The sequence below is a fragment of the Peromyscus leucopus genome, chromosome 1 (assembly GCF_004664715.2).
Source record: "Peromyscus leucopus breed LL Stock chromosome 1, UCI_PerLeu_2.1, whole genome shotgun sequence".
Lineage (NCBI taxonomy): Eukaryota > Metazoa > Chordata > Mammalia > Rodentia > Cricetidae > Peromyscus > Peromyscus leucopus.
This window is the reverse complement of record NC_051063.1, coordinates 23,138,494-23,190,097: the sequence shown is the minus strand read 5'-3', so window position 1 is coordinate 23,190,097 and position 51,604 is coordinate 23,138,494. Positions and strand designations below refer to the sequence as shown.

Sequence of the window (51,604 nt, the reverse complement as noted above, 5' to 3'; positions counted from 1 at the left end):
TAATGCTATCACCCTCCGTGTTCACATTCTGAGTGTGCTCTTTGAGCAAAGTCCCTTCACGTCCCTGACTATGGGGGTTCCACTTTCTCCTCCCAACCCACCCCCAGGTCTCCAATTCTGATGGAAGACTTTTGACTGTTTTCTTCATATTTCCCTAAACCTATAAAGCAAAAGAGACTGAAATTGCTTAATAGACTTTTGTCTTGTTTTATTTTTTTCAAGACAGAGTTTCTCTGTGTAGCCCTGGCTGTCCTAGAATTTGCTTTCTAGACCAGGCTGGCCTCCAACTCACAGAGACCCACTTGCCTCTGCCTCCCAAGCTTAATAGATTTTTAAGATTTGTTTTCATTTTATGGGTTTGAATGCTTTGCCTGTATGTTTGTATATTCAGTACCCAGAGTCCAGAAGAGGACACTCACTGGACTGATTCTCTGGAAAGTGGCTGTGAGTGACCGACCATGTGAGGGCTATGAACTGAACACCAGTGTCCTCTATAAGAACCGCAAGTGCTCTTAATCACTGAACTCTCTCCAGCGCCTCATACATTATTTTAAATGAATTATTTTGTTAGTTTTCATCATTCATATTCAATAAAAAGCTGTGTGGGGGAATAAAGACAGGGATGCAGATATTCTAAGTGACTTTTTTTCCACTGGAGATTAAACTGGATTAACAAACAGAAATGTTTAATAAATAAAAATATTTTATTAAATTAATGCAATACAATGACAATTAGATGCAAAATAAACTCTCCATTTATGGTGATACACAACACAAAAGGATAAAGTGCCTTTACAATCCAACACCATGAGATGGTGTTAAGATTTCAAATAAAGTGAGTAAGTGAAATGTTCCGCTCAACTCTATATTTTCTTAAACGTCATACAAACAAGAAATTGTCATGAGGATCATCCCACAAATAAACACATGTGAACAGGTAACAGAAGGGTTCCCTTGGGGGTTCTGATTCATCAGTCTTTCCTTTGAGACAGGATCTCACTATGTAGCTCTGGCTGGCTTGGAACTCTATGTAGAGATCTGCCTGCCTCTGCCTCCTGAATACTGGGAAAAGAGACATGCACCACCATACCCGGCCTGTTTCTTCAGTCTTGACATGTGACAAAACAAAGAAGATTGAAAGAAAGCTCTGGACTCCTTCTTCCTTCTTCCCTCCTCCCCCAAAAAGCATTGATTTTGAAATCCTCTGAAAAGCAGTCTCTTAGAGGCCCCTGTGGGGATGAGAGGCAGTGGCCTTCAAGAGGCCTAATGGGTTTTTCCTGGTACAAGTGCAAGTTCAGGGCAGCCAGCAGTCAAGGAGCAATGCCGGCATTTTCTGGGAGAACCTGGAATAAGCAGGTGAAGCATCTGCATTTGGGAAAAGAAGAGGAGGAAAAACAACCATGAAGACGCCGCTCCAGATCTGCTTCTGTATTGAGTTACGAATAAGGCTGCCCCTTTGGTATTGGGTTGACTCAGTATACCCTGAGGACTCAAGGTCTCCCTTTGAGCAGATACAAAATCAGCCAAACCCAAACTTGGCCAGTGAGTAGGCAAGTGCTCCATGGTATTGTACAGGTACAGAGAGCAGAAACAGTGCCTGGCCTAGACCGTGTAAGAGGCACCTGGAGGGATGGGAAGGAAAATCTAGAAATGAGGCAGTTCTCTTCTTGGGCTTTAAATAAGTTCCAGCAGCTGCATAAGGATCAATACATTAAATAAAAAAGGCAAAGTAGCCGGGCGGTGGTGGCGCATGCCTTTAATCCCAGCACTTGGGAGGCAGAGGCAGGCAGATCTCTGTGAGTTCGAGGCCAGCCTGGGCTACCAAGTGAGTCCCAGGAAAGGCGCAAAGCTACACAGAGAAACCCTGTCTTGAAAAACCAAAAAAAAAAAAAAAAAAAAAAAAGGCAAAGTGTACGGCAAATACACTGTGAGCTACCATTTAGGAATTCAAAAAAAATATAGATACTTTAACATATATTTCTACATATTAACTGTTTTTGAGAAAACATATGTGCAAAAAACACTATCAGTTGCTTCTGGGAAGGGACTAGCATGGCTACGGTGATGGAATAGAGTTGTTTTGTTTTGTTTGTCTTAGGGACCACTCTGAGTCAGCTCCCTGTTTACCTATATTTAGAGTTGTTTTGTTTTGTGTGTCTTAGGGACCACTCTGAGTCAGCTCCCTGTTGACCTGTATTTAGATTGTATGTGTGTTCATCTGCATGAGGGTGCACATGTGTGGTGCACGTGTGTGTGTGTGTGTGTGTGTGTGTGTGTGTGTGTGTGTGTGTAGGCATCATTTCTCAGACACTGTCTACAACATTTTTTGAGATATCAGCTCTCACATGCCTGGAGTTTTCGAAGCAGGCTACGCAGATTAGCTGATGAGAGCTAGGGATTATCTATCTCTGCCTTCCCAGTGCTGGGATCAAAAGCATGCAGACGTAGCCAACTGTTTCTTTATGTGGGTTCTGGGGAACACACTCAGGGCTTCACACTTGTGAGGGAAGTATTTTGCAACTGAGCTATCTCCCCACCCCTCAGTGTCATTTAGATAGAAAAGTAAAGAAGAACTTTACTAGTACTAGTAAACAGTACTAGATATTCTATGGAGGACATGAGATTGCATGGCAGAGAAAACAAATTAGGAGTAAAAACAATGTTAGACAAGGAGTCTTTCCAGAGTCTTTCCAATATATATTCCTTGTTAATGAACATTGCTTTGACTATTGAACATGCATATGCACATCTAACCAGTGCTCTGGCTTACATCTCTACACTCAAGGACCAGCATGGTACATGAGGCATGGCATGATATGCAATGCTACTCAATAAGCAGCTTTTGAATTCATTTCTTAGCTACAAATTGTAGCCTAAGAGGACAATGGCTGAAGGACAGAACTTGGTGGGCAAGTTACTGAATTGCTCAGCTTCTTGGGTTCTGAAGTGAATATAATAGAAGTTACCATGAGAGTTGCTATGGAGATGAAATGAGATTGTCGAGTGTAGTATCAGACACTTGCAGGGCTAATACTTACACAGAACAACTACTTACACAGAGCCTCGAGGACTGAGAATAAAGATTATTCAAGTCATGCAGCAAGAGCCCTAGCAAAGCAATCGTGTGTCCTCCATGTGTCCCACTTGTACCAGTAGCTACAGAGGACACCAAGCACCTCACAAATGTACATGCTTTTCTGCCCGTGGACAAGATGATAAGCAGCAGTTGAGTTTGGTGACTACATTTTAACATCTATTATGTCTTTAGAATGCATCAATCACAACCACACTCCCACAACAAGCATGCACAGACTCAAAATAAATAGAAAACACTCATACGTCAACACTTGTGACTCTCTGTCTCTCATCCAGGCACTGAGTGGAGGAAAAAGGTGATTCTTCAAGGCCAAGATGTTAGGTAGGGGATTCTCAACCCGCTTTCCCAAGACCATTGATGGACAACGTGCGTATTGCTGTCTCCTGCAGAAATGTCCTTTGTCCCAGGCTCCCCTTCCAACACTTTCTTTCTTTGTTCTCTTCCCAGGTTCCATTTTGAGTCCTTGGACCCCCATCCCAAGGGCCCCTTCATTCACAGACCACAGACTGGCAATCCCACCTTGAAGATCAGAAGCTCCTGTGCTGCTTACGTCTCTTCGAACTGTGTGTCTGGAGAGTGAAGATAGTATAGTCATTTCAGGGAGTGTGGGGGGAATGTATGAAGACATGCAAGAGAAACAAACTGGACATTTGCTAGGTCATATAATAATGTTGCAATAAGACAGAGACACATTCTATGTCTGACTACGTTTGCATGATGAAGGATAACTAACCATCCTTGTTTGTCCGGTTTTAAAAGGGAAAGTCCGCTGGACTAAGAAACCCTCAACCTGACTCAAGCTAAGTGATTCCACAGCAGAAATGGTAATGCATGTGAGGGAACCTACCTGGGTCTGCACAAGTTCATTAGAGCACTTTAATCCTGACCTTAGTGTTAGATCTGGGTTCTAACAACAGTAAAATGAATTAGAAGAGTTAATATAACTTACTTAAAAATTTAGTGCAGTTGGCTAGGTGAGGGTTTTCTACTCTTATACAGACACTAGTAGCAGAATGAATTGAAGCACATAGTTTGAGAGCAAAAGCCCAGGGTAAGGATATGTGTTCTTACACACCTTATTTTATCTTTCCAGCTCTGTTTTCTCTACTATAAAATAGAGATGATTCTCATATTGATATAAGTGTTTGGGGGCAGGGTGATGAAATACCACATCCCACACATGAAACAGTTAACAACTAACCACACGGCAGCAGAATCACTTGTTTCCTTACACATTCATCTAACTCGGCACTGTCCCTGGCTGTAGGGCTACGGCGCAGGTACAGCAGCGGCTTAGACAGAAGCATCCCCCTCCTTCTTGCTCCCCAAATCATTGCATAAGGCTGCTGGCCAGTCTTTACTCTGCAGGGCCTTCCTAGAATTCCCTCAACTGTGGGAGTTGTGAGGTGGAGGGGCCAGCAGACCTCACAGCCTCCTTTGGAAGGAGGGGAGAACATGACTAGTAGATTTGTTATCATAGCCTTTTCTTTTCTTCTTTGTTTGTTTTTTGTTTTTTTTTTTGTTTGTTTGTTTTGTTTGTTTTGTTTTGTTTCTTTTTGCTATGTGGTTCAGCTAGCTGGCAACTCATTATATCCCCTCCCCCGCTCAGCCTACAGAGCACAGGAACCGCAGTCTTGCTAGGCTGCTTCGCTCTTTTTCCCTTCAGCTTTCCCGACCCTTCTATTAGTCACACTTACCATTTTGGTTTTTTGAGTTTGTATTTTCGGTGCCACATTTTCTCACATATAGACTTCTCACTAAATAAGAAGAAATTCATCTTAATTCCACAGAGCACAACACTACTGAAGTGGCCATCCCCTCTTATAACAGGACTGACCCTAACAAGGCCAGCTGTTTTGTTGTTGTTGTTGTTTTTCCCTAGGGGCCAGTTTGCTAAGACCTCTGCCCCATATTACCCCACCATCCTATGTTGACTCATATCTGGCTTCAATCAGACCCGTAGGAAGTACTTCCAGTCTGATAGCCAATCAGGGTCCTACCTGGCCATAAGCAAGAACTGTTCTTGCTATTTTCAATCAAACAGACCCCTGACACAGCAGACAGACCCCCGATACTGCAACCACAGTTGCTGACCAGATGTCATGAGCCAATCATAAAATGATTCCTGTACCAGTAAGGCTCTATACCCAATCACTTCAAAGTACACTTAATCACAGTGGAATTCCCCTCATCTTGCTTAAAGGGGGCGTGTGAGCTTCTCTCAGGGTTGCCATTTTGCCCTTTGTCAGATGGTTTGACCCCAGCATGCTAGAATTTTTGTTCTTGAGCAATTAAACATTCATGTTGATTGTAAAAGTGTCAGATAGTCTTTCACGGACTTTTTGTAAACCCTAACAACTATGACCCACAGTGACTCAAGTATCAAGGTTTTTATGAGATGCTGCTTAATCCTTAATCATCAGACTTTTAGTCCACGAACCTCCTTATTCCATGTGCCAAACCCCAGAGTGTATTATTCAACAATTTAGGATACATACTTTCATACTCTCCTCTCTCTCTCTCTCTCTCTCTCTCTCTCTCTCTCTCTCTCTCTCTCGTTGTCTACTTTGTTTTCCATCCTTCCCTCAGAGATCACTGACATCCTGAGCTACTTTGTTACCTACTATCTCTCTGCCAATCTCATTCTCAACCAATCCTTCTAGACTCAATTTGGCAACAACTTCCTTGTGCAAGGTCAAGTCTAATTCCAGTCCAGATATGTCACTCGAACTTGATCTCACATCCTGAAAACCCTCTTGGTTCTGGTCAGGGCCTATTCTTTGGAAGCAGCTGGTTACCATCCCCTCAGTTACATCGCTTTCCCCATAGACCTACCCACAGAAGGGGTAGAGGGGAATTCCTCCCTGAAGATAGACTTCCCTTCCATATTCTACTTCCCTCTTTGGCTTCAGACAAGTCCATACATCTCTGGCTCTCTTGGGACACATTTCAAAGCATTGAGGGAAAGGTTTTCTCTAAGTCATCTTACAACAGGAAGACATTATTTGAATGCACTCATTTTCCTACATTTTAATCATTCTTACGAGTAAATGCTGAAATATATATATATGAAAATTATTTAAAACACTGTGTCATATTTTTGCCTCCAGAAATCTTGCAAAAAAAATGCTTTGTGGTAGAGATTTTTAGGCAGAAATGTTTTCCTACGTAGGGTACCCAGAACTCAGCTCAATAAGATGTTGCAAGGAATGTGTGGCTTGAATTCAGCTGAGACCAACAGGCAGTGCGGTCTCTGCAAAGTCTGTGGTTATTTGTATGTAAAAGAAACCTTATGGCTGTCCTCTTTGACCTCCACTGCTACCGTCGTCCTACACCTCAGCTCTGGACTACACACACAGCAGCGCTGCCCAGCTTTACTGTAAACTGCTGAACCCTGGACCCCACAGTGCCACCTTGGAAGCTCCGTCTTTTAGCTTCCCTAAGCCCTTGTCCAACTCATAGCCTTCCAAAATACCACACGCTTCAATGCCACACTCCCAGGTAGGAGGTGTTGCAGAATGGCAATCTGAGCAGGACTGAAGGAAGACTTAGCACCCTGGCTCACCGGAATCACAGCTAAAACTTACTTTGTATAGAACTCAAAGTGAGCCCTGAAAGTGAAAGGAACACCTTCAGGCCAAGTTTCCCAGGGAGGCTCTGTTAGCCTGTTGGGTCAGACAGCTCCCTGTGATGAGGGGCTGCCCTTATCAAGTCTTGGTAGGTACCATCTCTGCCTACTCAATATCATGGTAAGAAGACCTTCATGCACTTCCCCACGGGCAGCACAGAAACCACAGCAGTGAAGGAAATACCTTGTTTCCTTAAGCAGAAGAGGACTGTGGCTGCAACAAGGAGCAACAGGAACGATCCCAGAAGGACCCAATGAGTCCTCTTATTTGGGAGAAATTCTGCAGGTGGAGCTGAAAAACAAAATCAAAAGATGCCGATTAAAGATAAAGTTTTGATGGGAAATAGTCAGGAGAATGGTCATTCTTGAAACCTAGCTTGGTTTTAGGGTAATCTTAATTACTAAAAGATAATGGCCAGTTAAGGTCTGGGAGGACGAGTTGGGTCTCCCAAGGAACTGGGAGAAGCACAGAGAAGTAAGAACTCCAGCCTTGAACACATGAAACAGACTGAATTCTAGGGCTGCAGATCGGTTTTGGAAATGCCAACATCCTTTAACCGGCCTATAAAAGGGAAATGCTACGAATTTCCTGTGAGGCTGTCTGTGACATGTTTAGTGCAGTGCCACAGAAAGTGACTGCAATATTAAATGGTGACCTCAGTGAAGAAAGTTCCTTGTGCACCCTTTAATATACATGCTATCAGCCGACATGGCATGGAAGGCCCACTCTAGAACATGGCAGACCACTGGGCACTGCTCAGCCACTTCTACCTCCCACACCTGTGGGCATGATGAGGGACCAATGCATGGTTTTTCTTCTTCCATGTTTGAAACTCTCTGAACATTCTAGTTACCGGCTTCTCTTGCCAGTGTCTCTGTCTAAGTTTTGTGAAAGATGGGTCTCATGGCACAAGGATGCTTTGGGATTGCCAACTCCCATCTCTTGTCATTAAGTCAGTTCCTATTTGGCCCACTAGGAGTCAACTGAGGTCCACAATACTTAACTACACAGTTTAGAAAGCCTGTTCACATATATTTGATTTGCATTTTGAAATAACATTATGTTAGACCTACCAAATATTTCTTTAAAAAAAAAAAAAGAACAAACCCAAGTTACAGACCAGAAGACAGAGTGGCTAAGCAAGTTACTCCAGGATGCCCCACAAATAAATAGCCATAAAACCATGGCTTTTTGTGGTTTTATTATGATGACGCTTGTTTTGCTTTTGAGACAGAGTCTCTTGTAGTTAATGCTGGCCTTGAACTTGCTATGTAGGTGAGGATGACTTTGAACTTCTGATCCTCTTGCTTCCACCACCCAAGTGTTTGGATTACAGGTGAGTCCTACATCACCAGGTTTACATGGTGCTGGATCTCAGCTCTTTGTGGACTAGTGCTCTTCCAACTGAGCTCCAGCCTCATAGAAGAGCATTTAATGACAGGGAGCCAGTAATGCAGCTTTTATGAGAGAGTCCAATTCCAGTTAGAATGTCTTCTTTTGCTAAGCTGGTTTGCTCTTTCTGGTTCCAAGCCCATCCTGGGCTGAATTTTCGTATTAGTTGACTTTTCTATGAAGTTTTATTTATTTTCTCTAAATTTCCTTGATGTACATTGGGGGATAGATGGAGGCAAAAGTAACTCTCCCTAGAATACCTATGGATTTACATCCTCATGATGCTCTGAGCCTTTCACCTGACTGTCTTCCATCCCACCTCTTTCTGTAAGGTAACAGGTTTACAAAGCAGCTGAACTTAGGCAGGCGAGGATCTCAAATAACTTTCATATACTACAGCTCATTTTATCCCTACAATACCCTTGCCCGGTGAGTTATAACCCTTACAGGGAAGGTGAACTACACAGAAATCTAGTAGGTTGCCAAGAGACATCAGCCTCATGTTCTATGCACAAGGCAGACTTCCTGGAGTTGAAACATCAGAGAATGCCTTAAGGAGGAATATAGGGGGAAAGGATCCTTCATATTGAAAGAGAGAGAGAGACAATGCATTTGCTTCCTACTGCAGGAGCCCTGGAGAGAAGAGGGCAGCCCCACTGTGACAAGGTTTCAATTCCTGAAGCATAAGCTGAGTCCTTCTCTCATGTTCTGCATGGTGCCCCAGCTACAAGAGTGTTTCCTACATGCAACTGTCACCTGTTCTCCTGGAGTACAGTGACTCCAACCCATCTATGAATATTCAATGCCTAACATGCAGTTTGTCATGGGTAAATACTCAATGTTAATACTAAGTGTTAAGTAGCATTATGGCTTGCATGCAAGAAAATGAGGAAATAGCATACATTTAGTAAACATAGTGTTGTTTATTCATGCCCTCAGCCAGACCACTGAATGACTGTGATTGACAGCCATCATGCTAGGCAACAACGGACAGAGTTAAGCAGTTTACCTGGGATGATCAACTCAGCTGTGTGGTTTTTCTCTGATTGTGATCTCCAAAAAGTACAGTAGAAAACATCATTAGCTGTTGCGTTGATCCTCAGAGTGCTGGTCACATTGAAAAGCTTGTCCTCTGACTGGGAACTGGTGACAGTAATCTTGCCACTCAAGGACTGGTGGTTACTGTTTGTCCAGATGACTTCAGCTTCTGGGTAGCCCTCAGCCTGACATGTTAGTTCGTGCTCGGACGTGGCTGGATTCGTGGAAATTCTGTGGTTGATTTTGTGGTACGGGGCTAGGTCATAAGCAAAAAGAGGTCAAGGCTCTCTCCCATTGCAGGTGTTGTCTGCTTACAAAGAATATCAACTTGGGCCAGTTCTTCTAGAACTGTGCCTCCAGCTTAGCTATTTTGGCAGCAGGGAGTGTGTGCTAGTCTGCCTCAGGTCTTCTACTCAAAATCTCGGCCAAGTTTGGACTTAAGGCACAATCACATTGCTGTAATAACCACACTGGTGTGTTTACTGTGCTCAGAATAAATGTATCAACTAAATAGACTGTCATCTTGAAACCACAGGTCTTTCTATCTAAATATAAACTGTATCTATTTAGTCAATAATCACTGTTCTACTCACAATGTTTTAGATAATTGCTTAGAGCCCAGAAGGGAGACTTTGTTCCCTACTCCACAGCCAAAGACATAATAAGAGCTTTATAATATAGTGTTTTCGCAGAAATTTGACACAGAGTAGCTAGGATAAAGCAAAGCTGAAATAATGACATGATGTTTTGTTGCCCTTGAATCAAGAAAATGGCCACCAATAAAATAGGTATAATTATGATTTCAAAACACAAAACTGAGGTCTTTTATGAGCATTTGAGCCCTCAGTCTTGTATTTATCATATTTAAGAACAATTGAAAATGAAACCACTGATTATACCTTATTAAGTGGGCACGTCATGAAATAATGTCACCACACTAGGGTCTACCTCACATGGTACATGACTTAATATTTCTGGGAAATTCAAAGTTTACATTTAAAATCACTGTCAATGATAAGACATTTGGAGTGAATTATTTGCTTTCTGTTATTATTTTTCCTGGGAATTAAATGAAGGAGAAGAGTGCTTCACCTAGAAGACCATGCTGGACCAATGAGTGGATCCATCCACAATTGATTAACCTCCACATCATTCGCCTACCTCTAAGATGGGCACATGCAGGAAGACGCAGAAAGGAAACATTAGAACTTTTACTAACATGTTTGCTATAGTACCTGTTAAATTATTTATGCCTCACAAACGTTAATGGCAGTCACTGTACCTCACTGTCTGCCACAGGAAGGGGGAGGGTGTTGATTCATATTTGGGTTATATGGATTTTTCAAATTCTCCTATCTTTTTTGTTGTTGTTGTTTTTGAGAAAGAGTTTCATGTAGACCAGGCTAACCTTGAGCTTGCTATGTATCCAAAGATGACCTGTCTCTACCTCCTGAGTGCTGGAATTCCAGGCAAGTGTGTGCCATCATACCTTATTTTAAAGCAGAAATGTATGCATGGCAGGCAAGCACTCTACCAGTTGAGCTATAGGCCCACCCCCTTGTCTACTTTTAATTGAACTAACCTTCTTTAAAAATGAGCCCATTCAAAAGTCTCCTTAAAGAAATGGATGCTTGAAGATAAGGCTAACACAAAGCAAAACAAACAAACAAAAATTCAGCACAAAGCAAAACAAAATGTCAGCAGTGACTTTACCAGCCACTTTCTGAAGTTAAAAACAAATACTGAGTTGGCTATGATAAAGCATTGGCTAAAATAAGCTTCAAGATTATTGAGAACATCTCCATTTGTTAATGATGAATTTCGTCATGGCATACACCAATGCTGCCACAATTGGCAAGACATTACAAATATTGCTTATTCCATTTACCTTTCCTTTTGGATGTCTATGTTTTCCATCAAGAATGTATCGTGGGTTAGGTTGAACCAATGGTATGAAATCAGTGACAGTTATCTTCTTTTGATCTTCAAAATGACAATTTCTTATGATATAAGCTATGTATTGGCATCAAATTTATTCTTTATAATCACATACAAGTTTATAGCACTTTACAGAAAGGGTAGACAAGCAAGTTTTGCTTTGTGTGCCTTGAAACCTCCAGTTTAGATCTAGAACACTCTGCTCCCTAGTCCAAGACTAAGAAAAGTTCAGGCTCAATGCACACTCCAGAAGGACAAAGATAGGCAACAAAACATGGTTAGTAAGGGCATAGATTTTAGAACCAGGCTAGTTAGGTTTAGAACCTGGCTTTATAATTTTAGCTGGGTAGAATTTGGGCAAGCTGCATTATTTCTTTGGACCTCAATTCTTAAAACTTTAAAATGGGAAGAATAATGCTGCATATCATTGAATATAAGATGCCATCTATTGAAAGGCACATTCAGATTTGAAAGATAGTAAGTAGGAAAAAAAATAGCCTGGCCATGATCAAGTGCCTCCCCAACAGAGTCATTTAAAGACTAAATGAATTCATATAAGCAAAAAGTCCAGTGCATGGCCTAAAACGTATTAGGAGATGCATAAGTGTTAGCTATGACAACGTTCCTATTGTCACTGGTCAGACTAGGAGGACCGTGAGCACAGCTGTTTCTCCCCCTTTTCATCGGTACTTCAGTGGATTTTAAGAAAGTTCTCACATCTCATGACAAACAGTCTTGGAAATAAATTTTCCCATATTCGATCCTGTTCATATAGCAAACATTTTAAGGTAATCATTTATGAAACAACCATTCATTCCTTCAACAAATATTTTCTTTTTTTATTGCACTGAAACATCATTATATGCCAAGGCCTGGGGTACAACAATCAATAAAACAGACCCAAACCGCCGTGCCTACGATTTATGTTCAAGAAGAAGGAAGGAGACAATAAACTTGATATCGTGAGACATTTTAGATGGGAACAGATGACATAGAATTGATTTAAACAGGGCCTGGGGATCTGGTGGGCCATGACAGTCCTTAATCATTTATCTATAGGATTAAAGTGTTTCTTACAGCTGCTTAATATCATTTAAGGTCCCAGAAATATTAAATGGACATTTCATTTTCTCTGATATTAAATTTGGTAATTAAAGCTAAAGATTTTTCAATTGAAAGCCAGATGCCTGAGGGTCTTCTGTAACCTTTTGAAAGTATAATAGCATCCAAAGAGATAATGGTAATTGAGTTAATACAAAACTACACCCTGTAAGATTTCAGTTTTGAAATGCTTCACCTTTAAAATCCCACAGTGAGTGAACTCCCTCCTGGGAAGCTTCATTACCACACTCCTGCAGTGATGGGAAGAGAAATGGGGCAGCATTGCTGTGAAATCATTTGCATAGGGCATGACTCAGGAGTTCTACTTCCTCTGCACATAAAGCTCCTAAATGCCAGCCACCAAGGTGCCAGGGACTGAACCACGGATCCTACACCTGCTGGGCAGGTGTTCTGCCACTGAGCTATGGCCTCAGTCCTGTTCCTATTTTTAATTTTTTTTTTTGAGACAGTATCCTGCTAGGTTGCCCAGGCTACCCTTCAATGAGCTATATATAGCCCAGACAAGGCCCTAGTTTGTGATTCTCCTGCCTCAGCCTCCCAAATAGCTGGGATTACAGATTGGAGCCACAACACCCATCAAAGTCAAGGCTCAAATCCTTGGTCTATCTCAGCTAAGCTCCCAAAGCACTGACTGCATGCAAATGACAAGATTAATTGGGAGTAGAATGCCAGCGTAGTAAGGTCTAAAGAAAACAAAATAGTCAAACAAGCAGACCTTCAAGTCTGCTTGGCTATCAGCTTTGCCCCATCAGGGATCCCTCCATGGAGAATCCATCAGTTGTTCCAAAAGGTTCTTTTGCATCAGAGATATTGTGGAGGAGATAATGTAGACTACATTCTTCCTCACCACAAAGTCAGCTACTCTCAACAAGCCACAAGAGACCTCTGGGCACAGAGACTTAAACTCTATGTTTCCTTCTTCCTGATTGCAGGATTGTTCTTTCCCCTATCCCAGGTTCAGCAGCCTTGACTGTTCATGGCCTTCAGGCTTCATAATTCCTTTAAATGTCTTGGAACAGAATAGATGACTCATATTTGCTGATGTACTAACACATGCTCATATGAACAACCACCTCCCATCTTCCATGAATGTCACAAATGAAGAATTATAAGTAAAAGACAATAAAAATAAAGCCTATAAGACAAGTGATATTTTCAAAACAATGGTAGCTTTAAGTGATCCAGCATCAGAAACCCATTAATACACTATCAAATGGACACATTTTTTCTAACCTGTACATAATTTTTTAGGTAACAGTTATCTTGATCCCTTATAAGAAATGTGAACTTTTCCTATTTCTAATATTGACCTTCACACTAGCTTAGGAACTCAAAGATCAAAGAAGATTATCTAATTCTAGTCAAATATTTAAACACATATTATGAAACAAAAAAGCAGCGGCAGATCATCTCAAATGTACGCCTGGGGAGGACGGAGTTCATCTCACTATCAACCAGGGAGAGGCTTCAGCAGACCACAGAAGGGGGTTCCAAAGCAGAGGGATGCCGCTTTGGAAAGTATGTGAAGACAGGAGCCTTGGGGGATTTCTGGTCCTGGCAGGCATTTGGATTGTCTGTGAGCACGCTTGGGATGTGTGTGTGTGTGTGCCTCTCAGTTCTGTGAAATCCACAGTGAAAGCAGGGGTGGTTGTTCAGGTGTTTTCCTTCCCTTAGCTGCTTCCAACCCAAAACCTTGAACTCAAGTGACCTGATGACATTTTTTGTGGGTCCTTCTCCAGGAACTTACACTAGTAGTTCCTCCTCAACCCTCCCAAGTAACATGATACAGGCCCTGAAGATGAATATATGCCTGGTGAGTGTAGTTTATACCATCTCTGTGGAAAAATGGCTTCTTCTATACTTCACATCATCATTTTTTTTCATCCTTTATAGATTAACCTTGTCTTTTTGAATGTGAACCTTAGAGTGGGCTGTATGTATGTATGTATGTATGTATGTATATACATATATATTGGATTTTGTATGGAGATACTCATAAGAAGGAAATGTGCTAAGCCTGATAGAATAAAAAAAAAAAAACAATCCAATAAAAAGGTTCTAGAGGGATACACAGTATATGCATGCCATGGATGATGGTGCTTGAAGAGAGGAGGAACAGTATTATGATTCTATTCCTTTCCATGAGATCCAAATCTCTTGTAAGTATATATATATTGCATTTACAATAATAAGAAGCAAATTCTTGGCATTTAATTTTTGAAAGCTTACAGTACCACAGAGCACAACTGTGTATTATCTGGTACTGGATCTCAAGTTACTTTCAAACACAAGGGGCCAGGAGTATTCATTTGGAGGAGTATATGAATGAATGAATGAATGAATGAAAGGAAGGAAGGAAGGAAGGAAGGAAGGAAGAAAGAAAGAAAGAAAGAAAGAAAGAAAGAAAGAAAGAAAGAAAGAAAGAAAGAAAGAAAGAATAAGTAACGAACCAACAGGCTGCTATTGTTCCACAAAAAGTAGGTGTGGACTTCCAAGAATGAAATGCTCTCAGCATTACAGAGATGTCTCAAGTATAGGTCAAGACTTCCTTACCCAGAGTAATGCTTACCATTGACTTTCAGCGTGATTCGCTTGTAGTCTGCTCCGCCGTAGCTGATCATGCAGCAGTAAACCCCTGCATCCTGCAGTTTCACATCTGTGATCTGAAGCCCAGCAATTCCCTGGAGAAGCTGCTCCTTTGGCAGCCGGGCTCTCCCTGTGAAGCTATCGTGCTGAAACCTCAGGTCCGCCATTCCTTCCACAAACTGAAGAACTTGTTTATCGTCCTTTTCCCAGTAGACAACTAAGGAATACAGGTCCAGCTGGTCTCCTACTGGGAATCTGCATTCGATCGTGACATTGCTGCCATACTCTACCACATACAAGTCCTTGGGAGCCGTGATGGTAAATGCTGGAAAGAAAGAGGACCAGCCTTCAGAAGACGGAAAAGTCCTCCAAACACATTTGAAAAATGGGTAAAAGGTTACAACACTTCATCTGGTGAGTCACATCAACACTAAAATTCTTCTTTAACATTTTTTCATTGGGAAGAACATAAGCAACTGAGATAGTATATTCCCAGCCTTGTCTAGAAGAAACCAATATTAGCAGTGGGCCATTTCCCCGGGAATTTTCAGCTGTTATTATGGGAAATGGACACTCCGTTAATTTTGTATTATCTGTAATTTTATATTCACCTCCTCCCCTTTTTTTTTGTTTGCTTTTGTTTGTTTCCAGTGCTGGGATATTGAATCCAGAGCTTTGTTCATGCCAGGCAAGTGTTCCACTACTAAATTGCACCCATGGCTCCTATCTTTTTCTCCATCTTTTACAATGATAGAAGTTACCGAATCGAGACAAAAGCTCAAAGAAGAAAAACTAGAGTGTGCTTTTAATAAGCAAAGTATACGCCTTTAAACTATTTTAGGGCCCTGGGTGATCACCCAGTAAGAAAACTACGTACAACATGAGGACCTAAATTCAAATCCCAGAACCTATGTAAAAACCAGCTACAGTAGCACGTGCCTGCAATCTCAATCTCACGGCTCCCATAGTGGGATGGGAGTTAGAGACAGGAAATCCCAGGAGGTGTGGGGTCAGTGCCTTCAATACTCAGCAATGAACAGCAAATAAGAGAACTTGTCTCAAACAAGGTAGAAGGTGAGGACCAACACTCAAGGTTGTCCTTTGACCTCCATATACATGCCTAGCAAATGCATGCGATCATACCTGCATACACACACACACACACACACACACACACACACACACACACACACACACACACACGTGCGTGCGTGCGCGCGTTACTTTAATTTTTAACTCATGGTTAAAATATTGAAAATACAGAACCCACTGAAAAGATTTGACTTACCATTTAGCAAGCCACAGCAGACTGTGAATGTAACAATGGTAGATGTCCTCATGTTTCTGGAATTATCTAGAAACAGGAAACACAGAAAGTGTAAGGCTTAATTCACATAGCTGAACAATGGGACACCGGTAAATTTGTTCCTCTCGTATATAAATGACTCCGAAGAGCCGGTACGGAAACACAGACAAACTAGCTGTAACTGAAGCAGTTCTGTTTCGTAAGTGTGGAAACACAGCTGTTTTCAGAGTTGAAAGTTCAGCACTTTCATTTTGTAACTCCAAGTTATACAGAACCAAGTAAAGAGAAATTGGTGTGACGAGATGAACATCTTTAAATGGAGTTATTAGCCCCCTCAAATCGATAATGTACCTTCAAAATAAGCCAAGGGAAAAAAACATATCTTCAGCTCCCGCAGGTGCACCACGGGCTTTTCACCATTGGGAAGTATCTGTAAAACCTGCCTTAGGTAAAGCTTCAAAGCAAAGAGTATCTGATTTTCACTTTCACTTTTCAATGCTTCCTCTCCCTTAAAGTCTCCCCTCTGCCTGTCACCTCCTTCAAATTATAACTCTTTTCCCCAATAAAGAGAGTATGCCAATAACGGGAGTGGGAAGGAGGATGATTCGATTTGGCCCATTTCCTAAGGTCTGGCATCTCAGCACCACCCTCTGAGTTATAGCCATCTGGGTCCTAGACTCCACTCTGCTGACATTTTCCTGATTCACTCAGTAAATGCTGAGTATCTTTCCTTGAGTGTGGCACTGTTTGGGGCACTGGAGGAGCCTTGAGCAGAAGACAGAAGCTGTTCTTCCTGGGAATTGATGCCCAAAAAGGGCGGTCAAAGGAAGTTAGTACTCCACCCCAGCCAATCTACTCATTAACACCTTTTCTCCTCTGTGGTCTTCATATTTACACCTTTCAAGGGAAAGTCAGTCTTCCCTCTTAGCATCTCCCTGACCTCTGTATCTCTACACAATCTATTTGACAGGCGCATAAAGCAGAAGACTAGGGCTGCTGGCATTCCCTCTCTAAAACTCAGTAAGAAAACTATATAGAGGTCAAGCGGAAAATGAACAGGAGTCCCATATAGTTCAGAGAATCATAAATACAAACACAGGAAAGGATGTTCTTTCTAAGAACGTATATTGAAGATTTATGAGAACATCTTTGACCTTTTGCTCTTCCAAAAATAGGGCTTCCTCATAGTTAGGGTTAGTGAAATACATGTAAACAGGATTTCTTGAGTTTCATTGGTAAGGATGTGAAATTGTATAGCTTTTTAAAGATCAAATTGGTAGTCTCTGTTAAAACCTTAAATGTGTATGTCACATGATCTTTCTATCCCCATCTTAGAAATTCACCGTGGGGAAAAAATAAACACAAATATAACAGGGATGAAATGACTAACAACAGCCTCCGACTTGAAACACCCCATGTGGCCTAATGGCTAAATAAATCTGTATATACTCAAAATACCATGAAGGACAAAATTTAGTACACGCATAGGGAATGAGTTTGCATAGACGTAGGAAGGAACTTGGAGGGCAATATTTAAAGCAAAAGTATATTTGTGGTTTAAAACAACCCCCAAGCCTGTCTGAAGATACTGCCTGACCATGATTATCTGCAGTGAAATGTGACTTTTAGAGGGAACACAGGTAAGTTCTCACCCTTTTATACTTTTTTAAAGGAAGAAAGAAAGATAGAGAAAGAGAAATAAAATCATGAATAGTTTCTTCATTTTTCATATGTGCGTCCAATTTTCAAATGAGTGAATAAACAAATGTTTTACTTTTTTTTTTTTTTTTTTTTTTTTTTTTTTTTTTTTTTTGGTTTTTTCGAGACAGGGTTTCTCTGCGTAGCTTTGCGCCTTTCCTGGAGCTCACTTGGTAGCCCAGGCTGGCCTCGAACTCACAGAGATTCGCCTGGCTCTGCCTCCCGAGTGCTGGAATTAAAGGCGTGCGCCACCACCGCCCCCCCCACCCTCCCGGCCAAATGTTTTACTTTTATTATTAAAAAAAAAAAAAAAAAATCTCACCTACCGATCTTCTGAGTATTTGACAGACTAAGTGATTGAATGGGAAGGACCTTAGAAATGGATCTAGACATCTTCACTAAGGTAGAATGAACACATTAGTTTATTTTTATGTCTTGTTGTTGTTATAAAAACTAATGTAAGTGCATTGCACCACTCTCCTTCAGGGAGCATTTGGTAATATTGGCTAACAGATTTGCTTGGAGAGGAGGAGAGCTGCTACCGATGTGATGAGATGGAGGCCCAGGATGCTGCCAAGACCTCTCCAAGGCATAGGACAGCACCCGAGGGCAGAATCAGAGATGGCCCATAGCGCCACTTGTGTCGAGATGGAGAAACGGTGGCCACTCTGGGCTTGTCTGTAAATAGTTTCCTTTCAGCCTCTTTCCCTGTGAAGAGACAGTTTTCCTCTACATGTTTAAGATTGATTTATTTCATGTGTAGGAGTGTTTTGCCTGCTTGTATGTATGTACACCACCACATGTGTGCCTGGTGCCCACAGAGGCACAAAGAGGACATCAGATTCCCTGGAGTGGGAGTTACAGATGGCTGTGGGTCCCCCTGGAAGATCAGTAAGTGCTTTAAACCCCTGGGCCATCTCTCTAGCCCCAGTTCTTCTATATATTTAATATCCATTTTTTTAAAGTTTAAGATTTTGACATAATTTCCATAATTCTTGTAATTAATGGACCCTTAATATTTAACTCCTTTACTGCTAAGTGTTGGGTCTTTTTGTTTGTTTGTTTGTTTGGTTTGGTTTTTTGTCCTTTTTTCAAAATTGTAAGTATTGGTGTATTTGTCCAATGTTTGGTGAGTACCTATTGTGTGCCAGGTCCAAGGTTAGGCCTGGAAGACAGATCTTCCTGAAGAGAATTGCTGATCAAGAGAGAAAGACTATTTTCCCAGTTTGTGACACAATCTGAAAATTGGTACCATTACATCGTCACCCAGTGCTGACATTAACTTTTTTCCTAATTTGATTCTTGAAAAATGCAACTTGAATTTTGTTAAAGAAATGTTTAGCTCTTGATAATTATCTGATCTGATTAATGATCTTGTCCATCAAGGTCACAGGCTTCTTACTGATTGTTATGAACCCTTGGTGTTAGAAAAGTGCAGACACAGCAGCATCTGAGAGGCGGAGGCAGGAGGATTTTGAGTTTGAGGTCAGCCTGGGTTACATAGTGAGACTCTGTCTTTTAAAAAAGGGGGGGACATTTATCAAAAGGGCGAGATGAAAGGACTCATATCCTCTAGCTAATATTAGGCACATATTTAAATTTTTTCTCTCCAGTCATCTGCCCAAGGAGATGAGATGGGATGAAGACACAGGGGTTATTGAAATGAGGCTGTGGAGAAATGGCCAAGCCAAGGACTGGAAAGTCATACCGAGGCGTCTGATATCCGTCGAAGGACTACAGGGCCCTACCTGATTTGTCAGTGTTGACAGAAGACTCCGTTGAAATGCTTATCCATTAATTATGAGTCTGCTTTGAAAGCTTAGTATGATAAAGGATTACTGAAAGGTGATGGATTAGGTCTGATATTCACTTTACTCAGTATCATACCCTCTCCTCCCTGGCCCTCAGAGTGCAGCTGTCGGCAGTTGGAGAGAAAAAGAGGAAGTCCAGGAACCATGTAAATAAGCATGGCCTTTGACTTCTGAACCTGCACCGAGTAGTGGGTCTTCGAGCACAGCATCATCTTCTTCCTCGGGCAAGAAACTGTAACCACCTTTCATGAATTCCCAGGCAAGAAACTGTAACCACCTTTCACTAATTCCCCAGTGAGAAACTGTAACCACCTTTCACTAATTCCCAGGTGAGAAACTGTAACCTCCTTTCACTAATTCCCAGGTGAGAAACTGTAACCTCCTTTCACCAATTCCCAGCTAAGAGCAGAGATGGAGCAAAGAAGTGTGAACTGGGGAAGAAGTGGCTGGGGGAAATAGGTTTGTCCCAGGGGAAGTCCAGAAGAACACCATGGGACCCTACTTCACCATCTTCCCAGGGCAGGAGGGAAGCAGATGCGAGCTTCCTTTCTCAAAAATAAGAGTGAGAGGTTTTACCAAATTTTCAAATTCTATCAAATGATCCTAAAACGGGTGCCCAAATTCCTTCCACCTCAGTCCCACCTTACAGACTGTAACTACTGCCATGACCCCTGTCTTTGCTGTTCAGCTGAAACAGGCTAATATTTTCAAAGTATAAAGTTCTCCTTAATACTGTCAGTCACTGTTGTTGTCAGCTGCATATGCTTTCTGGAATGAGTCTTCAGTTTCTTTTCCACACAAAGGTTTTTCAGATACACAGACATAACTAGGTAGCTATAAGAGTTTATCTAAAGGAAATACCCAGCCATGTTCCAGACTGTTGCACGTAGTGATGACCAGTGAACCACTGAGCTAGTAACCCACTATAAATAACCTGCGCACCCATCAATGGGAGAGTGATACCCTTTAATTATCCAGCACAAAGGAATATAGCAATAAAAACAAAACCTGGCTATTTAATTCATAGGAAACCATCTCCTGGCTATTTAATTCATAGGAAACCATCTACAATCATTTATTCAGATTAAAAATAAAAAAGATAGAACACCATACTTTTGACAACCCCAAGCTAAACTTTGACATATGTGTCAATGTGTCTAAGAAATGTCTTGGCATTTTTATATTAAGTTCTTCTCTTCCAGGATTCCTTTAAGTCCTCTGGGCAGACAGAGTAAAAAAATCTTAGGCTCCAGCGTCCTGGATCTTGGCAGAGGAAGGGACCTCAGGAGATGCTTCAAGTGGGATGATTTACCCAGTCATTGCTAGTGAACAATCAAAGTCGCGCTAGGACCAAGTTCTGACCTGGCTACCTACCCCAAGACCGTATTCATAACACACAGTCAGCCACACACAAAATTGACATTGACGCTAACAGTGCCATAATCATCAGACAGGTTGCCGATTCTGAGGTCTCAACTGTGCCAGGCAACAGGCTCCGCTGCCTCTTAACCCATCGTGTTTCCCTGTTGCCTTCTCCTCTCTCCATCCTCAAAGACTCTAGGACTCTGGCTCTAATATGCCCTGCAAGCGACCGGTCCCTGGACTCCGAGAGAAGACGCTCCCTACCTGTAGGCGGGGAGACTGGCGTTGACACGCAGGCGGTGCAGCCTGGCTTGTGACAGAAAATCAGCGAGTTCCCTAGCCTTATAAGCAGGCCCCGCCCACTGGTGTGAAAACCCTGCCCACATCGCTTCAGAAACCGAAGCCGAGCCCCATAAACAGCCTGTCCCACTGGATTTCTAGATGATGATTTCAGAGTCAACTTTGGGATAAGATATTGCGTTTACAGAAGGACGAAACTGGAGTCCGGCGTGGTGACGCGCGCCTTCAATCCCAGTACTCCGAGATAGAAACAGGTGCATCTCTGTGAATTTGGAGGTCAGCCCAGTTCACATAACAAGCTCCAGGGTAACCAGGGCTGCAATAGTGAGTCCCTGTAGTGAAAAACAAAAAACTATTTTTAAAAAACGAAACTAAAAATGAAAGTGAAACTTATCCTTCTTGTAAACCAGCTTTCCTAAAAGAAGTCATGAGGGAATAACTCAGAGCTGTTATTTGGGTGAAGAGAGAAGGTGTCTCGGGGAGGGTGCCTGTGAAGGTGAGGGGTCCACATCGGTTGTCTTCCTCTATGGCTCCCCACCTTTTTTTTTTTTTTTTTTTTTTTTTTTTGAGAGAGAGAGTGTCTCTCTGACCCAACTTCGGGTCTGCAGCTGGCTAGACCTACTGGCCAGTGTGCTCCAGGAACCTCCCCTCCCCGAAATCCCCCTCCCCCACGGTGTTTCTCAGATAAGAAACATCACTGCCTGTATTTTGGGTGCTGAGGATCTGAATTTGAATCTTCCATGCTTGAGCAGTAAGTGTTGAAAAAACGAAACATCTAAAATCATAAAATCTGAGACTTAAATTTTATGTTCAGAATCCAGACACCTTAATAAATTACTGTCCCATCTCCCACTTTCTGGATTTTCAAGCCCTTTCTGGATACATGACCTTCTTGACATAACTTTACATAAAGAGTTACACAACATAGTTAACAACAGACAAATGACTTGGATTTTAATTCTAGAAAGTAGGTGTGTCTATATAATAGGAAACATATTTTTAAATCGTGGATTTGGTGACTTCCTCAAAGTTCCTCGACATAATGAAACTTCGGTTACCTTACCATTCAAGAACTTCCCATCTCAAACCGTGCCCTTTCTGAATGCTGTGGAGGATCTACAATCCTGCCACTCTCAGGATCCATGTGGGGAAGTCTATTCTAGGTGAAGTTGAGAAAGCCCTTCTGGGAACTGGAAATGTGGGCTTTTTCCAAGATGAAACCTTGGGAACTCCATAGAGTATGGTGTCATCATTTAAGTATCTCACCTGTTGGACCTCAAGGGCCTTCTTCATCCTTTGCTCTTCCCACATAGTCACTAAAACTGCAATCCTAAAGTAGTGCATTGATTGAATATCGGGGTGCCCCTGACTTGGATGTAGCAGGATTTTCACATTCTCAAAGCATCTCTCCATTCTTTGAAGATGTTGGGGGTGATACTGCTTTAAGGACCTGTAAAGAATGTGGAACTCAATGTCAGCAATATCAGACTTTGAAACAGACTTTGGAGGCTCAGCTAAGAAAGTCCCTCTTCCAAATGTATTTTGAACCCCAATAGTGGAATAAAGTAGTTTACCCAACTTTAGTGACTGATGGAAAATAAAATGTAGACTTTATATGTAGAAATCCAGTTTAAACATGTGTATGTACATCTATACAGACGAACACGTTTCTAGTTAATAGTTCTTTTCTCTAAAAATTATAGCCAAGTCCCAGGACATATTTATGATACGTTAATGTGGTCATATAAAAATTCAGTTCTATAAAAACTTACTCTAGAGACTCACAATTTAGCTGAGTTCTCTTAGTTAAATAATGATTTGAGTAGTGAGGATTAAGTCATAGTCCATTAGTAGTTTCTATGATGTAAATTATTTTTAAAACTAGAAGGAGGAGGTGTTTTGTTTTTGTTTGTTTTACAAAAGCGCTGCTTAAGGTCTACATGAATAGTCAACAGAGAAGGCAGGGGTAAGGGAAACTGGGAATTAAAACCTCCTCTCAGCCAGCTGCTCGCACGGATTTGCATATGAGTAATCTGAAGAGTAGCTCCCTCACCTCTCTACCTGTTTCTACTCTTCAGGCTTTTATTTTCCCATGATGTGGATCATGCTCCTTCACGAAATTGGTGTCCTCCAGAAGCAGAAAAGCAGGACGTGACTTTAATTTTAAAAAATTATTTTATCATTTCAAAATACATTGTGTAAGTCAAAATAGCCTAAGTAAGGAAGAAGTATCCCTGAAAATGATTTGAGTTTTGTGATTTGGACAAAGGGAATAGAGAAACATTCAGACAAGAGAAACACAGTGGCTATCGGAGGTTGAACAGTGGAACACATTGGTCATCTCTAATGTCACCATTTCCTGTTCATATCCCACCTACCCTATTCATCTGGGGGAGATAAAAAAAAAAAACCTCCTCACTGCTCATGTTCTGCTTTGTTGATGATGAAGACTAACCATCTCAATGGTTAGGAGATGCACAAAGTAAATTCTGGAGATAACCATGAACAATCTGCAGGAGGGGCATACTCAACAGAGGGAAGAACTGGTGTGAACTGTGAAGGTGAGCAAGCTTGGCGAGTTCTTGGAGAGACTGTCATTGTGGCTGGAGCCTAAACTGAAAGGTTGGCTCTCATCATTCCATGAAGGGTCTTGAGGGTTAAGGAGAAAGGTTGGATTCTTCTTTTTTAAAATATTTATTTCTTTAATGTATATAAGTGACCTGTCTTCAGGGACACCAGAAGAGGGAATCAGATCCCATTACAGATAGTTGTGAGCACGTGGTTGCTGGGAATTGAACTCAGGACCTCTGGAAGAGCAGCCAGCATTCAACCGCTGAGCCGTCCGTCTCTCCAGCCTGAAGGGTTGGATTCCAACTGTAATGCAAATCCACTGGCTAGCTAGGCAGAGCAGTCATCCATCTACAAACAGCACTCGAACCAGCAGAAGAAGGCATGTTGAGGAACCTATGTTCCTAGAAGCCAGGAGCTTTGAGGAGATTCTGTTATAGTTCAATTCCAACACTACCTGTGGAGAAGTAAAGTCACATCCCATAAGTCAAGGGTGAAACACCACAGGATGGACCCCATGGCAGATGCTAATCTTAATCTAGGCCTCTAGAACTTCCGATGGACTAGCGATGAATTAGGATTCCCATGACTCCCTCTGGCTTGTTTAATTAGAGTAACTCACAAATTGGGAGAAACAGTTCACCTATGTGAACCAATTTATTGTAAAGGACATTATCGCTGATACAGATGAAAGTGTGCACAGGGCCAAGTGTGGTCAGTAGGGGCAGGAGGGCGCTTCCACACTTCTCTTTGGGGTCACTACCCTCTGGGACCCCTCCAGATGTTCTGCAGCCCAGCTGCTTGAACCTCTGGTTCAGAGTATTTCCATATTAATCACCTCAGCTTTCAGCCCTTCTCCCCTTTGTAGAGGACAGGAGTTGGGAGTGGACGTGCCATGCTCTGACCACAGTTTGGCCATCCAGATGACAAGCTCAAATCCAGGAACGCAAAAGAGTCGCTGCACTAGAACAAAGGCTACTTCCATCTCTCAGGAAACCCCAGAGAACTAGTAGCTACGTGGGTCACCAAGCACCCTTTTTAATGAGACAATTATAACGGGTTTTTAGGAGTTTTATGCCAGAAAATGGAATGAAAACCAAAAGTATGTGTGTGTATACATATACTGATATATATCTATATATCTATATATATAGATATATATATATCAGGATATCACAAGTAATAAGGCAGACCATTTTATTTTATTTTTTAAATTTTGTTTATTTTATATACATGGGTGTTTTGTCTGCATGTATGTCTGTGTCACAAAAGGGTGTCAGGCCTTCTGGGACTGGAGTTACAGATAGTTGTAAGCTGCCATATGGGAGCTAGGAATCAAACCCTGGTCCTTTGCAAGAGCAACCAGTACCCTTAACTGGATGAGCCATCTCTCCAGCCCTAGATCTCAGAGTTCAGGGACTGTTTTCTGAAAGAGGAGGAGGTGGTTATCAGAGGAGGAGACCAGGTGCAGTCCTTGGGACAGGAGGCTGAGACTTGTAGATCGAGAACAGGGTCATGTGAATCGCACGGGTTCCAGGAGAAGGAAGTTAGCAGGGTTTAGTCAAGCATACTGTGGCATCACTGCTGAGTTTCCTGCTCAGCCGCTGTGCAGAGTATTTCCATACAGCTGAGGCAGGTTCAAGTCCACACCCTTCTCACTCTTCCCCAGTCAGGTTTCTGATTCGTGGAATGCTATGGGATGCTTCGGCTGAGCCACATGAAGCCTCATCTGACTCAGGTTACACTCTGAAGTATAACTAACTGCCCCTGCTCGGAACAGCTTTCCTTGACTTTCTGACCTTTCCTGTGACTGTCGCCTTCAGTTACTGCACTTCAGTGGCAATCCTTGACAGCCATAGCATCATTTAAAAAACAAAACAAAACCCATCAAATGAATAAGATGAAATGTGGCAATCACAGCAATGATTAAAAGTATCAGTTACAGCAAAACATGTAGGATTTAAAGATGTCAGACTTGGTTGTATACATACTAGACTATCCAACTTGTGGAATAGTCTTATGAGTTTTAGTTCCTGACGTTGGTTCTACTTTAGAGGTGTTGAAATTGAGACACACAGCTCATGTAACTTGTCAAAGCTTACATGACAGGAAATGATACGAGTGGGATTCAAACCCAGAACTCTGGCTCCAGTCTCTGCTACACAGTGAACACACAGGTGTACAGTGAATTAGCATCCTTATTCATTGCCCCCACATTGTATGTTTCTTCAGCCCCCTCAGGGCTTATTGTATGCCCCAGCAATTCTACCCCTACAAATACACTCAAGATAACTGAAAATATGTACACAAAACTAACAATGTTACTCATAATAGACCAAAATAGAACCATCCAAATGCCCATCGATTCTGAATGAACACACAAAATGTGCTGTAACCACATACTGGGCTATTATTTAGCCCCAGCAAGAAATGGAGCAGTGATTCATGCTACAATTTGTTTATTTAATTTTTATTTCAATCTCACATTTCAAAGTTATTTATTGTGTGTGTGTGTGTGTGTGTGTGTGTGTGTGTGTACAAGTGCACATTCATGCACAGAGCACTTACAGATGTCAGAGGACAACTTGAAATAATGAGTTCTTTCCTCCCACCATGTGGATACCAGGAGGAGAACTGGGTCCCAGGGTGGTAAGCCCATTAACCCACTGACCCATCTCACCAGTCCCCATGCTATAACTTAGATGAACACAGAAAAGAGTGTCAAAGCAAAAGAAGCCAGTAAAAAGTCATCTCATTTATATGAACTCTCCAGAATAAGCAAGTCTTTGAAAAGATAGAAGATAAATTAAGATGGGTTCTATAGATTGGCTGCATGTGACATCATCCATAAAGATAGGTTCTGCAGACGGACTGAGAAAAACAAGCTCATGATAAGGGTCTGGGGAGGATCTGGAGTGGTCTCAGCCACACAGATAATGGAAAGGGTATACCAGGCTATTAACCACCTCTGCTCCCAGCCTCTGGGCAGAAAACAGGTTATACACCTCTCCCTTTGAAGAGACAACCCTGCTTGCTTAACATTCCTGGGTTCTCTAGTGCTCATCTGTGGGCACAAGGACCTCTGTGCCTCCTAAGGTTGCCTTTCTCACCTTCTCTGCCCAAAGGAGGGCACGGTTTCCTCTGCTGAACATTCCTGTTGGGCATCCTCGCCTAAATGCCAGCTCTCACCTGGCTTTAGTAACTACCCACTCTCCCTGGTCCCTTCAAGACTATAGGTAGCAGACACTCTGCTGTTTCCAGTCATCATCTACTGATGCTATACACGGGCGGAACACCTTGTCTGCATCTAAGTATACTTAGCCCTCGCAGCACGGTAATCAGATGACTTTAGTCTTACTGCAGACCCAAGTGACAAAGTGAGAGGCTGATGGTGACGGTGGGAATGGAATCAAGGCATGGTTAGTCTGCATGCATAAACACTATCAGGGATCTACTGCTCACCTCCCTTCAAGAACTTTTACTCTTGGTAACGCACCTGCTCCCACAAACAGGAATAAAGATACTGTTGCAATTTTCCCATCCGGCTAGTGAACAAAAAGTGTTCAAAATAAAGAGTCTAAAAGCCAGAGTACCAAGGACTGAAGCTGAGAGCATCTACACAAGCCTGGGAGGTCTGTGCCTGGAGGAGGCTAGATGCCTTCTCTATGGTGTGGCGTCAGCCGAGGTTAAGGCAGGGGCTCTTCCTAAAGGCTAGAGCCCGTGAAACGCACGCTGTTTTCCCAAACCCTTGGGTAGCAAGGATAAGAGTGCTAATCAGTCCTCGGGTGTTTCTTCAGAGGTTGGGAGCCTTACTCCAGACAGACATTGCTGGTAGGAATACGTAATATGGAAAGGGTGTAAGGTAATCTGGAAGTTCTGGTCACTGTTTTGCTTTTGTTTCCTGTTTACGTTTAAGCCATTTGATGGTGGCATTTTTACAGGATCGGAATGTTTTCATGCTGCTTCTTCGGCCTTCCCTCAAAATCATCCACTAGATAAGATCCTGCAGGTTGCAACTTGCGGCTCTGACCCGCCCCTCCCTCCTCCCGGCTCCAGGGGCCTGCACCGGAAGGACACCCCAGGCCGCGGGAATAGGAGCCCTTGAAAGACCCAAGGGCCACGCTGATTGGCTAAAGCGCGCAATCCTCTGTCATAGCCAGCCAATCCCTAGGCTCTGCCGAGCAAAGCCCAGTCCTGCGACGATCCGTCAGGAGCACAGGCTAGAGGCCTCTGCAGTGGTCACCCTGTCGCGTGAGTGCATCCAGCCGCAGGGAGGGAGGGTCGGCTGGGCTGCGTGGTCCTGCACAGCTGCAGCTCCAGCTGGGGCCGGGGAGGCCTGGGCTCTGGGTTCTTCTGCTGATGCCCCGAGGCTGACAGGTATTGACAACCCGGATCTGTAAGCAAGCGTGATTTCTCGGTAGCATTGTTACCAAGTTGGGAAAAGTCTGCAGAGTGTAATGGACAGGGAAGTAGGATGACCCTAGGGGGAAAATACGCAAGTGACAATAAACAGGCTCCACAGAGCCAGAGTGGAAACAGTGACAGAAAACACCCCCAGAGGCTATGTGCTTCTGGCTTAAGTTTGCTAGGGAATATAGTCTGGAAGATTTACTGAAAATGATTGTGATATGGCCAGCCACAAATTCAGGTAATAAAGCAGAGCAGAAACCTGGATGACAGAAGTCACGATTTTTTTTTTTCTTTTTCCAAATCAAATCTTGGTTCCCAGGGCGACCAAAGAAAGTCTGTCTGGGATTTGCACCATCAACATTCCCCCAGAAACACACCTTTCCACAGTAATTTGAATCATGGCTCCGCAGAGCTGGAGCATTAACAAGCCCGCCCCCCCCCCCCACCTCACTTCCAAACAAACAAACAAGCATAAAAACAGGAGCAACCTGGCCCTACATCAGTGTTTTCCGTCCTCTATGACATTCTTGTTTCCTGTGTTATCCATAAAACATTCGAGGCCACTCTTGTTTCATTGTTAAATTTTGTCTCTGGGAGAGAAAATTGAGGGTATTTGGAACACCCTAAGGAAGGGGTGCAAATGGCTTTGGTAGGTACGGGGGGAAGAAGTTAAAAACACTGTTCAAGGGTGAAGTTACAAGGTGTGGCATACTCATTTGCAGGTGCGGTCTCCCAGAAGCACAGTGTTCCTGGTTTCCCTCTATCTCTAACCCAAAGTCCAAGTCCAAGTCCAAGTCCAAGAGTGCAAGACCCAGAAAGAGGTAAGCCTAAACCCGAGCTTTCCAAAGCGTTTCTCTTCTCTAGATGGTTGACAGGAGGACTATCCCACCACTGCAAGGGAGAGCTCACCCCCTTATAAAATAGAGTGTGCCAAGGGACTCCAATCAGTGTGTGTGTGTGTGTGTGTGTGTGTGTGTGTGTGTGAACTAGAGAACAGTCGATTTCTTTGAAGATGTTTGCAGCAGGTGTAAAAAATCAGAAGACAGCTAAGGGATGGTGAGTAGCCTGAGTCCAAGTTTTTCCTGGGTTGAATCATTCCTATTTTGTGCTGGTATTTATGTCAAGTAGAAGCCACAGAGACTATCAAGCTGGATGGCAGTCTTTCTCCTACAAGCTCAGTCGGAAATGGCTCATTTGGGCTGTCAATACTTAGATAACAGAGTAAACCACTAGGTCCCCTTCCCATGAGTGTCCTCTGTCTCTGCTCAGAGGGTGCTAAGTGGGACGAGGACAGGAAGGAATCCTCCCGACCTCCCAGGCCTCCTTAGGGCTCTGATCTTTCTTCCTAGTAAGTAGTTCAGCCTCTGCTCAGCTCTGCAGCTGATTGGTTCAAGTGCCATGTAATTCCAGGCTGTGTTCTTTGTTGGAATAACACGGAAGTCACTGAAGCCTGGCTGTCAGCTCCCACTAACCGGGAAACCATTCCAACTGATGTGAAACACCCCTGTCTCCCCCCCACCCCTCGCTCACTCATTTTCTGAGTTACTCTAAACCCGGGATTTCCTGATGAGGAAAGATGTGGAAATAGCTGTTGTCTGGATTCAGAATATACATAAATCCTGGCTGTAAAACATCGAGACTGGCTACCATGTGCGAAGGTATTCAACAGCCTACTAAAGGACATTGAAGAAAGTCGAGAAGCTGTGGCGTTCCCGCTGAGCCTTATAGTCTTCTGAAGGAAAAAAAATCTATAACTAAAACGTTTTCTGCACATAATCACTGGGATTTAGAACAAAATTAGGAGTCTGGCCCACCTACAGTTTACAGCCCTCGTAGGTAGTTGGTAGGTAAGATAAGAGAGGAAGATGCAATCTGAAGGTGGCTTCTGATGCGAGTGTGCCTGTGTGGCTTCAGTCACAGTTTTTCAGGTACTGATGAGACAACCACTCGGTTTTCAGCTTCACTGTAATACTCACTAAATTATATTGAGTACTTTATTATAAAAAGAGGTCTGTATTTAACTGTAGGCTAATGTAAGTGTTCTGAGTACATTTAAGGTAGGCTAAGGTAAGCCATGATGTTCAGTACATTAGGTCGAGTAAATGAATTTTTCTCAATGATAGTTCCAATTTACAATGAGTTTATTGGGCTGTAACTTCCATTGGAAGGAGAGGAGAGACTACAATGTAGTCATTTTTAAAATGCATTTCTGATGCTAGGTGGCGGTGGCGGTGGCGGTGGCGGTGGTGCACACCTTTAATCCCAGCACTTGGGAGGTAGAGCCAGGTGGATCTCTGTGAGTTCGAGGTCAGCCTGGTCTACAGAGTGAGCTCCAGGATAGGCACCAAAACTATGCAGAGAAACTTCATCTTGAAAAAAACAACAAAAAAATGCATTTCTTAATGCATAAAGTGCTTGCCATGGAATCATGAAGACCTGTGTTGGAAGCCCCCAAATCATGAAAACCTGAGCGTGGTAGCACACATCTGTAATCCCAGTGGTGAGGCAGGAAAATCCCTGGAAGGCTCCCGGCCAGCTAGTCTGGGTACACAGCTGAGAAGCACCAGTGGAATAGTCTGTCTCAAACAGTGGGAAGTGAGCTGATACCTGGGGTTGTCCTCTGTACTCATGTGCTGTGGCACACCCCCGCCTGCACTCACACGCATGAACAGACATGTATACTCACACATGGAGGGTTTTCTTTTTTTTATAACAGTGCGTTAATTAGCAAAGGTATGTACGCATCCTCATCTTCTCCTCCTTCTGAGAACCTCGGGAACTTGGAGAGGATGAGGGGGAGGCTGGAGGAGAATAGCTAGGAGATATCAGCTGCAAGAAGGTGGGAATGAGATGTGAGTCAAACAGGGAGGGAACAGGAGACTTCCGGAAGGACACCGAGATGCTGGCCGTGAGACACCTAATCCTTAGAACACAAGCTGAAGAAGGACAGACAAAAGTTCGTCTGGACACACATCCTCAGACGCCAGGTCTTACTGTCTACTGAGGAGATGGTGAGAAGGTGGATAGCCTTAGATTTATAGTGGGGGAAAACATGAGGATGGCACTGTGTATTTATGGAGCAGGGAGAGATGGGAAATCATTTCCCTCAACTGGTCTTGGCTAAGCAAACAATGCCAGGTTGGGTAAATAAGCCTGAAGTTAAACAGCTAGTTAGGATTTACACTATTCCCTAGGTCATTTTTTCTCTTTTTACATTGTTGATAGTATCTCAGAGTGTATATAAGGATGCACAAAGTCTGTTATTTAAAGTCACCTTGCATTTTCATGCTTTAGGTCAAGATGGGGTTTATATTCTCAAAATCTATGAATGAAAATATGAAAATCCAACAGGAGTTCATGGTTATGAATGCTCGACTTCAGGTATGTGTTAGTTAAGATGTTGTGCTCCTAATCACATAACGTTTCTAGACTGGTGCTCTAGAAGTAAGTTCTCTTTGACTCCCCTTGACCCCTAATTAAAATGCCCTTGGGCACCATCCTCAAAGATGAAGTGGATGATTTACTAGTTGATGAGTGGATGAATTTCTAGTTGATGAATGGTCCATGCCTCCAATCCAGATACTTGATTCAAACCTTCCATACTACAGGTAATTGCTTAGAGTATATTATGTACAGAATATACCCTTCACCCAAGGTATCCTGGATTCCTAGAACTTGTGAATATATTAGGAATATGATACCTTATACAGAAAGGGACTTTACTGTGTGTTCACATAAAGAGATGTTATCCTGGTTTATCCATATGAGGTCATTGTAATTCCCAGGGCCTTATAAGGAGACTGTGTGTGTGTGTGTGTGTGTGTGTGTGTGTGTGTGTGTGTGTGTGTGTGAGAGAGAGAGAGAGAGAGACAGAGAGAGAGACAGAGACAGAGAGATAGAGACACACAGAGAGAAACAGAGACAGAAACAGAAAAAGAGAGAGAGAATTCAAAGATGTCATACTGCAACTACACAGAGAAATCTTAAATACAAACTCAAGCTGAACAGCACTCTGCTAGCTTTGAAGGTGGAGTGATCAGGGCCATGGGCCAGAAAAGGCAGTCAGCCTCAATAAGTTGGAAAAGCCAAGGAAGCAGATTTTCCCCTGTCGTCTCCAGAGAGACGGAGCTATGCCAGCCCGATCTGGCCCTTTAACCTCAGATAATAATTTGTTAAAGTGGCATTAGGAAACTGCTGTAGACTGTATGTTTGACCTTGGATTATACAGTAGATGTTTAGAAAAAAAATCAAAGAGATTGCTCAATTGCCTTAATATGAGTTGTCAAAGTGTTTTAAAATGTTACAAATCACAGTTGAAAGTTAAAAAGTTCAACCCAAATTGTTTTGCTAAGATTTTAGACAGAGATCATGAGTCCCCTGTGGTCTGTTTTGGCTCTAAGAGTAGAAAGCGCTATTCTTGGGCAGTACCAGTGAGAGATAAACCAGACTGCCTGAATAAATCCGTAGCACCATGATGGCACACACGATCTGTCCTCGATCTCCTGGTTTGTACCCTAGGGGCAATACACCCTTAGAGATGCTCCAAGAAGGAAAATTTATACACATCATATAGAACGCATATCATATAGAATGTATAAAATAAGGCCACTTGCTTATATTGAGTGCTGCTGTTCATTGCTATCAAAGTCTTTTTTAAAAGTTAGGGTTTCATACAGCCCAAGCCAGCTTCAAACTGGTTATGTAGTTTAGAATGGCCTTGAACTTCTGGCCTTCCTGCCTCTGTCTCCTCAGTGCTAGGCTTATAAGAGTTTCTGTGCAGGCTAATGATTTCTTTGATGGAAATGGAAAAATGGATAGAAGGGGCAAGTTTTTTACTGCAACAGACCAGTGACCAGAGGTGACTACAGTGTAGGATCAGACCAGTGTGTCAGAAACTTGGAGCCATCTGCGCATGGAAACTACAGGGGTTTCGTTCTTAAACGACCTCAGGATCTGTGAAGATTTGGGGAGTTTATTCCTCTTGGAAGTTACAAGAAACCCGAGACTCCTCCTACGTCAGAGGACTTTGTCAGTGCCCCGAAGCAGCTTGAGTGTAAGGCTGGTGTCACTTCCTCATGGGGACAGGCACTTTAGGTCACGTATGGGGAGCGCTGAGGGTAAATCTCCTGCTTTTATGATGAACCATGAACAAGAGGCACACGGAGGGCTCTTCACTGACAAACAGGCAGGAGATGCTCCAGAAGCTAGAGCCTGGCTTTTTTGATCTACCCCTTGAGAATGTGCAGGGATAGTCATGGTCCCTGGCAGTCACTTGACTGACCAGAGGCAAGAGAACAGCTTGAGTCCTCCCTAGTCAATCCCAGGTTTTCCAGGTATAGCATTGAGGTCATCACGTTTCAGATTATCTAAACCAAAAGTGAACCCAACCTAGGGACCCAGCTCCTCTTGAGGCAGCAGCTTTCTCTCATCTGGAAGAAGACAGGGCAGAATTTTCCCCAGAACAATGGCTCCTTCACCTACATGCAACTGATGAAAGGTTCGGTATGGCCTGACCCACTGCACCTTCCAACACGCTGTCCTCATTTGCCTAGCTGACAGCACCCTTCCTTGTATTTGTCCTGTTTTGGATTCCTCACCCCACAATGGAGATGCCATACCTGAGGATCCCAAGGCTTTCATAGAGCCAAACTTATTTAAACAGAAGCTCAGCCAGAGAGCAATGATTGTCTCGCCTCTCTGACCCTTCAACTACTAGCTGAACTGAGTCCCCTCAAAATTTGTACGTTGGAATCCTAACCCCAATATGACTTCATGTGGAGACAGGGTCTTCATAGAGGTAATCAAGTTAAAATCTGTTACACAAATTCTAAATTGTCTTATAACAACAAAAAAGGTAATAGTAATGAGAGCGTTGGCCTAGAAAGCACTTTCCAAACTTTTAAAAACTACTCAGTGGGCTGGCCTGTGAATGAATCTGACGGAAGTTGCTAAAAGGTCCTTTTGTGGGTGAATTACTTATTAAAAGAAAATCCGATGGGCGTGGTGACAGGTGCCTTTAATCCCAACTCAGGCAGGCAGATTCTTTGGTGATTTTATACGGGATAAAACACATAGAGAGTGACTCTTAAATTCACTAATTTATAAAAGTGGCCCAAGGTTCCAGTGGCCAAGATTTCCTGGGAAAGGAAGAGAGTCTTCTTCTTCTTCTTCTTCTTCTTCTTCTTCTTCTTCTTCTTCTTCTTCTTCTTCTTCTTCTTCTTCTTCTTCTTCTTCTTCTTCTTCAAAAATGACCTTTCTAGATGGAGAAGTGAGAGTGTGGCGAAGAAGCCAGCACCCCAAATCCTTTCGATACTGCAGCCTAGGCAGTGGGAAAGCCAAGTCAGAAAACTTAAGTTTGGGTCTAGCAGGCTTACCCGAGGCTGTCCTGGAGCCCAGGCCATTCCTGCTTTCTGGGGGTGAAGGCATCTTTAGGGGATCCTGAAAAGAAAAATTTTGAGTTAATTGTCAAGTCTTGGGAGAGGTAGCTGTATCATTTGTTGTCAGGTCTCAGGGTAATGAGAAAGTGCAGGGCTTCGGTGCCTGTGATGTGACACCTTGTGCAGCCTTGGTGCAGTGGGGAGGGGCTTGGACCTGCCTAGGCTCAGTGTGCTGGGCTCTGCTAACTCTCCATGGGAGACCTTGATTTGGGGGATGTGGGGATGAGGGGTGGCTAGGGAGGGAGGGCTGGAGGGTAGGAGGAGGGAGGATCTGTGGGTGGTATGTAGAGTGAGTAGAAATTTTCTTTTTCTTTTTTTTCTTTTTTTGGTTTTTCGAGACAGGGTTTCTCTGTGTAGCTTTGCGCCTTTCCTGGAACTCACTTGGTAGCCCAGGCTGGCCTCGAACTCACAGAGATCCGCCTGGCTCTGCCTCCCAAGTGCTGGGACTAAAGGCATGCGCCACCACCGCCCGGCAGAAATTTTCTTAATAAAGAAAAATTTAAAAAAAAAAAAAGAAAGAAAGTGCAGGGCTTGTCTCAAGTCTTGGCTAGAGTAGTCTGTGAGGCTGGATCATCTCAGCTAGCCATCTCGAAATTGTCCTGAGCAGTTTGTAGTCCAAAGCCGATCTTTAGGCAGTGTTTGTCAGCTTAGTGGTACTATTATTGTCCATGTGGAATCATCATTGTGGGGCCCCATCATCTTTTTGGAGACTTCAAAGGTCGCTGTTAGGCATGGTCATCGTTCACTGAAGAAAATCTTTTTTGTGTGACATTTTTTTCTGGATGATTTGTCCTTTTCCTTGGGATGTCTCATTTGTCCAGCTTTCTTTCAGTTCCTTAACCTTCATTCTCCTGAAAGACAAAAATAGAACCCTTCCCCACCCCTAACTTTGGGGAGCTTCCAAAACTAATCTTTATCAATTTTAATTTATGGTTTCTCCTTAAATTTTTGTTTTATTTACTATAGCTGTTCTATCATCTAAAGCAGGATGATTTTTTTTGCAATAGGCATTAGGTTCTTTAATTGCTCTAGGAAGGAGTTTCCTCCATGATGACAGAAAATGACTGAACAAAATTTAACATGGGGGCCTGCAAGAGGCCCCTCAGTGAGTTTCCCGAAGGCAAAGGCAAGGGATTACCTTGTCTGTCCTTTGTTGATCTACATTCATTAGTCCAGTGTAATCCAGAAGGGAGGGGTATTCTGCTGGGATTATTCCTTGAAAAAACATTGTTTCTAGGAATGCCCTGTTTACAGTCACTTTTTAGGTGGCCTTGTTTACCACAATTGAAACATGTGATATTACGATTTTTCTTCAAACCTCTGGAAATCATTTCTCCTATCCAAGCATCATCATGGTCATGAGATCAATATTGACTGTATCTCAGATCCATTCCTCCAAGGGTGCTGATTTTGCCTTTAATACCCTAATTACCCTTTTGAATTGTGCATTAGCATTTTCAAAAGCCAAAGATTCAATTATTATTTGTCTAGCTTCTGAATTTGGTATCATTCTATTTACTGCTGAAGACAGCCTTTGTAAGAAATCAGTGAAGGTTTCTTTTGGGCCCTGTATAACTTTTGTAAATGACTCAATTTTCTTTCCTACTTCTTGAATTCTATTTCAAGCATTCAAGGCTACGGTGTGGTCGTCATATAAAGATTGTCTTTGTATACCAGTTTAATCAGCTGCCCCAAAAGTTGATCTTGGGAGATTTCAAGACCTGTTTTAACAGGTTTTTCTGAAACTTTTATCTTGGCACTCATATTAACCAACTTTTTAAATGATAAAACAGAAATGATTAAACAAATAATATTTATAGTTGACATTAAATAAATCTCATCAACATTAATTATCCTCTCATAAAACTGTTCCATTTTCAGAACATCTAGCTTATAGTCAAACAGAGACCAAACTCCCTCCATCGTAAAAATATTTCTCATTTTTTAATGTGAAAAAAAACTTTCTTTTAACTGACTCCTCCCTTTAAGAAATCCCGATTGCCTCACCAAATCTGCTGACAATGACGATTCAGATGATGGTGTGGCAGCAGCCTGAGGAGGGGGCTCGGAGAAAGTCCAAGGGAAGAAACTAAAGAGCCATCTGTCTACACGAGGGAACATGCGAAAGCAGCCAATTCTGGTGTGTTTGGAGTCTGAGCCTGGGGAGTTTGCTGCAGAGAGGCTGCAGCAGAAGCTTAGCCTGCAGGGTAGGAACTCCAGTGGGTGGGGGGGGGGGGGGACGACTCTGGCTGTGTGCAGCTCAGGCCTGGGCTGGGGACTGCAAAGCCTCAGGCAAGCGACTTCTTCATAAATTTGTGCCCCAAAAGTTGAACACCAGATATTGCTTGAATTTCTAAAAGTCTTATAATAAAAAAAAACCCAGAGTCAGATATTGGGGTAAATGCTGAAAGAGCAGAGAAACAAAGGAACAAGCCACAGCCACCTCTTACCTCACCAACTCCCTGAATCCTCTGACTGACTGTCTCTGAGTCCTCAGCCCAAAAGGGTCCAGCCAAAAACCAGCTGAACAGGGCTTCAGCTGAAAAAGCTTCATCTGAACGAGAGCTTGGTTCCTGTCTCCTCACACTTTATATACCTGTCTCCACCCAGTCATATTACCTTCCTTCCTAGTGCTTGGATTAAAGGCATGTAACTTCCCAGTACTGGGATTAAAGGTGTGTGCCACCACTGCCTGCCTCTGTTTCTCTCCTAGACTGAATCAATCTCATGTAGTTCAGGGTGGCTTTGAACTCACAGAGATCCAGAGGGACCTCTGCCTCCTGAGTGCTAGGATTAAAGGTGTGTGCCACCACTTCCTGGCCTCTGTGTTTAATATAGTGGCTTCTTCTGTTCTCTGATCTTCAGGCAAATTTTATTAGGTTACAACAAAATATCACCACAAAAATAAATCCTTAGGGTGGGTCTCAATCTGATATATCGGTGACTTAAGAGAAAATTTGGTCATGAATCTATATAGACGCAGTCATTTACAAGCCAGGGACAGAGGTCTCCTCATAGCTTGTCAAGGAACTAACTACATTGATTTTGGATTTCTAGATTCCATAACTGAGACAATTTTTTTCTAGTGCATAAACTAGCCAGGCTGTAGCCCTCTCGGGGTAGGGGCAGCTTTAGCAAACTAAAGCAGGGAGCTCTTGGAGCCTGTATCCAGAAGTAGATGCTGGTGTATTGGGCAAGGGGCTCCCTGCACCCCAGCTGCAATTTTCTGCCTTTCTCCCCAACTGCCTATTTCTATAAGCCCTTCTGGGAGGAGAGTCAGAGTTCATGGATGGGAGAGATTCATTCGGTCGTGAGCTTTCCATGCAGACATGACACATCAATTTCACTCTACCTGATATGTGTGCATGGGCACACCTGACAGTGTCTTGGATCAGATCAACTTCCCTTCCTTAATGCAAACTTTGTTCAGACTGCATCACTTGAATTCAACCCATCTTCCATTCAAAGAATTTTTTTTTTTTTTTTTTTTTTTTTTTTTTTTTTTTCGAGACAGGGTTTCTCTGTGTAGCTTTGCGCCTTTCCTGGAGCTCACTTGGTAGCCCAGGCTGGCCTCGAACTCACAGAGATCCGCCTGGCTCTGCCTCCCGAGTGCTGGGATTAAAGGCATGCGCCACCACCGCCCGGCTCCATTCAAAGAATTTAACGGAAGTATTGTAGGGCCCCTGCCTAGTTTCAGGAGATTGTACAGTTTTACAGATGGCTGGTGACTGAGATGCACAGGGCCTTTGTTTTTCCCCAAGAACCACAAAAAAGAAGACTTTTTTTTTTCTTTTTAAAAAATCAGTTTTTGGGAATTTCATACCATGTATTAGAGCTGAGGGCTATGGCTCAGTGGTAGAGCGTTTCCCTAGCATGCACGAGGTCCTAGGTTCAGTCCCCAGTACAGCAATCAAAAAGAGACACAGATAGAGAGAGACGTGGGGAGGGGAAGGAAAAGGGAGGGGAAGAAAGAAGAGAGAGAGAGGTTACTTTGAGGGGTAGGGAGAGAAACTGCCTCTTCCAACCCCTGTTACCGAGATGAGCTTTACAGTTAAAAAAAAAAAAAAAAAAATGAAGGTTTCCCCGGACGGTGGTGGCGCACGCCTTTAATCCCAGCACTCGGGAGGCAGAGGCAGGTGGATATTTGTGAGTTCAAGGCCAGCCTGGGCTGCCAAGTGAGTTCCAGGAAAGGCGCAAAGCTACACAGAGAAACCCTGTCTCGAAAAAACCAAAAAGAAAAAGGAAAAACAAAATAAACAAAAACAAAACATTTTCCAACATGGCCACTAGATGGCGCACACAAACAACTTTATAGCGCCCACATGTCTGGAAGGCTTGAGTTACTAAGGTAGGATGGAAAGCAGAAAAGAAGGAAATACAGATGCTGCCAGCCCATGCTATGCAGTAGGGCTGTGGGCAAAGCAGTATGGTCGTGCCAAGATTAGTGGGCAGTGAATGTTTACTTGTTGTTTGCTGTGTTCAGGCAACAACATGAGAGAAAACAAAAGCCAACCAAACATGAGGGCCAGACCTTGACCTGTTTGTGCGCTGAAAACTTAAGGTAGTGTAGATTCTCCTGGTTTTTAGTGAAATGGATCTTACAGATGGAAGATGTGGTGTTTCTACCCTGGTTAATTTTTATTGTCGATTCGATACAGCCTGGAGACACCTGAGGAGAGGGAATCTCAGTTGAAGAGCTTTTTCAGCTAGACTGGCCTGTGGCCATGTCTGTGAGAGTGTCTTGACTGTGGGCAGTATCTGTCCTAGGCAGGTAGGTCTGGGCTGTGTAAGAAAAGCTAGCTGAACAGGAGCCCTGGCTAGAAAACAATGTTCCCTCATAGGTCCCACCCCCAGATTTCTGCCTTGAGCGTCCCTTAATGATTGATCGTGACCTGGAAAATGAAATAAGCCCTGTCCTTCCCAAGTTGCTTTTGGTCAAGGTGTTTAATCACAGTCACATGATTAACAAGAACAGTTCCAAATGTGGTAATAAAAAGACAGTTCCAGACACACCGAGGTATTTTTCTTAGCCATTAACCACAGTCAGACATTTGCATAAATTGTGGTGAGCCTATCAAGAGCCACATGAATTAGGAGCTAAAACACCTTGGTGAACAGTGTGATTTCTTCTCTCAAAGGATCGCACATCCTTGAACAGGGTAGAGACGGCAGCTAATGAATTCAATACTGTGTCTATATATTAATGTGTCTGTTAGAGACAGAATAGTAGAGGCTTTTCTAAAGGTCACATATGGAGTCAGTTCTTGTTTAGTCCTGGCAGTGTGCAGACCTTGGCTAGTTAATGAGGGCATAAAAATAAAAAGGTGAGATTGAGAGCTTCTCTCTGTCCTGAGATGGTTCAAATAGTTTACGTAGGACTTTTCTTAGAGGAAAAATATCTGGATCATGTTTAATAAGCACACTTTTGAATCCATTAGGAAAATTGATGTTAGGTTCATTGTTAGGTTTGGTTAGACTAATGAATCTAACTATTGAGTTAAGGAGTTATCTATTATAATTATGCCATTGGAGACTTGAATTTATTATATATGGATATATTTTAGTTTTTTTCAATCATTACACTTTGTTTAGATGCCAAATACTATTAAGGCATAATTAGTTCCCGTTATAATTTCCCAAAAGAAAACCATTAGCTTCAAGTTTTATTTGTTTTAAAATTTTGAACAAGAAAGAGCTCAAACTTTTTAAAACTATAGTGGAGTGAGAGAATATGTCATTACCTCCCTCCCTCCTCCCTTCCCTTCCCCCTTCCTCCCTCCCTCCCCCTCCCCCTCTCCCCTTTCCTCCCTCCCTCCTTCCACCTGGTCCATGGTGAGTCTTCTCTGATGACTCCTTACTCAGACACCCGCTGCAGTGTCTCCTTTGTTACAAGTCACTTAGCCACGACAGATTTTCAACTACAGGTGCGTCCCGTGTGTCTTTAACCAGAGAACATTGACAACACCATGTTACCACATAAATAGACAACACTTGTATGTCACTCACCATGTGCCAGGCACTGCTATAAATCAACCCGTGTGTGTGTGTGTGTGTGTGTGTGTGTGTGTGTGTGTGTGTGTGTGTGTGTGTGTGTGTGTGTTGTTGTTGTTTTTGTTGTTCCTTGGGACAGGGTGGCAGAAGCCCAAGTTGGTCTCAAATGCATGATTCTTTGATGGGGGAATATCTTTCTGTACGCTTCAAATATGTGTTGCTCTGATTTGTTTGATAAATAAAGCTGTTTGCCCTATGGCGAGGCAGCTTTGAGGCAGGCTGGAAATTCAAAGGGAGAGATGGGAAGAAGGCAGGGGGGGGTGGTATGTAATAAAAGCCTCTGTGTGTTTACTTGGGAACTCGAGTAGGAGAGATTTGTTCCGACCACCAGCCAGGACACAGGGAAACTCCCAGCTACAATTCTTCTATGTCTCCTCTCAAATTCTGGGGTTACAGGCACACACTACCAAGCCTGGTGCAGACTGTTAACCTGCACCCTGTGAGGGGGAGCTTCACAGCTGGATTCCAGTGTTTGAGAACCGTCCTTTTGATCTTTAACTTGACATTTCTGTAGGGTCTGATCGTTCCTTTCCCTCCTCGCACCTGTGTTTATCAGGCAGTCCCAGGATCTCCTCACAGCCTCATCCCATCTTGGGCATCCTCTACGTTCTTGGCTGACTTATAAAATTTTGATACATCACGTTCACTCTTCACCATAAAGTTTATGCAAATAACAAGGACAGGGTGTTCTGTGTTCGCCACCACATCATACCATTTAGTCCCACAATCTTTACAAGGCTCTCTGCTTATTACCTTTGACAGTTCCCAGCCATCAAATTCAGACCGATATCCACTTGATGTTTACTGGGGGGAAATGTCTATCCTGTGATAGCTCCTTTAGGCAGTGGTTCTCAGTCCCAGCTGCACCCCAGAACTACCTAGACCACCTGCAAAATAAAATAAAATAAACGTAAACTAAACTTACGCTGACCTTACCTCCAGTTAACATGTGGAATAACTGCTCTGGGTGTTGGTGTTGGGACTTTGAAGAACTCTACAGATGTTTACAGCTCAGGACACTGATGTTGGGCTTTTCTGTGTCTTTTTTTTTTTTTTTATCTACGTGACTTTTTATATAAACACAAATTATTAATTGTGGTATTTATATCACTTTGGGAATATATGCATTATTATGTGATTTTTGGGAAATAAGTGATCTAGCAAGGATGGGTTTTACACACTCAATATTCATGTATATAAAGGCATATTATTTATCTTTAACAGAACTCAAAATGAACCCCAACTTCTACTGATAAAGGCAAATTTTAGCAAGGCAGAGTGGCTTACTTACTTCTCGCTCTTTCCCCCCTCTCTGTTCACTTCTCCTTGAACAATCTTGGTTTGGCCTAGGCGACCTCAGGTGGCTCAGGCATCGGAGGAGGCATCTCTGCTTGAGGGAAACTTCTCTGCTGTTGTTTACAGCCACCTGGGAAGCATGGGGTGGTTTGTTCTGAGGGCACGGATCACGCTCCAGGTGAATCTGGCCATGACGTCTACAATTTCCAGTGCCATAAACCCTTGAGATCCAACCACCTTCTCCAACCACCTCTGGTTTATTCTCTAGCCAAGTGTCTGCTATGAGTTCTCCTGGCACGACGATTTAGTGACCCTCTGGCATGCCACCTGCTTCTCATATTCAGCTGCCTCCTGGGAAATTTTCCAAGTGACATGGGAACTATGCAGACACCTAGGGAGCTGAGATTCAACCAACTGTCTCTCTCAAGCCTACTCTGAACCCAGGTCTGCCTTGGAACCACTGGCTCTCTGTTTTGGTTCCACTCTCCCAGAATCCTCTTTGTTTATAGGATCTCCAGGCTCACCTGGGGTTTGCTTGACATTCTCCTATACTATACCTCCCTGGGGGAGGGGAGACAAGTGGGCAAGCCTTATCTTTATATTATTACACCATTCTCCTCTCCCAGTTCCTTCCATGGCCGTGGTAGAAAGAGGACATGACCGGAAACCGAGTCACATTATTTGTCTTTTATCATGATATCTAGCTTTCTGTTTCTGGGCTTTGCTGGCGATGTGTACTGTCAAGGTTTTAGAATCAAGAAGCCAAGAAGAAAATAGCTTTCTCCCTGAAGAATCGGGCTCTTTTCAAATCATGGCCTTGGGTTTTCATTTTGCTACTTCTACTGCCTCTGTGTATTTCTTTAAAAATCGGATCAGGTATTGTGTCCTGTGTTTCGGGCTGTTCAAAGCCAAGAAAGGCACCGGCTAAAGTGGCACAGGACACAAGGGGTGACAAACAAAACCTCTTTTGACACCTCAAAGCAACACTCTTCACCACCGTATGACGAGGACCCGACATTTCAGTCTGTAGTTGGGTGTATCTGGAAGGCAACATGGATGGAAGGCAAAATGATTTCCAAGCAAGTACTAACAACAAAGACAGGCAAGGTGGGTGTGTTTAGTGACCCAGAGATCTTTCCTCACACGAAACAGAAAAGGCTGGAAACATACACGAGGCTCGGGGCCACAAACATGTAGTCAAGCCCTCAGCGAGCAGAGGCAGTGTCTGTTCCGTGTACACTTGAAGGAATTGTCACTGCCAAGGGGACAGTGGCACAGAGCTGCTCAGAGCAACTTAGTCGAAGTCTGTTGTGATTGAAACAGAACAAACCTGCTTGGAAACAGATGAAGGAAAAGCAGATTGTAACACTGTTCCGAGACGAAAGGTGAGTAACCGCTCTTTGTCTTTTGTGCTTAGCTGGAAAGGCAGCTGACCATGCAGAACGAGATGAGGGAAAGACAAATGGCTATGCAGATCGCCTGGTCTCGGGAATTCCTCAAATATTTCGGAACGTTTTTTAGCATTGCCGCCACCTTGTTAACAACTGGGTATGTTTATGATTTGCTTGAAGATTTCCTGAAATGATACAGTCTCTGCCATGGTCATAAATAGCACTGCCAAGTTGGCGGAGGTAGGACTCTGAGCCCAAGAGTGTTCATATGAACAAAGAAACCTCCCCTCACTTACTCCTCTGTAGAACAAGGGTAGGAAGAGTTCATTCTGCCATCCGCTCCTTAGAGTCCTTCTGTCTTTTTCTCTAGTCTATAAGTTAAAGAGGGTTCACTTGCCATCAAGATGGATGGCCTCTGCACTTATCCCCAGAGATCCTGAATCTTTGTCTACCTTAAAAAGAAGAATCAAAGCCTTGAATCAAAGATTAGCAAGTCATAGCCCCTCCCCTGGTGAACCAAAGAATCTGGTGAGGTACGCTGGGCAAGGAAATTCAATTTCCGTGGAAGACTCAGATGAATCAAATAACATATGAGATGGAATACATCCTTCCAGAAAGCAGGTGCTTTTTTCTTACAAGGACAAGATAAGTATTTGCTGGTTATTGTTGACATTCATCTTTGTATTTCCGAAACAGAGCAATAAAGCGAAAGAAGCCCGCCTTTCTCATTCCCATAGTTCCGTTCAGCTTTATCTTCACCTACCAGTATGACCTGGGCTACGGAACTCTTCTACAAAGAATGAAAAGTGAGTCTTCCTAAACTAGTCTGTTTCCTAATTAATCTTCTGATTCAAGATCTCCTCTCAGGGCTGGGAGACGGCTCAGTCAGTGAGGTGCTGGCTCTGCAATCAGGAGGACCCAAGTTCAATCCCAGGTACCCGAGTAAAAAAAGCTGGGTGTGGTGGCGCAAGTGTGTTATCTCAGTACCAGGGAGGCAGAGACAGGCAGATCTCTTGCCCACTCCCCACCCCACCCCACCCCCCCCCCCCCCCCCCCCCCCCCCCCCCCCCCCCCCCCCCCCCGCTAGCCAGCCTAGCCTCCTTGGCAAGCTCCAGGCCAGCCTGAGATACTGTCTCAGAAACAAAACCAGAGTAGACAATGCCTGACGACCCTGGCAATTAAATTAACCTCTGGCCTCACCATGAAAGTGCACACACATGAACACACACGTACATCCCCTCCTTATAAATCTATGACTTACGTAGATTCTAGTAGGATCATTTTCCTAAGACTTTGATGACCAACACTCTGCTCCCTCCAACAGAGTGGCATGGTGTCAGCTCTTACTAGCTCATAAGAATTGACTTGATAGATGTTTAGAAATTTTGCATGGTGGATGTGAGACACAGTTGATTATTAAAATTAAATTAAATAAGAATATACAGACTTACAATTAAATTATAATAAATACTAAATTGCATTGAAAACAAAGTTATTAAGCACTCAGAACTCATCTGTTTCTAATTATTTTCCTATTCTATATAATCTATATATTCTATATAACTAAACTATATAGGTTACTTGTATCAATTCTATCTGCATTATGCAAATGCAGAAGCAGCATACAGATGCAGCAAAGTGCAGCCACAGCTTCGGCTTCAGCCGCATCCCATTGGTGGCTTGAGGCTGGCCAGGGTGGGAGTATTTACATCGTGGAAACTGGCAAACACCAAATCCAGGCTTGACGCTGATCGTCTAGACCAGGGATTAGAAAATGTTGACACTTTAAACCTCTGGAAAGAATTCTAATAATGTCTATGAGTATTCTTCATTTTTGCAGACAGCTTACTAATTTTTAATGTGAATTTGCAATTGTTTGTATATATGTATTGTATAATGGTCAAAACCAGGTAGTTATATCTATCTCCTCCATGCATTTATCATTTCTTTTTTTTTTTTTTTTTTTTTTTTTTGTTCTTTTTCTGAGCTACAGTCTCCCTGTGTGGCTCAGGCTGGCCTTGAACTCATAATCCTCTTTTCTTACCTCCTGAGTGCTAGAATTATAGGCATGTACCACTACATCCAGCTGTAGCTGGGCTTTCAGAATCCACCACTGTGTTTCCCCAAGCGGTGCGCCCCTTCTCCTTCATGAAAGGATGAAATGCTTACCTCTGAGATTTCAGGTGACAGACACAGAGTGTCACACACATTGTGTCACTGAAACAGCAATCAAGCCCTCTGACAAAATGCTGATGACCCCTCCATTGCCTTACACACTTCTGTGTTTTATTTAAGGTGAAGCTGAAGACATACTGGAAACAGAAAAGACTAAGTTGGAGCTGCCAAAAGGAATGATCACCTTTGAAAGCCTTGAAAAAGTCAGAAGGGAGCAGAGCAGATTCTTTGCAGACAAATGAAGTCACGTGTTCCCTCAAAGCACATGCTGCGTCTCAAAGCACAGAATTGTTGGCTTGAATCACAGTGTTTACAGTTTTTTAAATCATCAAGATTTTGATACGATGCTTTTTTATTTTAGAATATTAAAATTCAAAATGCATTTGTTGAACTATTTTAAAATAAAATTTTTAACACTCAGTCCAATCATGGCAGTATTCTAGATAACATTCAAATTTTCTGTGTTTGTTTTACAATTATCCAAGTGCAAAATTAATAAATTATATTGTTCTGAATTTGACACCAATGTCCTGCTGCTTGAGGTTTTATCACACAGACTTTCCATTTGATATCAACTCTCACAGGCATCTGGTGTCGTGTCCTGTCCCCTACTGGTGACCAATGCCCAGTAAATCACAGTGTTCAGTGCTCGGAGGAGGAAGAAGAGATAGTGAAGCTGAGAGGTATAAACATGGTCAAGAGGGAGTGTGAGGAGGGAAATGGGTTGATTTGATCTCATTTCATTGTATACATGAATGATATTCTCAAACAATAGGATCAATAAATGAAAAAATATACACATAAATAAATAGAAAAAATTACAGAGGAAAGAGATGGAGATTTCATCTGATGGGATCCATACATGATGGAATACTGCCATAATATCTCTCTCTCTCTCTCTCTCTCTCTCTCTCTCTCTCTCTCACACACACACACACACACACACACACACACACACACAATCTGCATAATAGTTGTGTGCTATGGGTGTCCAAAATGGTTCGTCAAGAGTTTTAAATTTAGCATTATATTTGCTATGCAAGCTTTGCTGCTCCACTGTTCGCCAGGTGTGGTTAAGACCCCTTCAAGGTGGTGCTCAAGACCTTACAGAGGGTGTAGGTACTGTACCAATAGCCAGGCCCTCAGTCTTCTTTGACTGCCAGACCTTTCCTTTGAGCTCCTTGTCTTGATGTAGACACTGAGTTCATTGATAACTCACATTCATGCAATTCATTGATAACACACGTTCATACATCTACTCATACGATAGTCTTTCCCAAGTGCACAGAGAGGAAAACCCCAAACCGATCTACTGCACAACTGCCTTTGAGCACAGCTCTATTAAAGTGGGTGCTGGGTTCTCTGAAAGAGCAGCCAGTGCTCTTAATCACTGACCACCTCTTCAATCCCCCTCAAGATTTTGAATGTTTTCAATTCACGTTTAAGGGAGAGTGCTGTGCTTTTCCAAAACTTTTAAAAGTTTTACAACTAAAAAGAGTAGTTTCTACCAAACAGTGGTGTCCAGAATCCATGGTAGGATTCATTTCAATCAGCATGTTGGCTGTATCCGAATAGTATCCAAATCAATTTTTAAAACCAGTGACCAACTGGGAACGTAGCTCAGTGATAGAGTCCTTACTTGGTGTGTATGAGCCCTGGGCTCCATCCTTAGAAGCACAAATTAAATTTTAAAAAAGTCACAAGTAATATGCTTTTTTAAAAAGGTCACCTTTGTCATGTCTTACAACCATACAACATGTATGAAAATGGGCCAAAGGCTCCTGGGTTTAGCCCATCACCCAGAGCTACATAGTAAATTCAAAAGCAGCCTGGGCTACATGAGACCCTATCCCAGAAAACAACAAAAGGTTCATGGGCTAGAAGAGAATGCAGAAGGGACAGATTTCAATTGTGAAAACTGGGTGGGCCATGTAGTTCAGTGGTAGAGTGCTTGGCTAGACTGTATGCGGTTCAGGGTTCAATTCCTAGATAAAAGATAAAGACAGAAACACACACACACACACACACACAGAGACAGACAGACAGACAGACAGACACAGAGTCAGGCTTCATGATATTATATATGGTACATATAATGTATATATACATTCATATACACACACAAATATCAAATTTCAAAAACTCTGCAACCAATATGTTCTAAATATAAGCCATCTGAAAATGAGATGTTATACAGATTTTAACAATTCCAATATATGAATGTCCTAATGTAATATTCCAGAGACTCTAGCCAGAACCTAGTTAATTTTTTTCTGTCCTGCCATTCTGAGAAAGGAATAGGCTCCTGCTGAGAAATCATTATCAGTACAGCCTGCTGTTACTCAAACATTGTGGTGTTTCTTGCCCTTGGGGGGGGCTGTCTATTCTGTGAGAGGATTGGAAATGTTCTCTTGGGTTTGGCCTTGTGGGCACCTGCAGGAAACTTCAGGAAGACAGTACATGCCACCAAACTACAGAAAGCAGTTTCTGGCATTTTCTTCAAGGCAGACTGTTCAGTATCTCCACTGATTTTTTTAAATGCCTGCTCTGATCAGTCTCGTGACTATGAAAACTAGAACACTTCTTGGGTTATGCACAGGTAGAACTTGAGGCCCAGAAAGGGGTGAACAGGTATACCCAGAGAATCTGAGAGGTCTGGAAATCAAGATGGGGGCTGAGGAACGGCAGTCTTTGTGAGGCGAGGGGCCTGACTTGAATCCTTCCCCCAGTAGACATGACTGCCAGGGTTGTTACTCCAAAACCCAGCGTTAGTGCTGGGATCCTCTCCAAGGCCAGTCCACTTTTCTATAGTCAACAAAGAGGGAGCTTTTCTCTGACCAAAACACACATGTATTCTCACTGCTGTGACTTTGTTGTTCTGAGCATAGAACCCACCCACGTAGTAGAACTGTACTTCAGAAAATCTGAGTGTTTTTATATTTCCATCAGTATAAATTACCATCTAAGGTCAAAGAAGAACTGAAAAAAGTATTCTATTATAAAACTTCTGATGAATTCTGGTATTGAAATTAAACATGAAATGCTGCCACAAGTGTTAACTACAAACTTGGTGTTGTCTGTGTTACATATTCACTCCTTTTCTATTTGGAAGCATGGGCAGGGATAACCAGCTAGACCAGCTCTTTCCAAGCCCCTTTGGTACCTGTTACTTCACCTGCTTCAATTACTATTCACTACCTAAGTTTCATTCCTCTCTGTCATTTTTTGTTCTCATTTCTTAATGAGAGACCCATTCTGGCAAATTCTCCTTTAAATGAAAAAGCTTATGGGTTGTGATTCCACTTATGAAACCTAAGGCAACAGTAACCTCAGTTGATCATAACAGCATTTTCCTGGAAAGTTGAGGAATGACTAGAAAGGATTATGAGGGAAAATAGATCTGTCTGTGTCATGATAAATATATATACACCATTGTCTCCCTTTGTCAAAATTGCATGCCTAATATTTGTACGTTCCAAGGTATATTGTCTAAAATTATAATAACTCTTGCCATAATTTTCATTGTTATAATTTAAAGAGTAGGAGACTATATAAAGTAATAGATTGTTTATGTGCATGTAGTTATGTATGTATGCACAGAGAGAGAGAGAGAGAGAGAGAGAGAGAGAGAGAGAGAGAGAGAATTATAGATATAAGTGAATTAAGAATGGTAGAACAATAGTCATTGAAACCCATGTTTCAAGTGGGTATTCTTTATACGACACATGTATTCCATATAATACATATTTCCATCTTTAAAGACTATGGTATTTCCTAAATATGTCAGATCAGAAAACTTGATTTTTCTAGACTCTTGAAACTACATGCATTAGAAAACATAAATCACAGAAGTATAATGTTGAGTGGGAAAAAAACCCTAATATTCAGAAGAATTCACTCAATGTGGTAAAAAATTCCTAAAACACAACCTGGGTCAAAGAGGTGACATTACCAAGATGATGAAGTAGGAGGTAGAATCCTTCATCCTCCCACAGAAAACCCAGTTATTTATAAAACAAAATAACCTTGAGAGTGCCCAGTAAAAATCTGCAGCACAGTGGAGCAGAATAAGATGGAGAATCTGTGTAGACAGGCCTGTTGGTGCATGTCTGAGACACCAGGATAACTAGTGACAAGAGGAAAGGCTCGAGGCCCGTCAGTGTCAGCTGTCCACAGTACAGTGGAATCACTGTGTCCCCAAGAGGCTTGCTCCGCAAAGGATGCCAGCATCTTTTGTCACGGAGTGGTCAACAGCCATTCCTTCCTGGAAACCATAGAGAGGGAGACCTGACTGCCTATTCTCCACCACCTCTCCCAGCCTGTGGAGACCCCCAACCCACACTGCTCCAAAAATGCCCACATTCTAGGTCTAGGCTTCTTGCCCTGCTCACATCTCAGACAGCAGACTCATTGCTATACAGAACTAACGCACTTGGATGCCAAAGTTTCTCTGGGCATACCTATGCTCTGGGTACCAACCTTTCTACACTGATCCTGTAGCCACTGAGCTATGGGTGTCCACCTATGTTTTATTCTTGGCTCCTCGGTGGGCTCACCAGTACCTATATATCATACACAACTATTGAAAGTTTGATGGCCACCAGAACTATTACGGTCCCAGACCCCAGAGCTGGAGTCGTGTGCTTTAGGACTAAGTTCTGTGAACATCCCACGATGCCATCATCACCAGCAAATCGAGTGCAGGCCAGAGACAGTACCAAGAGGGATGACTTCAGCCATAACTTCTTCAGTGGAAGATAAAGTGGGAGGATGTTGGGGACATTGCCACTGAAGACTCCGACAACTGCTACCATGACTGTGGATATCCTCAGCCTAGGCTGCTGAAGATCTCTGCAGATGGCCAGCACTGAACTCATCATCTGTCAGGTGACAGAAAACCTACATAAGAAGCAAGGAAGTTGAATTACACTTGAGAACAAACAGACCTAGCATTCCTCCCTCAGCTGCTGAAGACACATTCCTAACAACTGTTCAAGGAATGTTCTGATGATGGATCATGTGTTAAGTCACAAAACACATCTTAAATTTTTTCAGAAGATTAAATTCATATAAAACACATTTTCTGATCATCATAGTTTGAAACTAGAAAATAATAAGATGAATCATGGAAAATTAACAAACTTGTAGAAATTAAACAATATGTTCCTGACTGGCAATTGTATCAGAAAAGAAATTTTTTAAAATGCAAAAAATTAAAATAGAAATACAGTGTTCCAAATTTATAAATGTTGCAAAAGTATTTATAAGAGAGATGTTTGTTGCAATAAATGTCTTGCAGAGGACCACAGCTCAGTTCCCAACACCCACGTAAAGTGGCTCGCAACTGTCTGTAATTCCAGTTCCAGGAGATCTGATGCCTTCTTCTGACGTCTATGTACACCTGCACTCATGTGCACATATCTTCCTCCAGACACAGATACACATAGCTAAAAAATAAAATAAATCTTAATAAAACAGAGAGAGACTGCTATGAATCATTAACACCAACAAACTGGATAACCTCAAAGAAACAGGTAGGTTCCTATGTACCTATAACCTGTAAACACTTAATCATGAAGAAACAGAAAACGATGAGTATGGGGACTGAATTAACACATCACATTAATGGTATAAAAGACAATGGAATGACATCCAGTGAAATTCAATGCCCATTCATGATGAGAATTCTCAACAAATTAAGCTTATATATAAGGAATGTACCTCTCTGTACATTCAAGTCCATATGCAACATGCCCATCGCTAGGTGTTTTGGCTACTTATCACTGTGACAAATAGCTGACAAGAAGCAGCGTAAGGGAGGAAGAATGTATTGGCTCACAGTCTGAGAGGGTACAGTCCATCATGGCGGAGAAGGCATGGCAGCCATCACAGTGGTGGGATCGTATGGCTGGGTACCTCAGTCTTCGGTGTTGCAAATGAAAGCTCAGTTTGGAAGGGGAGCCAGTCTGTAACTCATAAGGTCTGCCTGTACGGCCC

General features: G+C 42.7%; 2 protein-coding genes across 4 annotated transcripts; one reads left to right on the top strand and one right to left on the bottom strand.

Annotated features, from left to right (window-relative positions):
- Positions 1-2,673: 2,673 nt before the first annotated feature.
- On the bottom strand, positions 2,674-21,317 carry Cd274 (CD274 molecule). 2 transcript variants are annotated; one of them, XM_028894546.2, is made up of 7 exons: positions 21,244-21,317; positions 16,091-16,156; positions 14,786-15,127; positions 9,128-9,412; positions 6,910-7,017; positions 4,795-4,854; positions 2,674-3,666 (listed from the first exon to the last, which is right to left on the bottom strand). In XM_028894546.2, the coding sequence occupies exons 2-7, from the start codon at positions 16,140-16,142 to the stop codon at positions 3,644-3,646; spliced, it is 870 nt and encodes a 289-aa protein (XP_028750379.1). In that variant the 5' UTR covers positions 16,143-16,156; positions 21,244-21,317; the 3' UTR covers positions 2,674-3,643. The 2 variants fall into 2 exon arrangements, with proteins under 2 accessions (XP_028750379.1, XP_037061478.1); XM_037205583.1 differs by lacking the exon at positions 21,244-21,317 and adding an exon at positions 16,460-17,814.
- A 6,676-nt stretch (positions 21,318-27,993) lies between these two features.
- Positions 27,994-46,001, top strand: Plgrkt (plasminogen receptor with a C-terminal lysine). Of its 2 annotated transcripts, none has more exons than XM_028894531.2 (6): positions 27,994-28,098; positions 28,980-29,078; positions 31,552-31,638; positions 43,459-43,589; positions 44,129-44,238; positions 45,728-46,001. In XM_028894531.2, exons 3-6 carry the CDS (start codon positions 31,558-31,560, stop codon positions 45,847-45,849), a joined length of 444 nt encoding a protein of 147 aa, XP_028750364.1. In that variant the 5' UTR covers positions 27,994-28,098; positions 28,980-29,078; positions 31,552-31,557; the 3' UTR covers positions 45,850-46,001. The 2 variants fall into 2 exon arrangements, with proteins under 2 accessions (XP_028750364.1, XP_028750369.1); XM_028894536.2 differs by lacking the exon at positions 27,994-28,098 and adding an exon at positions 28,110-28,224.
- Positions 46,002-51,604: the final 5,603 nt, after the last annotated feature.

Excerpts from the sequence above, each read along its gene's own strand:
- Cd274 (XM_028894546.2), bottom strand. The coding sequence starts at position 16,142 with ATGAGGACATCTACCATTGTTACATTCACAGTCTGCTGTGGCTTGCTA. Across the intron at positions 7,018-9,127 it reads AGCTGAGTTGATCATCCCAG|CTCCACCTGCAGAATTTCTC; the intron begins GTAAACTGCTTA and ends TTTGTTTTTCAG. Across the intron at positions 4,855-6,909 it reads CTTCTGCTTAAGGAAACAAG|TGAGAAGTCTATATGTGAGA; the intron begins GTATTTCCTTCA and ends CTTCTTATTTAG.
- Plgrkt (XM_028894531.2), top strand. The coding sequence starts at position 31,558 with ATGGGGTTTATATTCTCAAAATCTATGAATGAAAATATGAAAATCCAA. Across the intron at positions 43,590-44,128 it reads GCCACCTTGTTAACAACTGG|AGCAATAAAGCGAAAGAAGC; the intron begins GTATGTTTATGA and ends TTTCCGAAACAG. Across the intron at positions 44,239-45,727 it reads TCTTCTACAAAGAATGAAAA|GTGAAGCTGAAGACATACTG; the intron begins GTGAGTCTTCCT and ends GTTTTATTTAAG.